General features: G+C 44.4%; 1 protein-coding gene and 1 pseudogene across 1 annotated transcript; one reads left to right on the forward strand and one right to left on the reverse strand.

The window, feature by feature from the left end:
- Positions 1–8,064: 8,064 nt before the first annotated feature.
- On the forward strand, positions 8,065–24,058 carry LOC120843193. The gene is made up of 7 exons (XM_040214450.1): positions 8,065–8,107; positions 8,178–8,245; positions 15,269–15,367; positions 17,737–17,815; positions 20,691–20,764; positions 21,714–21,803; positions 23,966–24,058. Exons 1-7 carry the CDS (start codon positions 8,065–8,067, stop codon positions 24,056–24,058), a joined length of 546 nt encoding a protein of 181 aa, XP_040070384.1.
- A 1,862-nt stretch (positions 24,059–25,920) lies between these two features.
- Positions 25,921–55,473, reverse strand: LOC115317929 (annotated as a pseudogene).
- Between the last annotated feature and the right edge of the window lie 16,616 nt (positions 55,474–72,089).

Below are 72,089 nucleotides of genomic sequence, written 5' to 3' on the forward strand. Positions count from 1 at the left end.
AGAATTGGTGTGAAATCAATGGCGGTTTCTTGTACAAGCAAGTGCTGTGAATAGTAGAGCTGCACACTACGAAGACAAGGAATCTGTTTGCTGTGACAATCTGGCCAGGCATCTTTTGAACGGAAAGTAAAAGCAACACTCGCTTCCGACTCTGGCAGAGCATGCAAGCAGTGCCCAGAACGTATTCGGACAGGCGCACTGTTTTACCATTGTGATCTGTCTGTTCGCTGTCTCTCTGCTAGAAGACACCACAATTTCTTTAAAAGTATAACCACTTTCAAACCAAGACTATGGCGATGACGAATACGCATGCTACTATGTGGGGTCTGCCTTTTAGCGTTTAAGTGGGCGATGACCTGTAGAATTCTTACTCGATATTTTTGTCGGATGCCTCATTCTGAGGTATGCAGGGCCGTTTAGCAGCATGTATGGTGGGGACAGCACCCTTGGAAAAGCACGGACGACTTCTTGAGACTTCCATAACCTCTCCTTTGTTCACCTGGGCGAGACCTTACGCTTAATGTGTTTTTCTCTGTGGAATTCACAAACGCTTAATTAATGATCGGCGTTTGGCAGCAGCCGCAAAACACTATGGGTATTCTCATTTCCGGTTCGCAGCGAGCAGCCGGCACAGCACCATGGCGACCATGGAAGCGTGAGCGGTTGTTGTACCCAATCAACTTTCCTCTGCTGCTGGGCGAGTCACGAATGTCTAAGCGGAAGTTACTATACGGATATGTTAATTAGGAATAGATACGCAGAAGCATCGAGAAAGGCCATGAAAGCCCAAAATACTGTGGACGGCAAGCTGCACTCGCGTCGCGCTCTCCGTATCGTCGTATAAAATTCAGTCTAGGTTAGCTATATTGTTTTCCTTTTAAGCCAGCGTTCTTCATTCGGCTTTGCTTACTTTTAATGGTTACGTTAGATGGCGCCACTCGCTGAAATAGGCGCGACTGCGAATCTAGGGATGGGACTTGGCTAGCAGAAATGCCCGATCGGAGCATTAGCGCACATTTCTCCCAGCGATCGAAACGCCCCTTTCGTACAAAGGCTTGGACGACATTGGAATACGCGAGAGCCCTTGGTTTTAAACAATGACTTTTTTATACTTCAAGTAGGTTGTCCCATGTGTGCCATAACCCTCTTCCCGCACGTTTTTTTTGTTTTTTTTTAGGAATGTCGTGTAAGAAATAATGCAAAAACGTGCACACATTTTAATAAAGCTACACAGGTTCGTGCAGTGCATGTATATTAAATATTTTCCGTGAAGAGTAGCCTTTACGTAGACCCTTATTGTTTCCTCGATACGGAGTTTGTGGACACTGACGTTCCGTGGACGCTGGTTACGGAAACCGCACGCTGTGATCGGTTCCGCAGCTCTGATCCAGCCCACCCGTTCACGCCGTGTCGCAGCAAATGTCTCCGGCGGCTTCTTACAGAAAAAGCTCACCAGAGCTTCTCGATGTAACTATCAATAAAACGGCCTCTCGACGAAACGTCGCGCGATAAACTTATGGCTTGCGAGATCGCAGGGAATTTGACGTCTTCTCATTTATGATGTTTATCGAACGTGATTCTTCCAAATACCAGGGACCCCCTTTCTTGATTTAATTAAAGTTATCTCGACACAAGAAATTGGACATACGAGTTCGACATACCAGTTCGAACAAGAAATTGAACGTGTACGAGTTCGAGTCTTTCCGTGTCGCGCATATGCCATCTGTGTCGCGCGCGTGGACCAGCTGCATTCTCTCCGTGTCGCACATGTGAAGTTTGTTTCCAGGAGCCCCCGCTCCTGGAACTTTTATATTGTATGCTTCCAAGGTCAGCTAAAATGTTTCCCAGCCAAAAAAAAAAACACTTTTTTAAGAGGACACTACGCAGACGCTGAATAACAAAGTTGACCGAACGGTAAGAAAGTTAGTACACGGAAAACAAGATCTTTCAAACTTATCACCAGTTCTTCGTCAAGTTGTACCAGTGACGAATGGCCCAGCTACAGTTAGCGCTATTAGGAATTGTCTTTCAAGGAACGGCCCGTATTCCCTTTTGGATGGCGTACGAGCAGCGTATCCCCAGCTTAACAGGCACGAAGGTTGAGAGACCAGTTGTGTATGGCAGCGCAAATTTGCTTAAGTGATAGTGGTGCAATAAGAAGAGCTAAGTATATTGTGATCACGTATTTATGATCTTAAAGAAGGCAAAATATAGTCAACGCAAGGTGTCACTATGTGTGTTTCTTATAAACATCATATTCTGCCTTCATAACATATCCAAATCAGTTGATTTTGATTCTATGGGAAATAATGTTTGTGATATAAACATTCGCGTTAAGTGTTTATTTATTAATTTAAAATAACCATAAATTGTGCTTGGTCTCATGTCTGCTGTCATTCAATGTTCTTAAGATATGCAATTCTACGATTTATTTAAATACAAAGGGTTGGGCCTTCCGGGTAACAAACGTGTCAAATACAGCTTGTGAGGGCCTGGCAAAGAGGGTGAGGGACGCCATATGTGACGCCGGAGAGAAGCCGTCCGCATTGAAATAACTAGAGCACTGGTTCTCAAATAAGGATCCGCGAAGCCATTTAAGGGGTCCGAGAAGCGCTGTCTCATTAGTGAAAACCGGCAATAAAAGTTGTCTTTTTGCAGATTGAGAAGAAACGTTGCAATTTTCGGCTGCTTTTTATCATGTGTATGCCAATGAGAGAAGTGTACTTCACACTAGCTCTGTCATATTAAGTTATTAAATCGTTACCATAATTAATCTATACATTTCTATTTCCCCTCCCCCTTCCACGAAAGGGGCCTTCACCATTTCCGCCGATCTACAAGGGGTCAGCGAAACATCAATAGTTGAGAACCACCGCACTAGAGTGCAGCGTCCTCAATGGCGAATTTACTCTGGAGGCAGCTGAAAGTAAAACGCGCATCTGTTTAAGCAAATAAAGATATTTCTACACAAATCCATTACGTGATGCCTTGCATGTGAATTGCACCAAGCTTGCTAAAGGTTAATCCTCTTGCAACGTCTAATTTTATTTCGGAAATTGTATGGAAGGCACACCTGAGACTTCAGTTGACCGGTTTGTCTCTTATCTCACATTCGCAATACGTTTTAAGGGAGTGTTCGTACAACAGATAGTTTCCTAAAGTGAACTTTGCAAAATACTGCTAATTAATACTTTAGCCGGGCTGATATTTGAAAACAATTGCCTACGCGGAATAGGATGGACCATTAAACATTATCTCGAGTGCTTAACTTAGATGAAGGAGTCATGAAACGATATCGAGTTGGAATATTACTTACTTTGCACAGGCGTGCTGGTCCTAGTCTGGCCCAAGCATACTCGCGCAGACCGCCACTGATTCAGAAGCTTCTTTGTCGCGGTTAAACTGCGAGGATGAAAGGGGACTATTTCTCTCAGGCTTGCCTTCGCAAAGCCTAATGGCGTAACTGTGGGACCGAAACCACCCGTCTGACGACAGTCGAGCACGGCTCATGGTTTGGCCACGCGAACTGCATGAGCACTCGACTTCGGCTCGAGCACTCGATTGCGGCTCGTAACAACGAATGCCTCGGTGGACACTTGGGTAGTGAGTAGCTCGGGTTTAACTAACGCGGTGATGAGAATAGCCAAACTCTATCAATGCCTGGAGCTCCTCGCGCGTTTTCTACTTTGCCAACCCCAGTGCGTGTCTATGATGGACCCCTTCGAAACCGGGCCCTTTATTGGATGTTGCCTAATCCATGCACAATGAAAGGCAGCAGGGAGAGCTTCTTGGGTTCGAGTGCGTCCCGGATTACGAATCCTCGTGCAGTGGCAACCAAAGTCGACGCTACCCGCTCGCTCTATTTGCATGTTCAGCGCTGTCTGTTGTTTCACCATTGTGCAGTAGATCTGATTTATTTTTATGAATTGGCACGCGACTTCTGAAAGGCACCAGGCCACGTGGCCGCTAGTTCTGGCTCCGAGTTGAGTGGACGAACGACGCTCACATTGCTCGAATTTTCGGCGACTGCCATTGCATGAAAGAAAAACTAAGACAAGTTTTTTTTTTTTTTTTCCAGTTAGTAAGGTTAGAGAATGATTCTAAGAAGTTTTTAGCAAAAATAAAAAAATCGTTTCGTGGCAGCTTTAAAGAAACACAATGAAACAATATTAAAATGAATGACGATCGATGAGGCGACGAATCACTGAATAAAACTAACACCCGTATTCACCAAGCGCGAGTAGCGCCTGTTTAACCACTGACTAGCGACGTCATCGACTAAAATGATCACGTGGCGAGCGATAGTCGCCGCTAAGTGGGCAATTGGTATTCACCAGTCGTTTTAGGGCCTAGTCGCCCCACGCGACTAAGAAGTCAACTAACGAATCTTAATCATGGGGTAAGGCTAGTTTAGCCCGTGTTTAGCGGGTGTCTAACGGCTTAGCGGCATGGCCGACTCGTATCATCACTGACCGCCAGCGGTAACAAAACACTTACTGTTTTGGAACGCTGGGAAACACATTCAGAAAGAATTGGAGGAGCAAATATTGTGTAAATAGCCATCTTCAACGGTCAGAGATACCGCTAAAAAGATCTCGGGAAGGCGCTGGACGGCGAGAAAAAAAAAAAAACGCATTTATGGGCGCTTCCAGACTTGTTTATGTCATTGGCAATGCGGCTGCCGTGTTTCTTCCTTGCGTTTTTTTTTTTTACTTTTTTTTTTTGTAAACCTTTCTCTCGGACAATACGAATCTCATTGTAACTTTTTTTTTATATTCATTTTAATATTAGTTTTGATGCAATAAAATGCCCATTTACGCAGCAACGTTTAAGTACGCGTGAGCTTGACCCATCTTTTTTGTCATTTCCGCTTGTTAGTTCTGATTAGATAGTCACCAGCTCACTTCGCGCTCGTGAATACCGCAGAACTAGTCGATCCTTAGTCGCTGATTTTTTCTCTTCGTTCGCGACCACTTAGACGGGATACAAACTTTAAGATAGCGCTAGTTAGTCACGACTGGTAAATACGGCTGTGTATGTTTAATGGGGCGAACTTGTGCCAAGACAAAATAAACCTCAGTGGGAATAACAGTCGTCGATGGCTGCGCAGCGGCAGGGCCAAGAGCAGTCGAAAAACTGACTTCCGACCGCCACGCGGAGCACCTTCTGTACTCGAAAGGGTGTCTGGAACATTCGGCGTATAACGCTGGGCCCGTAGAACATCTGTAATTCGATCAGACGGCAAATTCTCGAACTTACGAGAACTCTGAATTGAAAGAATAAATAAAAGAATCGTGCTTCCTCCTGGAATCGAACCTAGGGCCTCCCCGCAAAAGCCAAGCCCTGTATCCATTCGGCGACGCACCATTTTTGAAATGTCTTTATTCGGAATACAGACACGTGCCTGCATGTATCTACACAGAATTTACACTGTTAAAATGAGGAAGCACAGTGCTCATGGGGGGCGGTGATTAAAATTCCTTCATGCGTGTCAGGCTATCATGCACTCCAATCCACTGAGGCGGGTATTCGCTCTGTCCATAAACGCTATTTACCTGTACAATATAGTCAATAAAGAAAATCTGCGCTGACCTGGACAATTTCTCTGCGTGCCTCACCGTCATCCGCGACTTTCCACACGCTAAATAACCCAAGAACCATAATCATATCTTGCGGAAGAATCTCGTTTGCCCCGATGGGTAGAAAACGGATAGAATGGGGTGTTTAGCGTTGGTCTTCTTTGAATGTTCGTTGCACGATATCTAAAAAAGGAACACTTTGTTCCAGCAGTGCAGAAAGCTATGTTCGATAGTTTCGGACATTCGGCCACGCACCAGCTTGGTCGGTGATGCGCGCGGCAATATCGCTTCTTTTTTGCATTCCATCCTCATTAGAGGAAGAGTTCCCTATCGGTCATTTTAACAAAACTTTGGCGTCCTCTAAAACCGAACAGTGAACGCTAAACTTGCCATTTCACCTGCTCTCTGTGATTCAGCACATTGTTAGTCAGGTCGTACTTGCATTATGTCTGTGCCTCCGTACATTAGTCTTAGTTTATTTTTATGAAAACAGGTATCAGCAGGTACGTCCAGTAAGGCCGCAGGCATTCGTAACCTTTCCCCGGCATTATGCGAGTTCTTTCACTGCCGAACCTGACCAAACGAGGTACATAACCAAATAAAGGTGTTCGCAAGAACGTCCAGAATTTAGGCTCTCAACAACGTTTTTAGTTCACAACGTGGCCCATTACCACTGTATCATTGGTTGTGTACAACGAGGGACACATATGTATTACAAAGCTAAGCGGAGACGACATAATACATCAACACGGCCTTGAGTCCGTTGAAATCGAAGCCATGTTATGTGTCAACGCCCTCTGTCCACCGGTCAGGTAACTACAGAGATGGAAACGTCTATAGACATGGTTAAATTAAAAACTTGCTAAGCGTCATCAAAAACAACTAAATAAAGCAATTTTAGAAATAGCTCGAGCGCGTGGGAAGCGTAGTACTGCACTAAAAGTACTACTTCTACAACAGGTACCAAGGCTTCTTACTTCTGCAACAGGTTACCAAGGTATGATACGAAAGGGAAAACGTCGCGCAGACACGTCATCGCTCCGGCGGCAGTGATCCTGCTGCACGAACGATTACTTTAGCACACAACTGCGCTTCTCACCCGCTCAAAATTTGTCTCAAAACTACTGATATAGTGGATTTCGATGCCGCTCAGCTAGTTTATTTTTATTGGAACCATATGTCTATATTCACTAATTACAAGTTAACTAACAAATTTCAACTAATTAGCCGACAGATCGCTACGATTTGCCTTCATATTATGTCCCCCTGGCCGTATAACACGCATGCACAAACCGCATAAATGTAACTTTCAAGGATCTTCTTAAAACAAACCTGTTAATCTTACAAAGACACCCTGTGCAAAGGAGACCCATCAAAATAAAATTTCCAGCCGAGTTTTCAGACGGTATTGTGTTGCCCCTTTTTTTACCTTAGATGCACGTTTTTGTGATTTTTTCTCACTACGTTCGTTAGACAAGTAAATCTTTCAATATTTGTTACATTTCAGATAGAAAATAAAGTAGCTTTTTTACTAACTGCCGCCATTTCTTAGCCCACATGAGTCGTATTTGGTGCTATTTTAATAGGCACCTGCGTACGCGGTTGCAATCTAAAACATTGATCACTGTTCCGCTGCTTCTTCGCCGACGGGTCAATTCCCGACTGGCGGAAAATTGCTTGATACTGTAGGGAGTCCCGTTAGAGTATTACGTTTGAGGGAGGCTGTACACCACGTGCTTCGTGCTTGAATTGCAATATTCTAAAAAGAAGTCCGTAGGCTTCAGTATTGCCAAACTTAAGTTGTGAATTCTGCAAATATAAGAATTGGTTATATTCATAAGAATTCCACAATAAATGCTCATCGTACATTTTTCCACAAATGATAGCATGGCTAAAATAATAGACCAAACAATCAATCCTTTCCACCGCTTTTGTAAGAGCAATGTTCTTCCTTACGGTATTTCTGGAACGCTGTTTCCTCAGGTACTATTTCAAAGTGTATATTCTACATGTTTTTTGTTCTTTACGTAATGGTGTTAAAGTTCCTCATACAAGTCATTTCGCTTAGCTAAAGGACTTTTTACCAACTGAGCTCTTGCTAGTGTTTTTTTTTTGAGCATGCACGCTTTTTAGGCACATTTTCTTTAGTTTCACAAACACCCATCGTTGTCGTGCCTTTCAACAGGTCCAAGTGTCCGAGCTGAATTGTTCAGAGTAAGATCACGCATAGCAGGTGTTTGAACGTCAACCCATTACAGATCTCTTCACTTTCGCAAGTCATATTATAAGGCGAACGACGCGCTTTCTTTGTCCATTGTTATTATAGGTACACGTGTCTTAACTCACACAACCTCATGTATAAAAAGGGGGATTACCTACGACTTGCAGACAGAGACAGCGCTAGGCTTTTCCTCAGCACGTACCTCAGGCTGATATCGCACTAGTTTACCGTTCTTTATATTTCAATTCCTTACGATAACTGATAATGCCGGCCGCGAGTCTTCTCATTGTAATCGTCGCTTGTTTAGGTAAGCCCTCAAATATTATATATTATTGCTTCACGCGAGTTATATCTCTGTTTATTTGTGCTCCCCTCAGCTGGTCAAATAACGTGCGCTGAACTCGATCCTGCTTTGAAGAGATGCCAAGACCAAGATTTCGAAAAAGTAAGTGATTTTTCACTGCTGATGAGTAATCGCAGTGTAGTCCATTTCTTGTTTTAATGAGGGGTGTTTCTATATCGTTAAGCGCAGTTTTTGTGCGTAAGCTAATAGTTCGTGTTGAATTGTTGTAGTTCTTGTACACTGAGCGGAAAAGTTACCATAAAGAACAGTATGAGCACGGTGTATTTTTTTTTCATAGAAAAAAAAAGTCCATGGGACTTTATCACTCTCGATAGAGCAAAGGGAATGGGCCGACGCAACTTCACTGCTTGTTTATGGCGGATTTTTGGATGTAGGAGAAACTTAAAAACCATAGCAGTATCCTCTGAATAACTGAATCTGGTTCAAGGTATCACAGGTAAAGCACAGTGTCAAAGCTCATCACACTTCTATTTGAACTGTCTCGAATAATCTGAAACTAGAAATAAACTGGCTTAACAGTCCTTTTTATTACTCAAGACTCCCTCTTATCTCAAACGTAACACAGAGCGATCGGAGTCCATGGGCATTTAGAAACTTCTAAAACTTATTTTAGTGTTATGTATACCATGTTGTCTGAATAAAGCGCCGAAAAGGAACCGGTATGCAGTCTCTTAAAGCGCCGAAAAAGAACCGGCATGCAGTCCTTTGTGGTGTCATTTGTTTTGGCGGTTTAATCTCCACAGCTTGCAGCTTCAAATAGCCTGAGCATACTCTTCTAGAGAGTTCTCGTTCCTTTTTTATTAAACTATAATTAATGTAAAGCTGCACTTCATGCTTTTTTTCTGGATATTTTCAAACATTACTACATTTCCTTTACATTGCTTTGCATGCTTCGTTTCTTCTTTTTTTTACGTGACAATCATTAAATGATCTTTAAAGCAGATTTTATTTTGCCTAATGATGTTTTGTTTTCAAAGGCACAGTCCGATAACAAGTGGACGTCTGATACCAATGCCTACCTGTTATTATTTTATTACTTCTGTTACTCTTTTGGCAGCAGGTAGAAATTAAACATTTATTTTATTTATGTGACTCACATTAATTGAACGCTCAAATACCGCTGTCTCTTAACGCTTTCTCTACTAAATTCCACTCTTATTTCAGAATAAGCGCAAATATATATATATATATTTTTTATGCAATAGATTCCACCCACCCTGGAAAAAAATACGTCTGCTGCTTGTATGTAACCCGTACAGCTACAGTGACCACGCCCTCGACATTTTCTTTTATTATTTATTCTTCTCTAAAATATGCTTGGCCTTTTGAGTTTTAAAATGTTTAATCCTCTAAATCCTGACGTACACAAAAAGGATCAAAGGGTGATTCGTAATCTAGGCACTCTCATCGACTTGGAAGATCGGTTCTAGAATAAGCATGAATTAACTTAACAACCGCCCTACATTTTTCTAGGAATACGAACTAAAGTAGAATAAAAAGATGCCCTTCGAAAACATTGGCATAGACAAAAAAAGAAACAAAAATCAAGAGCAAAGTATATTGTTTGTGTTGACCAAGCGGTGGCCATTTTGGAAAGAATGACTTGAATACAAATTAATATCAGATAATACACATTACCTCCAAAATTCAATATAACTTTTCGCTATTTGGATTATGGATCAAGAAATCTGACTCGCAATGTTTTTGGAAACATAAAGTCCAGACGGAATCCAATATTATTTCTTGTTCTATAATACAAATAGAGAAAGTCTGTTATGGGCTTTTCCAGATTATTCACTTTTTTCTGGCAAGAGGCGGAACGAAACTATTAAAAGTTAGAGGAAAAAGCGATACGGCGTACGATAAAGGACCTAAACTGTTGTGGAGATAAAAGATAGGGACCTTTATTTATTTATTTGTTTATAATGCCAGCATCTCTATCTAAACGCCAAGGCAGAAATAACACAAAAAATGACTAAAACAAAACACACCAATGCAATACAGGAAAACGAACTAACTAAGAAAAATTTGAGTAGCGCGTCGTTATAGATGGTCATTAATTCTGATTCGGAAAAACTTTTAGAAAGGTTATTCTATTTGCTTATTGTGTTAGGGAAGAAGGACGGTTTAAAGAAAGTTCATATTCTGATAAAAAAAAAAGTTCGTATACTGATAAGAAAAGGTTCATCATCATTCACGTCCTATTTTGGTCAATGTTTTTGTAAATATAGCAATATCAGAGTGACTATCGTTGCCAAAGCTGGATATCTCTTTCTTTAATCGCATGAAACATCGAACGTTTCCAAAACTAAAAATATGACGCTGCTATTTCTTAGTTTAGCTAGTACAGCAGGTTGGAGGTGGGTTCCGGGCCTTCTTATTATCATTTAGCTATGCGCTAAGATCCATTAAGTATTCTTTTACCGGACCGTCGACGTAACGCTTCTTATTGATGAGGAGCTTGTCTCAGCGGATTTTGAAGGGTTCGTGAAAATCGATATAAATTGCCACACGTAAGGCCGAGCGGATTTGTTATATTCCTCTATCATCACGAATGTAGTGTGTTTCAGTTTGTGACCAGACACCAAAATTGGTTCCTTAATTTTAAATCGAAACAAATTTGCAACAATTCGTCTTTTTTTTTTTTTTAGCAACCTGAACTATATGATATTTTGAGATTCGAGGGGTTAAAATCAACTCTAAATTGTGCAAGCAAAATCTAATTATGTTTTTTTCAGATCTCACCCATGTTTCTAACTAAGACCACGCGGATTTTTCCGCTCGCGCACCTAGCTGTGTTTGGAGATTGGTGTTTGTCCTTTGACCACCTTCTTTCGGTTCTCCAGATATCTGTATCCAGGCCGATAGAAGAACGGCGGTCTGTCAAGTAGGGCCACCGCGAGGATAGCTACTGGAGTACCTGAAGTAGAGAGGTTCATCGCTTGACAGTTCCGATATGCTGTGCCCAAACTGGAAGACGGATGGTGCCGGCTTCTGTAGATTCTGACGCGAGTCGCATCACGTACTTAGTTGACAGATGCCTATGAAGTTGCCTACTAGGCGTTGCTGCTCGCAATATGGGCCTGCTTGTAGCAGCCTTATACCCAGTGGATCCAGCAACGGAACAATCCAGGCAGGTCGGTATACAGGGAAATCTATATCCAGACTGATAGAGGAACAGAGGGCTGTCAGATGGGGCCACCGCGAGGATTGCAGCCAGAAGTACCTGAAGTGGAAATGTGTCTGGCTTGACAATTCCTATGGTAATTCAGTGCCCCAACTGGAAGATGGGTTGGGTGGGCGTTAGAAGATCCTGATGCCTCACATGACGTCCCTAGTTGCCGTCTTGCAACTAGATGAAGTTCCGTACTAAGCTGATGTCGCAAATTGTGCTCGCTTATAGCTGCCATATATCCAGTGCATCCAGTAACGGAACAATGTAGGCAGGTCCGTATTCCACAGCCCAGCAGAAAAAGAGGGCAGCGCACAGAAGGCGATTTTTGCAAAGGTGTATAAAGGCAGATCTGTATCCAGACTGGTAGAAGAACGGTGAGCTGGCAGGTACAGCCACCGCGGGAGTAGTAGACAGGAGTACCTCAAGTAGAAGGGTGAATGGCGTGACAGTTCCCACGTTAATTCCATGCCCCTTCCAGTGTAACCGCTGCCTTTACCCATAGCTTGACAGAGGCAGTAGTTACGCAGAACGTGATGCGTTATTGAGAGGAAACTGCGTACGCATGGGGAGAATGGTTGGAGCGAAAGGTAGCGTCAGGAATTTATTAGTTTAAAATGAAATGGCGGGGCTAAAGCGGTGTGCACCAATAGTAACAGTGCAATTGAAACACTGCACCGTGGACAGAACCCAGGAGCCAGCTCGTGGAAAAAGAGAACCAAACAGCGTCCGCTTTCCCTTTTCTGATTTTCTGTCGTCACTTGCGATATTTTTCTGTGAGGCCCAGAGCGTGCTGGTTGCACGGAAAAGAGCACCGCTGTCTGCTTGAACACATAAAATTGCATTCCCACCTGGATTAACACAAATTTACACGTTGAAGGCGCTCGGTTTACATCCATGTCCAATCAGTGAGACGAGCGCTTCTCAACGTTCGGCAGCCAGTCGGCTTATCGACTTCCGTCCCTAGTTTCCGAACGCAAATGGTTACGTACCTGTCATATACCACACTCTGTATTAAATACATACCAGTCGTAGAGTACCTGGAGAACCCTATTTCATCTGCGTTTAGATAGTCATCAAAGTCCTGAACCAATGGATAAGAACCTCTACACCTAGTTAAAACACACGAAAGAACAGACGTCATCAAAGTTCTGAACCAATGCATAAGAACCTCTACACCTAGTTAAAACATACGAAAGAACAGATGTCTTAAAACGCCCCACGCATTGTGCATTTCTTTTTGCCGGTAGTTTCCTGAGTTAAATATTTGTGAGTAAATATGCCCACCTGTTTACTTACTTTTTACTTTTTATCTTGTTTTTGAGGCCGGATCCCGCGTCTCGTTTGTTCCTTAGCGCGTCAGCGCACGATAATCGCACTACTCTGCTGCGCATTAAATGTGCGCATTTGCACGCGGCCTTCTTTATGTATACTATAGCTACATATCCTACGTCATCTGTCGATGTCACCTACAATAAGATTAGCCAAGGAGCGAAAGGGTTATATTTTGCCTCTGCGCTACAAACGGATATGGCCCATTCGACTAATATCTATATTTCCGGGTGAAGTGCAAAAGTGTCACTTGCGCTAACTACAAAATGACGTATAATGGTATGCAATCACAAGGCATCTTATCATGACTATTCAAGACCTCCCATAACTAATCTTTGCACGTAATTTTGGGCAGCCGGCGAGTCCGGCATGTAGAGATGGACAAATTTCGAAACCCCATAAGGATGATTATAATGCAATTAAATGCAAAGGTGCATGCGAGCTGGACAAGAATGACGAAAATAGTCCCTGGAGAGGGGGAACAAGAGGGACAAAAGACAAACACAAATCTCCAAACACAGCTAGGTGACTGGTGCGCGACCGAAAAAATCCGCCTGGTCCGGGTATCGAACCCGGGCCAGGCGGCCCGGGTTCGATACCCGGACCAGGCGGATTTTTTCGGTCGCGCACCAGTCACCTAGCTGTGTTTGGAGATTTGTGTTTGTCTTTTGTCCCTCTTGTTCCCCCTCTCCAGGGATTATTTTCGTCTTTCTTCCCATAAGGATAGCCGGCCCTATCATTACTGAAGAACACCTCTAACCAATATTTTAGCTCTTCTCAACTAGCTATGCATGCGTCTCTATAAATTTTATCATCAACCTATTCTCACCTTTTGTAGTGATCGGGCTTTACAATATGCATAGTCTTGTTCCTTTTAGAATTGTCTCCGAATGGCTTCTTCGTTTAGTTAAACCGCAAACAGCACCAAAATTCTTGCTAAAGTGTATTAAAAAAAATTAAGTTAAACAAATAGGAGAGGAACAATATTGCCTTATTTTCCCCCCAGAAAATGCATAAATATAGCAGATATATCCCAAACGTTGTTGTTTTCCATAACTTCACAGAAAACAGTGTACCCGTCTAAATAACAGCGTGTCTGCTCGTATTGATCACATTTGAACTGTCAATGTATAATTTTCATGTTTTAATTTTTCAAAGAAACACCTCCATGAGCGCCATCCTAAGTAAAACAGTTTTAGCTAACTGGACAGCCTCAGTTACACCATTACAGACATACAGATTCACGTTTTATAGCCTGTTGCAAGCTTAACACTGCGCAGACGTACTACATTCGTCTATGCCTAAAATTACTAGAAATACTTTTGAATATTTTATTGAGGGTGATTCTTGAATACAATATTTGTCAGAACTTCTGTTTTACTGTGTATCTTTGTATACGCCAAGTTAGTTCGTTTGCTTCTTGGATCGCCGGTGGTCACAGCTCAAGTTCGGATTTTAACGTACACTTGGTGGCGTATGTTCTTATACGAGGCAAAAGACTGTCAGCTTTTTGCGCAAACGATGCAGCTGCGTCGGGGCTCTAAGCTCCCACATTGTCTGTTACCGTATTCATGGCTGCCTTGTCTCTTTGTAGCGTCAGATACACTGGCTGTGGTTGAGCAGTTTCGCGTTGCTCGCATAATGAGCCGTGCTGAGTGCTGCGCATGCGCGAGGAGCAGTGACGTCACACGGCCCACACTGGCGCCGCCGCGTGCCCAGCTGTGCGCCTCCGTTGCGCAGTAGCTAAGTCTGACGCTGCACCGCAGCCGCTTGATAGCGCCACTCATTTTGTGGGTATAAGCTCACGCTACGTATATACTGCCATAGCCGAGCGAAGCCACAGCAATTTTTTACGACAGTCGCAAATTCACCGATACTTTCAGAACCGGAACTCTGCACTCGAAAAGAGAAACAGAAACGTGTTCAAAGAGAATGTTGCTCTTTGCCAACATGAACCACCAGGAACGACGTGGAAAAATCAAAGTCGAGGTGGTTGCTAAAACAACCACAAATAATGGCGTCAGGGGGCGGCGTTTCCTTGCACACGTGATCAGTGCCTCTTGTAGATTCTCGCCTCCTCTCTCACGCACAGAGAAACATGTCTAGATTAATTTGCTAGTTCTATAGTTTTATGGTCTTTTGTGCTCATTTGCCTTATACTCAACAACGGATACGAAAGCCTTTAATGGAGAACAAATAACTGTGTAAACACAGGTTAATAGCTGAATGCCGTAATTATTCGAATTTCTGACCTTACATAGACACCCCCCGCAACAAATTTACCTTTGTGGCAACAGCGCGTTAAAAGTCAATCGAGATCTTGTTAGCTTAATGTTAAAATTGTTCATAGAACGGAGCTTCTAAAACAAAAACCCATTTATTCAAACTCTATAAATATTTTCAGCATTTCTGTTCGCTGCACTTTTTCGCGTGGATTAATGAACGACTGCTCTCTTTCTTAATCCGCTAGAAACTGAAGTATTAAAAACAAATACGCATCGAGATAATTTTATATAAATTACAGCGTTCTCCTTGTTTGTTTTTGTGTAATTTCATTTTATAATATATTTATTGAAGAATTTCTTTTTTATGTGAACTAGCCGGGATATTCGCCGGGCTGCACTTACACCTGCAGGAATGGGTCACTGGAAGATAAAACAGTATATTGGGGTGAATATAGAGATGCTACCTCCTGCGTTGTAAGTACAACTTCACAATTACTAAGATATTTTTTACCCTTATTCCCTTCATTTGTAACCTGTAAATGCATGTACAAGGCATGACCGTGCCATACATATTTCAGTTCAAGATGACTGCATAACGTTATGGCATTTATTATCAAATTTTTGTATTCGTTATTTATATTGCGGGTCACATGTTCAAATGAGATTACACAATTCATTTATTCAAACAAATAAACATATTACTGAAATCAAACGTGTTGGTCACCTTGTAGATGCAGTGCGACAACTCATTTAACCTTTTTGCAGTAATAATTTGATATGAACACTTGAACCTATAAAATTGACATTTATTGTACAATCCTCAAGCAATGACTCAGCTCATTTAAACGGACAATTTTGTAATGTAGAGTGTACTATTATATTCTGTCAAAAAAATTTACATATTTATCAGTATTATTCCTAATACGAGGAATTATCTTAATGGTTGTCTTGGTTTGAAGATCGTACGAAAACTTACGCATTCATACGTTTTATATAACTGGTGACTAATAGGATGTCCTAAATCTCGATAATACTTCAGCGCAGACATTTCTTGACTGACTTAATTGTTACATAAGACCAATGACGTCCGATGTATTTATTAGTTTAGAAGACTCTGACTTGTATCAAGGAAAGTTGTTCCGATCTTCTTCCACGTTCATCACTGTTCTTGGAAAACACAAAATATAATCTCGAGTCCAACAGAAAACTCCCAATGCAATCCAGGGAATTCCCCACAAGCTCTCACTCAACATCAAGCAGTTAGCTGTAATTATTATCTAAGTTCTGTATTTTTGTAATCTTGCAAGCTGTCAAAATATGCGGTTTGATGGCAAGGTAAAAATACGGTCATTGTTTCAACAAGCACGTTACTCAGTTGAACACGGGCTCCACGATTATTGTTTCCAAAATTACGCTATTTGTGGGCAGACGTACATAGTACAAAGCGGCGATGTTTCAATTAAAACAGTTTTCTGAATTATAACTGCGGTTCGGCACCTGCAACGCATGCATGGTTGGCACAGAGTTGCCACAAACAGATGGTCGACAATCACGCATCTTTTAAAACTGAAAAAAAAAATCTTAAAGCGTTTTTCTTTTTTTATATCCTGACGAGTGCGTTGGCACGCCATAAACTTTCTTAATTTAGGAATTTGTTTTAATCCTTGTTACTTTCTTTTTAAAACCGAGCGTTCCGAGATATATTCTGTAATAGGCGTAAATATGTTAGATTTTTACTGTTGTCAGTAGCAGGGTAGGCGGGTTTACAGCTTGAAAAAAATTTCGATTAAACCAGCTGAACGTTAGCGTCCCTCCGTGGTGTGTGTGTCTGCTTCTCATCTGACTTTTTAGCTGTTCCAATATAATTAAATTAAGCACCGTAATGTAGTTGCAAGCTACTTTTCCTCACTTTCTGCTTTTTTTTTTTTTACGCCTGCGGCTTCTTTATATGCTCGATAATCGATTTAGTTGCAGAAGATTGAAAAAAAAAGGTTTCTGAAGTTTACTGTTTTAATAAGATATTTGCTCAAGAAGTAAACTTACCCTTTCACTACGGTTGTGATATTCCGTAACATTGAATGATATTATTTCACGAATTATGATTACGCATGCTATTATCTATAGCTCATCTACGGAAAAAAAAGATGCTACAGCTCAACGCTAATTATCGCTGACAGTTTTTTTTTGCACATGCGTATATGTTGATTTATTGGTTCTATATTCTTTCCATAAAACATGACTCAATCAGAACTAAAGTGGCATCAACTAACACATGAATAACTAAGTTTCCAGGCACAAGTATGTATATGATAAAAATTTAAACCCATGTTTCAACGCCTAATTGACATCGCTTGCCGAGTAGGGGTGCGTGCCAAAAAAAATATATCATGCTCCAATCTATTTCCCGTCCCTATTGTAAAAAAATGTATACGTTGTACAAATCAAGGTCGTTCAAGACAAGCAAAGTTTAGTTTAAGCACATTCTAGAAAAACCTACTTCTTGATTACATTTCCGGAAACGTTTAACATAACGATCGCGATTCTCATTGAAATGAAGGTGCTCTATAAGCGTCAATCCTAATACATCGCCGCTGAGTACTTTTAATCACGGTACCCTAGACGTATTTCAGCAGCCGTGTTTCCTACCCGTAAGACGCTATTCCTTTATACAAAGGGACCGCGGTATATTATAATGTATTCGAATTACCCTGGTTTTCCGATACATGTGTGTTGTCGTACAAATTCAATCCCGGAAGCTTGGCTTTTCAGAATGTATATTTTTACTATATGAATCAATATTGTTGTGGTATATGTGAATTTAAGAAACAACGTTTTCATTGCAGGCTCTTACAAATGATAACAGTACACAGTTCACACACATTGGGACTTGCAAAAACGGAAAATGCGTTCAATATAATGAATGTAAGGAGACTTGCATTTAATTTTTATATTTAAAATGTCGAGAATAACACAATTAGCGATTTTAATAATGATTTGTATGGCACTTAGCTCTTTGCCAAGTATTGTTACCCATCTAACATGCTGCATCGCCAATACCTCAAGAAGGCACTCGTTAAGAGTTTTCGATCCGAGTTTTTATGTAAACTTCCTGCATGCAGTCATCTTTGCTCAAATTATGTGGCCTGAAAAATCAAAGCATGCCCTACCATTAGAGGCTTGATGACATTGGAGACCTTGTCGAGTTGTAGCACAATCAGCCGAAAAACGTGGCAGAATAGAAATGAACGGCACAAAATGCATCCTACGGGACGAAGTTGAGTGCTTTATATATTCTTACGACTTCTGCTATACTATTAGTTGGAATGCTCTGCTGCGTGTTCAGATCGGAGGGAGGACCGGAAGCGATGATTTTAGCTTAGGAACAAAAACTTTATTTCATTTGACGAAACGAGGTACGAAGCATTGTGGTAGGATGGATGTTTGGGCCAGCTGGTGAATCATACTCTACGGTCACAGTGCAGAGGAAGGAACAGTCACTCACCAGTAACTCAGAAAGACAAACACACGCGCTGAACTTACAACATTCGTGTATTCAGCTACTTCGTTCTCCTCTTAAACATCTGAATTGACTTTCCAGAACGTGATAAGCAGAAGAAATAGCGCAAAATACAAAAAGGCGAAAGGCAAGACAAGAGGGAAAAAAAATAAACGTAAAAATAAAGAAACAAAAAAAAAAGATTTGCTTTTCCCGATTCGGTTTTTTTTTTTCGTTTTTTTTTTTTTTTGCTTTTTTCTTTTTTTTTTGTCCGGTATTTCGCCTTTTTTTCTAGTATTTTATGCTATTTCTTCTGCTTATCACGTTCTGGAAAGACGATCGAGAAGTTGAAGAGAAGAACGAAGTAGTCGAATACCGAAGTTATAAGTTGAGCGCGTGTGGTTGTCTTTCTGAGTATCTGGTGTGTGATTGTTTCTCTCCGCTGTCACCGTAGAGTTTGAGAAGCATCAACATACACGGAGCCATGGAGCGCGAAACGAGCGCAAAACCGCTGGTGGGGAGCTGTCACCGGTCAGCAGGCACGTACACTCGTGAACCATTAGAAGTGAACAGCCGTCTTCTTGTTTTTGACGCTCCTGCAAGTTTTGGAGCGAGTTCTGTTCCTGAAGATGGCTAGAACGCGAAATTAAGACCCCCAAGCCAAGCACCATTTTATACGTTGAGAGTTAATATAGCTTTAGGGAGCCATAAAGCAGCCAAGGAACCAAGTAAGGTGTTCACCTTAAAATTGCCGACGGGTGCACATACGGTCATCTGGTTCCACGTGTGTAGGGCAAGACTGGGACTTGCAAAACATAATTGCTTGGACTAGCAAATGTGCTCTGCAACTGAAGCAACAAAAAATCATGTTTGCAACTCTCCTGAAGTAACGCCTTCGTGCAGTGCGTGGTAACTTCTGAATAAAGAATAAGGAAATAAAGAAAGGGCAAGACCGACAAGCAACACTGGTGGCTTCAGTGTTATCTCCTCTTCAGCTCTCGTGGACCTGTTAGTGTGGAGCATTCCAGACAAAAGTTTCCCCTCGAGAAGTATTGGATATTTGAGAAGGGTAAAATAAGTAAGCACCTCCCCGAATGTCATATTGAGAGTCACAACTGTGTTTCACAACAAAACAAAGTTAAGCTGTAGCGCGTAACATTCACGCAACACTGGTCCCAGACGAATGTCTGTCCAGACATGCTCATGACATGTACCTTCGGGAAAGTGAGAGAAATCATGTCAAGGGCTGTTTTCATAGCGTCAACCGCACTCCACCTAAGCCTGATGTAACACAATCACGGTTATAAAGCATCGTACAGTTTCACCGCGTCATCAAGATGATTGTGGTTGATAAGCTGCAGTAGTGCATAATGCGGGTATTGGTCATGTGTAACTGTACAAAGAAATATTTAAAAAAAACTAATTCCTAATTAAGCTGATTATTGCTGTATGAGAAACATTATAAGTACCTGCTCCTATGCGCGAAGTCCCGCAAATTAAATATTATGAAAAAATTGCGTGGTATTGCCAAATTAACTCACCAACAACGTTTTTCTTGTGCGGAATTATCGGAACCTCAAATTTGAGTTCATTTATCAGGCGATGGGCACAGCCTCAAATATGGTAGTTTTGTAGGAATCACGTTACTCGCGGTGTGCCACAATCAAGTAGGCGTGGCGCAGAAAGATGCAGTGGAGTGCCACTGGAGCAGGTCGCCTTTTATTTCGTAAGACCGCAATGCGGCAGCCGTTAGAAAGATACATCGGCAGCGGATTTTGTTTTTCTCACATAGTTGATTTTGCTGAATGTCTACATTATCCCCGACAGCGGAAGTTTCGTAACCAATTTTGTGTAACGTTCCACACACAACCATAAAACTACTTAATTGTATACGAACACCTTTCAAGTTTGGTTCTCAAACTACATAAAACAAATTCACATTCCGCTTTTAAATTGTTTATATTTGTGCCTCGAATTTCCTACTCGAGAAAACATTATCATTTCAAGTGGATCATAAACGAATGATCGTTTATTTTAAGGATATACAGTTATTTTCAAAGCAAAACATTTCTAGAGAGTGTTTCACTAGCCCGACTGCTTAGAGGAACAAACGACGTTCATAAACTGAGAATAATATCCATAAAAAGATCCAGCTATATGTTTCAACTCCGGAGTTCCTCCAACATACTATTTTTAATTCCTTTTAATGTATTTGTTATAAACCACACGTTACAAGGGTTCATCATTAGCCATGTCTAATACCACGCAAAACTAATATTTCATACATTTCCATTACGACAGCGAACATTCAACAAGTATGGGACCGACTTCCTGAGTTGCAAGCAGAGTTTCATAATTGTGACCCCATTTCAAGCGTGAGTTTCGAAACAAATAAATATAATTTTAAAAAGTAATACAAGCCAGACGTACAGTAGAAACGATGTTATTGCTTAACTTTCTTCTCCAATCTTCATATTTGGTATTTAGGCACTACACCTCATTGGCAAGCTAATGCAATATTCTACAGTGAACAGGCAACTCAATATTGAGCTATAAAACTAACTGTATGGTTTTGTTAAATCCTTTTTCATAGAAACCATAGGTAGTGTGTTTGAGTTAATTTGTGGCAACGTATCAAAATATATCATGCACGCTACGCGTGTCGAACCAATGCAAAATTGTTCACAGACTTGTTAGGCGAGAACAGATATTTTGGCGATGTGCCTATGTGCCCACTTAAAATAAATTAATTACCTAACTTTTTAAAACAAATATTTGCGCGCAGACTGTCCAATGCAAAGTATGTGGAACACATTTAGAAATATATCGTGTCATTTTCAACAAGGTGGCCTACGTGTGTTTTGTTAGTTTCGAGCTGTTCTTACACCTCGTATTTCTCGCGCGATACTTAAAAAACTCCGACGTGCACGTACAAGTTGTTTTCTAGATTTTGACATTTTTTTATGTTTAAAACCATTAGTCAGAATACGACCTTCAGCAATAACGACGCCATTTGATTATTTCAACGCGCTTTACAACTTTTGTATTAGATGGTGTGCGTACAAAAGTAATGTTTAAAAGTTAGGTATTTATTGTTTGTTAATTAGCCACTTGTGTTTATCACAAAAGTTTCATGTCTCGCTCAATAACACTTTAAAAACTACTGCATTGTTTCGATATATGTAGCGTGCAGAAGCTAGTTTTATTAATTTGCGTTATTTATCTGAAACTCCCCGCATATCTATCCCATTGATGTTAGGAAGGAAATGTTGCCGCCGTTTTATGAAGAGTGATTCATGGCGCTTTGTAACATGCCTTCTTCAGAACGATACTGTGGAAAACTGCCTGTATATTTGCAAGACAGATGTCCACGGATATTCCTACGGACTTTACCAGGATCTTAGCAGATGCAAAGTGAGTACTATTAAACACGTAACAGTAAGGGCCCAGTTGCGTTGTTTCAAATATATTATAGATTGAGATAAAAGCTGGTCCACATGTTTGTGTTTAATTGTGGCTGACCGTGTTCCGATTGAATTCGACTGTTTACAACGAGCGATCACGCCTGCATGCTGGCGTGCAGGCGTGTAACTGGACTGAAGGTTTGACCGTATTTACGACACCCAATCTATCCACTCTTCATGAGCAATGGTCGCTTAATACATTGTCAGGAATATTTAGGTAGTAAAATAATGGTGACTAAACATACACAAATATACGAAAAAGTACGTGACATTATCGCCAACAAACGTTCATTGCGAAAAGAAAATTATAAAATTATAGCGGGAGGAAGAGCCCGTAATGTATCCACGTCCGCCTTCCCGAATCCGACTCCTCCTTGCTTCATTCATTTATTGGCATGATAACGTAGAAGGTGAAGGCATTTTTTAGACATTTAGAGATGTCGCAAGTTGCACATCTGTGTAACAATTGTTAGTGACGTTACACCGCTGAATTTGAAATGTAAAAACTTGTAGCCCGAAAGTAGCGCAGAAGAGTCATTGGCCGTCACTTGGTTTATATTCATAACGTGTTTAGAAAGTGCAACGGAACACCACGGGAACCGCTGCGAAATGCGTAACTCGTGCTTAAGATTACAATCTGTACGAAAGAAAACATAATTGAGAAGCGATAATCATTGGATAAGAAAGAAAAAAATCCTAAACGCCCCACGAAAGGAATCGAACCGACGGCCCTACGATTTTGCAACCGAAACTCAACGGCTGCGCCGGGAAAGTTTTTCTTTCTAGCTTATTTCGCATTAAATGAGCTTCCTTTTTTATTTTTATTTTTGATATGGGGGGGGGGGGAAGGAGTAGGGCAGACGGTTGGCAGCAAAGGAATTGTTGTGGACGTGAACGCGCACTGTCCCACGCCGGCCTTCGGCGTTTTCACGCGTTAGAACAACAAAGGCAAAGAAAGATAGCTTTACGTCAATTCTTATTTATTGCCACAATGCTTTCAGTGCAGAGAAAAGGCATGCAGGCTAATATTTTGCTAACACACAAGCCGACTTACGGCCAACACTGATTGACTAGAAGAATCTTAAAGCAACCAGCCCGTCGAGGACAGGAAACCAATCTGGGACATATCCCAGAGCCTGATACACCTCTAGAATTTGTATGATACTCCAAGAAAAGAACCGGCTTGCAGGCTGTACATTACACTGGCATGGCACGTTACCCTACGGCTCTTACAGATAGAGTGCAATCCGACCAACATAATGATATCATATGGTAGAGTGCTGAGTCAACGGGCAGAAACCGTACCTCATGTGCAGTTTAATGAAAGTCCTTCAGATAACAATGTAGTACATCCGAGTCCCAACAATCTAAGAACTAGTTTTGCATCTATTAAATAATCTTTTCGATTAGAGTTTTGTGCTTCTAAAGTCCTCGCATGCTCTTATATACTCCTCTTCCTTCCGGTGGCCGCATTCGAGCTGCAGCGACAAAGCGAGGATGCACGATCCAACAAATTATTATAGAGATCACTGATTATCACTAAGACAATTGCATACTTTTGAAACCTGGATACCTTATTGCGAAAACCTACAAAACCACCAATGACCTGTTTGTTTATTGTGATAAGGCGTAGTTGATCTATGCTTTTTCCTTTGTTAATGTAAACATGTGAAATGGCTGTTCCTCGGCTACAATTGGCCCTTTTATTGCTTAAGGTCTACGAAATAAGAGTAAATAATTTAACAATGATGACTTTATTCAATTTAAGACAAAATTTAGGGTGATAATATTATTTTCTTTCTGTGAAATATTATCTTGAAATTAAATTTTTGCTAGTGCTTTGCTAGTGCTTTGAGCATAATTTATGTATTGTAGTAAAAACTGCAAATTAGTATGATGATTTGGTTTTGCATGACCTATCTCTTAAGATATATTTTTTATTTCGCACATTTAATTACTTATTTAGCGAAAGATGCAAAGACACGTAGGCTTAGTTATGGCTTGTGCCGCAGAAATATGTCGTGTTAAACATGATTCAGCTCTATATCAAACAATTTATTACATTTGTTTAAGAAACCAAATGTTTACCGAAACACGTCTCTTCTCTTTTAGCTCAAAAATGGCGGGGTCGGCATCTGCTTGAGTGGATTTTGCTACGGAAACGAACAGTTTTCGAAAATTGATAACCATACCCTGAAACCTTAGTGAATAAAATAAAAGGGTACTGCTTCTATTTCCTGTACGAAATATTCATTTGTTCCTGTCCTCCAAATACTTCAAGATAAACAAATTAACGGCATAGTTCTATTTACTCAGTCACTATAAGTAAAGAACCAAATAACTACCTATCCTGCAGGGTCAGCTATTATCGAGGTTATGGGAGGAAGGTGGTATATACAAGTATGTTTGATACTTCCAGAAAAAAAAGAGATCTGCAATACGAAAAACTGCCAAAATGTCTTGGTGGAATTGCCTTTAATTTAAAACAACACCATGACTTAGGACACACCTGTGTTTTTTAAAATTTTCTCATACTTGGCTCAAGAGTTTCCCTTTTTTAAATTTATCTTTCTGAAACATCAGGTTGTAAATTCTCAAGATCGTAAACTGAATCACATGATATGTTCAAATTAGACAATTGAGTGTGTGGGACGTCATTGGTTCCTTTTCATAAATAATTGAATACATAAATAAATCATTATATCAATCAATATATTAATTAATTATATTTATTGCGCCCAGAAACAGCTTCAGGCTTTAGGAGGGGTGGAAGTACATGATCAATACAGATGGCGCGCAACGCAATCGTGGCTTAAATAGCTGGATATCCTGAGTTATCCAAGTAACGGCATCGTTTTATCGTGTCGCGGGCAATCCTACTAGGTGCAGGCGACGAGCCGCATTTGGGCTTATGAGGTATCCTGCATACGGACGCGCACGCTCCTATTCGTCTGCTGTGGCTGCCGCAGACTCGCAGCTGTTTGCAAGCGCGCTCCCATTAGTCTAAACTAGATTGCGTCACGGCGCTGCCGCGACACACTACATTGGCGTAGAAGCGATTTTCGTCTCAATTACGTCCCAGCAGGTAACAGATTTTCGATACTTTGAATCTTATTAAAATCTATCCAGTGCTTTATTGCGGCTACGTAAGTGACTTCTTGATTGCGCGCGCATGAATGCGTGAGCAAGTCCACGTCCTCGGCCACGTTCTTCTGAAAAATTTATATAAGCTTGATCACGCTGGGGGGGGGGGGGGGGGGGCAAAGTCTTTGAAGCGAGATATGCGTGATAGGACATACATCTGTCGGCGTTCGTCTGGGGGGCCTACCGTAAAGGCTCTTCCTGTTGCTTTCGACATTATATATCAATATGAATAAATAATAGTTTCTTGAGTTCCCGATGATCTCGCATACGTCCTGCGGCCGTCTGCCTTGCAAGATCATATCCAAGGTGGAAGATGATAAGAGAGATGCGCCTCAGCGGCGTCGCCTGGCCACTAAGCAAGTGTGCCGAAGATTACCACCCATTTCCGAAAAACGCCAAGAAATGATGCAGCATGAGAGGAATACGAGAAACCCTCCTTATTCGCTTACTGGTTTTTATGGCAGCATGGCGTGCCACCGCGCCCACGCCATGCTGCCAAAACATGTGCCATGTTTCGGTTCTGGAGTACTTGAGAGCCCGTGCTCAACCAATCTTTTATTCTTATATGCAATTAAGGCAAATATGGGGAGGGCGTTCACGTACCCATCGAGACACTCCCCCCCCACGATTTCGGTTTAAAAGAGAAAGTCAGAATGCTCTGGCTTTCCAGTTCGCATGCACCTATGCAAAGTTGGGGAAACCGTGGTGACCTGAGGTGGCTCGACGATTGCTTGTGGACCCACTGCTTGTGGTAATGGTTGTAAAGCTACTGGTATTTTATTTACTGTCACCATTGTCTCTACGCGAGATGACCGTATCTCACCAAACGCCGGGATTAAATTTCTTTTGGACTATTCTGTTGGGGGTATCGCGGTACTTGGCCATCAGGGATTGATACGATTGCCGTGACTGTGCCAAGTGATTCAGACTTCCAGTTGTACTTCGACAGAAGATGAACCTTTGGGTGTGATAACAGTAGCTAGTACCCAAAACTGACCTGGCCTGAATGTTTCTACAATGAGCTGTGCGTTTTTGGTGAACAACGTGCGTCTTTGGCTTGGAGTAGCTTCCGTTTCAACTGTTTCACAATAAAATCGCTCCAAAAGTCCGAACACAGATCTTAGTGACGCTTTGGCAGCATTCACCTGGAAAAGAACCTGTCAGATTATGAGGGGTCGTCGAGTACACAAATAACAGCCTGGCTATCTTGGTCATAAATTTTCCGGAGACGGTCTTTTTCAGCTTGTGCTTTACCAGCTGAAATCTTGCCTTGGTTCCTATTTTTGATGCAGGATGATATTCTGACACCTTGCTGCTCCAGGTGTGATTTATTCAACAAAACCCGAGGAGTTGCGCCAATATAAATGCAGTACCATTTCCAAATACCATCTTATGGCAGAGACATCCTTGTCATCCGTACCCGGCCATCATCAGAATGTAAGCGAAATAGACTCCGACATTGTTGGAACCTTGGAGTTGGGTCTACACCTTTCTCTACTAGATTGTTGGGGCCGGAGAAATTATCGATGAAAACCTTGTGCACTCGAAAAGCCCTTTGGCGTGCCGATCTTGGTGCATTTTCTTGGTGCTGTATTGACGACGAAATGCTGATGGTTGTTCTTTAGGTCAATCTCGGTAACTCTGGCCGTACACCAGAAAGCTTCGTCCACAACTCCTCAATCTGGGAAATTTGGTATTGGCCCTGAACTGCATCAAGGTTCACAGACACCTTGGAGCCTCCGAAAATGAAAATGCGATCATCTTTATTAAACACTTCGACGATCAGTGCTGACTAGTTGGAGGACATTACCCGTTCCAGAGTATACCCTCATTGTAGTCTTTGCAGTTTTGGGGAAAACTGCAAAGGCCACGTGACCTCAACACCATTTTAGTTTCCCCGCCGCTAAACTTAGCTGGAATATGACGTCACGTGACTTGATGTCACGTCACCTACGAATAAATTGAGTTTCTTCGCTAGATTTGGCGGGAAAATTAACGTCACGTGACCTAAACAACAGTTAAATTTCCGCTAAATTTGGAGGGAAATTTGCGTTTACTTTTTTGTTCGTTTTCTACAATATTCTTTGTGAGCCCTTTTCGCATGAATTTTTGGGGCAAGGTTTTTATTTTTTATTTCCGGTTGCTCTTGTTCCCCGAAAACTAGCATATGTAGAAAGGTGGATAGTTAAGATAGCTGGTAGTTGTATACGTACGTTCTTCCTCTTTCTCTGTGTCTTATACCGCTGTGTTTTCTCTGGAATCCCCCACATGCCGACAGAACCCGCATCAATAAATAAGCAAATAAGTAATAAATGGGCGTTCAGCATATTCAGAAGGGCACTTGACTGGAACTTCACGTGCCAGTGCATTACAAATCGGGTTTCAATTAAGTCTCAATAAATGAACAAAGTAACAGAACTGAATCCTTCGGTTTTTCTTCTGAGCAAGCCCACGACAAAAGCCTGGGTTTTATAATTTCAGTCTGCAAACCCTGTGTTTTCCAACATTTTTAGGGTGAACTATACGACGGACGAGAAAAATTGTGAAACTTTCTCTGTGGTTAACTGTTCCGTAAGCTATGTGATGCGCAAGTCATCACGTATCTAATGGGGACTTGAAGAACTCAAGAAACTCTCCAATGTGCGCCAACCTCTGCTACTGACTTTAAGAGCTCTCTATGAATGTTTAAGCACATTAAGAACTTGTTTAAGAATTTGGCTCAGAGTCACCCCCTAGTACTGCTGCTGAGTTTGAAGAATCAACGGGTCTGGCATCAAGGACAACAGAGGGTTATTGACAACCTAATGTTGATTTTGACATCCGGCCCATTATTGACCCTGATTTACCCCAGCAAACCAACCATACTCCTTGAATATGTCTTTAAACATTGGCGCACTGCTATGAAAAAAAAAAGAAGACAAAATCTAAGACATCAGGCGCACGTTTCAAAGGCACTCAGCGGAACCGAGCGAAAGTACGCACAGATTTAGGAAGATAGACCGGCCCTGCTCTGGGGGTGTAAATATTTTTAAAAGTTGTTCATTGAATTAAAAAACACTGATTGAGATGGACAACACTCTATTGCCTTGTTTATTCTGTCGCAAAAGCTTAAAGGACACCTAGTTAAGGCTCCAGCGAACGAAGCTTCGTCTGTTAAGGTTTTCGTATAACATCATGCACGTTCCTGCACGCACGAAGTGGCGGCTGACTTTCTGTCTAGAACTTTCGGGGTGAACACACTAGAAAACGTAATTGAAGACAGGATCTGAGCACAAGTGCGAGGTCAAACTTCACACCTTCCTTGAACAAAATAAAACGCTGAAAGATATTCACATTTCCATGTGCCAAAGTTTAACACGATTCAGCACAGAAGGCTGGACAACCAAAAATCCGTTCAGTCAAGAGTTCAGTGGATGTATGCGCCTAGTATGCTGTCAAAGAAAGTCATGTGATACTGTTGTCAAGACAAGAATCCAAGTCCTGAACAGCATACACCAAGGACACCAAGGAATCGTTGAGCGCAGAGCACGCGCCCTTGCTTCCGTGGGGTTGCTAGGCTCTCCAAAACATATTGAAGAACTTCTCAAAATACCCGCAATGCATTCAGAAACCAAGCGGTTGATGGGGTTTTTTGATACCAACTCCGTTTCATGAGCGCAGTAAGTAGGTGCAAGTCTATTCTACTTGTCAAATAGTTAAAAGCGGCTGCTAACGAAGCATTACTCCAGGTACCCAGAAATTGTTCCTTTGACCAGCAAAACAAATACAGAAAATGATATCGTCTTTATTTTTATTTGCTGTTTAAAAGCAATTAATACCTACCACCTCTCACAGTATTTCGCCTGGTGTGAATTATCTTCCATCCGTCGCCGTGCATTTATAATAATGTACGTTTCTGATCTCCATCACTGCGCACCTAAGTTTTCGTCGTTGCCATCACGGTTTTTCTGGGTGCTTGCTCGTTATGGTATCTTTTTCTGCTTATAATTAGTTTCCTCTGTCATTGTGGTTATAGCGTCTTTGTCTACTTAGAATTAGTATGTTCATGTCGACGTCATTCTCTGGAAGTTCCGCAAGTTTGTTTAGAACATGAGGAGACACTGGCATGGGTTGCCAAAAATCAACAAATTTGATAAACCAACCTGACGATGAGGCCTTCTTTTACATTTAACAGCTGCATTGCCGAAGTCGCTGCACAGGTAATTGCGCTATTTAAACGAAAAAGAGTCTCCCTTCACCTTGAATATTGTAAACTGGAAGGGAGTTCATTCACTTGACTTTAAAATTTGTTCTTTGTTTCCAAATGTTAATTTGACTAAAGTATGTTATTCTACAAGGGTTTGCTGAGACGTCTTCGGTCTCCGGGGAGATAGATGGCCTTTGCGCAGTGAAAACACAACTGTAAGCATGCAGTGTGTATAAAAAAAGGTGTAAACTAGTCTGATTCCAGCTATCTTTTGTTTCCTCAACTGAAGTTGAAGTTGAAGGGCTTTTGGTTTGACCCGACTGCGATTATTTAAGCCAAAACGCACGTAGTGCTCGACACCTTGTGTGCATACCTCGGCATTCTCACTCATGAGTGCGATCACTCACGATCACTCACGCTCACCATCAGATTTGAGGTGATCGTGAGTGAGGCCGCGAGTCTCGAAAAATTGTGATTGTGAGTGTGAGTGTGATCGTGAGGTACGTGAACTTATGAGTGTGAGTGTGAGCGTGAGTCCTGAGAACTGATGAGCGTGAGTCTGATCGCGAGTGTGATCGCGAGTTCTGAGAACTAATGAGTGTGAGTGCGAGTGTGAGCCCTGCGAACTCATGAACGTGAGTTCGACCGTGAGTGTGATTGTTAGTTCTTAAAACTCTTGAGTGTGAGTGTGAGCTTGAGCGCTAAGTGGAGTACTCATGAGTGTGATTGTGAGTTTCGAGGCTCATGAGCATGAGCCTGAATCAAGACGTGAGTCTTTGGGTGGATATGAGTCCGGTGATCGCATTAGTCTGCGTGATGGCGTGAGCCTGAGGACCATGGCCAGGATGAGTCGCGGTGAGCGCTGGTATATTCTTAGCTGGGTTGGTCACGTGAGCTCCCGGGCCGTCTTAGTGGGCGAGGAGACTCTCGCTTCGCAGGTACTGCGTGGGGTTCGGGCCTTCAGAGTTGGTTTGGGTGTCGCTCGCCTGCTCCTTCGCCATGTGAACGCGCCGGTTCCTGTGGAGAGCGGAGGAGGGGGGGGGGGGGGTGCTTGTTCTTGCAGGCTCCTCCTTGCCAGCGCCCTCCGCAATGTCTCAACCAGCTGTAGAGGGCAGAGGGGGTATGAGGAAACGAGGGGGGGGGGGGGGGGTCGCTTTCGTCTCTCCTCGGCGTTCGCTCTTCGCTTCACGGCAGACTGCGAGACGCCAACGGACTGACGGCGCCTCGAGGCGGTGCGGTAACGTCGGAGTTGGGGAAGCGCTCCAAACGCCTAGCGCTCCTCTCTCTGTGGCATAGAAAGGTTCGTGTGTATTTCGGTTCCTGTTGTCAAGTTGGTGTCAGTGGGCACAGAATTTTATGATTGTGTCAACTATAACGTTCGCACAGCTGCAATAAAATCAAATGACTCGCATGATCCTCATCAGCACCCGGAATTTCATTTCTCCGCGCACCTCAACGTACCTTTCGCAAATGAGTCATCAATCAGGAAGTGCAACAAAGGCGGTGTCATGATCGATCGAAGCTTCGAGTGAGGTCTTTTACATTGTGCGATATCATGCTGTTAAGTGTTGTTTGGGGCAAGATGGCGCAAGTGCAGGACAGCCAGCCGGCAATGGCCAGGCGGCGCCACGAGAGTGCTGCATTCGGCGCCACAAGCGGAGTGGCTAGCCTGCCCGTCGGGCCGTGGCGAGCGGCGGCGAACCCGATTTCAGCAGTCCCCGTGTGCACGTGCGCGCCATGTCCCTTTTTTTTTATGCGGTTTTTTAAGACCATCGGGAGCCTTGATAGGTCCAAGTGTTGAGAGCATAATCTGAAGCTGTCATTTGGACACCTGTTTGAACTGTCTTTGTGCGCTTGCGGCGTCGCTCTATAATAATCGCCGCCCGATCGGTCTGTGATTCGCTCGTCTCCCAGGAAGTGACACAACGCAACGAGAAGGCAGCGAATAGGTTTACTGTACTTCCCGGTTGCCCGTCTTCGAGAGCCGGCAGTCCGGACCCGCCGACCCTAGTTGTCGCCCGTCGTTCATAGCTGGCAGTCGGAGTCCGTGTCCACGCCTGCGGATCGTCCTTCCCACGCACTGCGTACGCTAGCTGTTCCGGGCTATCACAGCTAGAGCTTCGCTGCAGAACCACTCCTGGACCGTCATGGACTAGGCCGATAAGGCCAGGCTCGCCGTTTCCGCCGGTCCTGATCCGAAGCTCGCTGGTGGAACGCTCCTGGGACCGACATGGGCCGGACCAGCCAGAACGGCTGTATCGTTCCTGCCCGGCCCCAGCTTCGTGCAGCACGCTCTTCCTCTTTCCTCGTCGGCTGGCCCCCGCTCGCGCCTCGCTCGACCGTCCTCTTCTTCTCCCGGCGCCCCCACGACACTAGAATAAAATGTAGGTAATTAGAACCAAACTCTCCATGCTAGAGAACAGTGCACAAGTCTGGCGACACGATATGAGAAGGATATTTACGCTTCGCATGAGCTTTTCCCAGAAAAAAAGTGAGCATCCTGTTTTCCGCACGCCGTCACATTTGTTACCAGACTCAGCATTAAATTTGGTAGCCGAAACAAACAAAAATTTGTTCTACGAAAATCCACTATTTAAAAACTTGCATGCTTGAAAGGTTTTGGTTGCAACCGCGCGTGCCGAACGGCGCGCGCGGTCGCAACCAAATGCACGCCTACAACTACGAGTGCCGGAACAAGTCGAAGGGCATCTCGCTTGAAGACCTGATCGCCTGATTCTCGACGTCAAAGCGAAGCAACAATCGGCCCGATTTTTCCTACTGTATTTCTCTAAATGGTTGTCTCAGAGACTGCACATCTATTTTCGTTCACTTCAACAATTAATGTAAAATTCACTTACTTGATGCATCGCACTCCAGTAATCCACTTTGTCGCCGTGTCGCTTCCCAAGGTCTTAAAGGGAAGCGGTAAAGTCTGACGCTTGGGTCACCTGCACGACCGTGGCAGTCTTTCAAGCAGCAGTAGCGGCGTTTATTTTTGGGGAAAACTCTAGGCTTAGGGGAGATGTCACAGGAACCCGGAAAGGTCATAGAGACGTGAAGTTGAGACTTAATTTTATGAAAAAACAGTTCCAAAAAGGCTCACGCCGATCCAAAATGCCACGTTCACACGTGGTTTCTAAATGTGCCCGCCCACAGTCCTCGCGACCCAGGCCGTCCTGGACTATCCAAGTTGTTTTATTTTTCAGTCGCTAGATGGCGCAACGTGTCGTGCCAACTTCCAAGCTGCATTGCTGGTTGCCTATGGGCACACTTAGCAAACTGTGGAACCTACGACTCAGTGGGCCAATTAGAGCGTCGCATAGAGACAGGTGGCATCTAGAATGGACGCCTGTGAGACGCTGCCATGTGTCTAACTCTAATAAATCTACTGGCTCATCGGGATTCGCAGAATTCGCCGTGTGCCATGTGCCTTCGCTGACGGAGGCGCGCAGTGGCCGCAACGTCGCGGCGCCTGCCCCACGGCCACGGCCGGGTTGCCGGCGCGCCGGCTGGATGCGACTCCGAGGCGCCAATTGCCCGGGCTTCTCGGGCTTCGTGCGTGACGCTGTGCTCCCCTTAGCCGTTGTTTATTCATGTTTCTTTTTTACGTTGTTATGGTCTAATGCATAGGTGCTCAGAGTGAGGCAAGAATTTCTTGTAAAACAAAAATAATATATCTGATAACCAACTTTTTACAATTCAATTCTGAAACACTTCTTATCGTTGGAAGGCATATCACACATATCGCGATGATTCAAGCCCGTAATGAATTTTTACAATGGTGTAGCGGACGGCAAGATTGAACAGCGGTTCGTTGAAGTGCGCTACTGCGTTGAATGAACACTTGTTAACCGAGCGGCAGAGAATCTGTCTCGAACCGATGGTTACAGAAGGGCCGCGAATTTGATAATTATGCAACATAAATTATAATATATCTTGTGAATTTGCAACTAAATGTCCGGAGAAACCGTTTGTCATCATTTCCGCAAGTTATGGAAAAAAAACACTCAACTTCAATTTCCCGAATGTGCTGCTAATTTGCGGGAACTTAATGCGCGAAATAATGCTAAATATTGCATTAAAAAAAAACCCCAAGTTCGATTTTGATATGGGCGGACATTGTGCCCGGGAAGACACCTTCGATATTTTATTTTACAATTAGAATAGGAGTCAGGCAATGTTGGCAGAGTCATAACCTGTAGTGACGCTTGTGTGCCGAACAAATCACTTAATACCCCGCCAGTATTCGTACCCGTGGCGACACCTCGAAAAGGCGAGGAGACCGATTTTCCGTGACGTTCAAGCGTACCATCAGAGTAGGCTCGTAAAGGCCGGTTCACACATCTGCCTTCCGAGCTACAGGAAAGACAGAAACGACACGAACGACATGACACCGGGACAACCGTGACACATGATTGCTTGACAAAGCTGCTCATTGCATTATCTGCCACGCTCTGTAATACGAACATAATCGTCCCCTTTGTCATGTCGTTCGTGTTGTTTTTGTCGTTTCTGTCGCTCAAAACGCAGATTTGTGAACCGGGCTTGGGATAATAGACCGACCTCATCGCCAGTTTCGCAATGCCTCCTCTGTCGCAATGAATTGCGGGAACTGTGATCTTTCCGCACGAGGGTAAACGCCACGGTAGTGCACGAGACGAGCCGTCTCGTGCACTACCGCTGCCTCCTGTGAAGTACAACTATGGCTGCGTCACGCACGCTCTTGACGGTTGGTGAGATCGGTCTATTGGTCAAAGCCAACGTTGGTCAAAGCGAACGGCGAGCTCTCGTTTTCTTTCTTTGTCGGGGGGTGTTTACAGATATTGCGTTTTCCTGGTTGATAACAATAAACTATTGATATGTTGGGCCTGAAATATTCGCTACAGTACACACGGATGAGCACTATATAAATAGGATTACGCTTCCAACGAGAGCTCGCGCACGTAGAAGCGGTCAGCTGCCCTATGGCAAAGAAGACGACGTAGGCGATTGAGGAGTTTCAGCGACGATGTCACCGCCCTGGCGGCCGGTCGCCGAAAGAGAAAGAGGGGGATAGGTTAGCTGGGCGTTGGCTTTGTGTAAATGCGTTGGCCACGAACGTAGGCTTATAAACTTCAGCAGCAAGAATATTACGCGGCTCTAATGTTCCGGTACGAGCAACAGAGCTGACACGATCTGTTACGACTAGCTACGACCACCCGCCGCAGCGATGCAGACGTCGAAGGAGCGCAATCGTAGTCAGTCGCCGTCGCCCGACGCAGATCGTTTGGCATTCAGGGCTTTCCGCCCAGGATTCTTCGCTTGTACTTGGAACCGAGTTTTATTTCCTGTGCTTGTGTATGTGCTCAGTGGTTGGATATGGACCTCATAGAGCAGTTCTTCAGACTCAACAGCGACTCAAAGTTGACGGCGGAGGTGCTTGCAGCAACGCTTTCGTTTGGTGCACGGGTGTGACGACTACACGGGTAAAATTTAAGATAGCTGCTAGCATGGCGGGCCATAGTCGCTTTATGTTGACACGATTTTAAGTTTAAGTACTCCGTGGAAAGGCGAATCTATCGCGTTTCTAATCCACCTTTGTTTTTGTTGTTGTTTTTATCACGCACGACCGACTACTGAGCAAATGCTTCCGTACCGATCACGGAGTGAATGTCTTCGGCCTTACATTGCGGAACGCCCAATAAAAAGTAATGTTCGTTCGACGAGAAAACTTCCCTTTCGAGGGTCCTTCTTTGATTGATTGATAATTTCTCCCGTATCTAGGTGCCTTAATCAACACGATCGATTAAGTTTGCTTCCCTAGTTAGGACATTTTGCTGCCACACGCGGCACTAATGCTTGGCACGATGTATGCCACTGGTGGTATTGTGAACTGGTTTACTTCCAAAGCTAAAAGTGTAACAGGTGGGACCATTCAGTTTGCTAAAAATGTGATGATATGGGAATTTCGTCTACAGCATAAGCTTTCCAGATCTAGAATGGGTGTGCTGGTGGCTACAGCCTCAAGGTTTTAATGGACCAAATGGGTGATTACACGGCGATAATGCGGCGGAAAACTGCCCATTGAGTCGGTGAGTTTTGATTGTGACCATTGGTGTGCTGTTGGCAAATTAGGTAATGGCAATCCTTTTCTCTGACCATCTGGCTTTAAGGAACATCGTGTCTAGATGTGCTTAAATATGTTTATTTCAAGGTTCAGTTGACCCCTCTGCATCATTACAAAAAGGCAGTCTCAAGCCGCAACAAACAGTGGTGAATATACAATGCATAATAACAGGCAGTGTCGAGGCGTTTAGTCCGCAGAAGCCAATTTGAACCTAAAAATGATTTTTTTTAGATAGTTTGCATTTGGTGTATACTCCGCAGGGCCTGGTTTCCGCGACCAGTGCATAGTCCACCAAGCTGGTGCGTTGTGTCTTCGTGCTTTTTTTCCTGGGTGGCATTTTCTTCGCAAGTTCTTCGGCGAATGCTATTGAGCCTGAAGAACTGCTCTTGAGGCCCATATCCAGCCACTGAGCACAGACACAAGCACAGAAAATAACACTTGGTTCCAAGTACAAACGAAGCACCTGGGCGGAAAGCCGTGAATGTCAAACGAGCAGCGTCTGGTGACGGCGACTGACTGCGATGCACCCCTTCGACGCCTGCATCGCTGCGGTGTGTGGTCGTAGCTAGTCGTAGCGAGATGATCTTCACTTCAAGCAAGAAATCTTGCCATACCCTAGTCATGATATGGGTGCAAGTGTTCGACGACGTGGGCTCTCTCACGTTGGTGCAGTTGTCATCAAGAAAGGTACATATCAACAATGTTTGGCGTTTGAGGCTGAAACTATGACGCATACTTTATCTAAACCTAAATTTATCGGTCTGCGGTTACAAACATTTTCGTTGACGTTGCTTAGATAATGTAACCATTCAGGCCTCGCATTAAATGGTGTTGCGAACTCTTCGGTTGTGTATGAAAACCTATTTTTGCCCTAATAAAATACATTTTCAAAAGGACACGTGCCTTCTGCTGATACATATCTTTCAATTTACAATGCAGAGGCAAGAGAAAATTAACTGTGTACACCTACCACTTAGCATACGCACCTTTTGCCATTCATTCTTGAGCACACTCAAATATCAGCTTAGGTTGCTCTTGTTTCAGAAGCTTTGCCCTCTTTTGTAAAAAGAAAAAAAAAGTTAAAAAAGCTTTACCTTTGTTCTTTTTTTGGCATTTAATACAGACTTGTTTATTTTGCAGATCGCACACAGCAGATATCACCGTGGTACATACAACTCGAACGGCCGATGAGACTATTGCTATTACAATAAAGCTTTCCACAAGAGCCAAAAGGAGGCTTGTAGGGGTGCACAAGCACATCGAAATGAGATTGGCGCTTCCGGGGCTTGTTTACATTATGCATAAAAACAGGACGATCGGCGACCAGCTGATCGCAATATAACACCAAGGATACCGATGTTTCCATACATAGAACGCAGGATAAAGACCTCAGTCGTCCCTTGTATGCTGTAGCTGTCATACTTTCCATCCAACCGCTTTTTAGCACTATTAACTAGAACAAACGAAGAGTTCGCAACACCGTTTAATGCGAGGCCTGAATGGTTACTTCATCTAAGCAACGTCAACGAAAATGTTTGTAGCCGCAGTCCGATAAGTTTAGTTTTAGATAAAGTACGCGTCATAGTTTTAACGCGCCAACATTGTTGATGTGCACCTTTCTTTGGACCCAAATACATTCGGTTCAACTTGATGACAGCTGCACCAGCGTGAGAGCTCACGTCGAACACTTGCACACATATCTTGACTATGGCAAGATTGCTTGCCTTCGACTGGCTTGAACACTTCATTTGTAGCATCACGGTAGGTCTTGGTTGAAGCGATGATCGTCTCGCACACGTAAACAAACAGAACAGCACGCTTTGTTTAATTTATACGCTACCGATCTACGGACGCCGCAAATCTATCCCCCTCTTTTCCGCCATGTTGGATCGAACGGAGTGCCCCCTATATTCGCTCAAACTCCTTATGCTCCGACTCTATAACAATGCAAATACCTCGTTCATTGGACTTTTAAAGACTACCGAAACCGACAGATTAACCTCTACGTCACTACCTATTTCGGAACACTTGCAAAACGTCAGTTTTGGTATTTCGCGTGCATTACTGGGCACAAAATGAGCCTCACATGTCGCTACAAAAAATGAGCGGTATACTAAGCCACCACTGCGTCGAGAAAAACTCCTTTTAGAAAAAGTTTGGAATGATTCAGCATCTCGCGAGCGTCAAGTGTGCACGCGGCCAAGAGCACGACAGAAAGCAACAATTACGTCCGACCGTCTGGCTGCCGAGCTCCGAGCCTCAGTTCCCCTCCCCCCCCCCCCCCCCCCCTCTATAGGGCACGCTCCTTTCGTAAACCAATATCCGCTAGACAGGCCGAGCACGCGGCCAAACGGTCATACGTGTGCAAAAGGCCGCCGCGCCGCACGCACCACTCCAGCAACGTAAGCGACGTAAGCGCACAGCCAACACCACGCACAGCACACTGCACTGCATGCGTACAAAGAGTGAGGAGCATTTGCGCTTGCGCCACCTGCGCCCTATCCGAAGCGGACACCGTAGTGCGCGGCGAACACGTGAAGAACGCATGACGTCAAGGAGCCAACGCCGCGTCGATGAAAAAGAGAGAAAGAGAAATGTCGTTAGACGTACGAGTAAAACAAAACGAACAAAAAAAGTGTCGACGAAATGTAGTAATATGGTGGCTGAGTAATAAGCTCTGTCGAGCATCGAATGTCGAAGAAACGATCTTCGGATGACACATCGATGAAACAAATGTTGAAGAAACAATCTGCCGATGAAACATCGCAGTGTCAATGAAACAATCTGTCTATGAAACCTTGTTTGACGAACTGATTGCCCATTATAAAACTGCGTGTCAAGAATGACGCGGCTTGCCTCATGAAAAGTGGCGCGCCCTACATGATCGAGAGCGCGACAAAGAACCACATGGGGACGGCCGCAAACCCCCAAACCACTCCAAACCAAACCAAGCAAAGTCATGCCAAAATCAAACCAATCCAAACGAAATCAATCCAAGTACGGCTGCATGTATCAAGATAATGAATGCTGACAGTATTTTATAAAGGCCGAGATGACTGAAAAACAATGCCAGCCGATGATTCTCCTTAAATCGCAGCCTACTCCGGCAAGCACGGTCGATCAACAAAATAAGAAGCAACTCAAGTGAGAAGAAAACTTGGCCACCGCGGCCTCTGTTCATAGAATAGCATACGACTGACAGACACCACTGTCAACAGGGATTATGGTGAGATTTCAAACCGTCGTCACGTACAACCACCCTACCTAATATAACCGTTCTCTCCCCCCCCCCCCCCCCCACACACACACACACAAAATATGGGTCGATGCCCATATGTTTACTATAAATACATTCTGCATAAACTTCCGTAGAAGTACCTGTGGGTGGCACAAAAAAAGAAACGGAGGTGATATGTGTAGTAATTGTTTATCTGTGTACAAATGAGCGAGGTATGCACAGCGAGGCGATGTTCTAATCACTGCGACATTGTCTGTGTAACCTGTCGGAAGGCGCGTTTCTGTTTTCCCGCCGCCCTTGTCAGCAGGCGAAAGTTAAACGCATCCACTTTAGTTAGCTTGCATTTAGTTTCTTTCGTAATTCATCCAGGTTTACGAAATTTGGTAGAAATGTGCGGAGCATAAACATTAACATAGTACATTTCTTTCAAATTGGATTAGTGGCTCAGAAGTTTCCCCGCCGCACGACTCACGCGAAGACAAACCAAAGGCTTGAGAGAAACAAAAGAAAAGCACAAAGAAAGCAACCGGCAAGCGTGATGACCTGTGAGTGTGAGGACCTGTGAGTGTGATGAGCGTGAAGACCTGTGTGAGGACCGCAAGGACCTGCGAGTGTGAGGACCGTGAGGAGCTGTGAGTGTGAGGACCTGTGAGTGTGATGAGCATGATGACCTGTAACAGTGGGGACCGTGAGGAGCTGAGAGTGTGAGTGCCGTGAGGACCGTGATGACCTGTGAGTATGAGGACCGTGAGGATCTGTGAGTGTGATGACCTGTGAGTGTGAGGACCGTGAGGAACTGTGAGTGTGATGACCTGTGAGTCTGATGATTCGTGATGACCTGTGAGCGTGATGACCGTGATGATCTGTGAGCGTGACGACCGTGATGATGACGGCGAGTGAGTTTTGGTTTTGCGTTGAGCCGTGAGGGTGAGTCCGGGTGATGATCCTATTTTGAATAAATCGTGATCGTGAGTGGGCGTGAGTTCTGATTGAGGAAAAAATAGTGATCGTGAGTTTGAGTGAGGACAGCTTAAAGTGCCGACCTATGCTTGTGTGTCCGACAATTCGAGAGTGCGGATAACTGATAGTCACTAGCTGCGGGTTTATAGAGATTACACCACCGATTTCGAAATGTTTGGATACCAATTTAGGCGCTGAGAGTTTTAGAAACGCTAGGCGTGGCCAGTCCCGAGCATGCCATTGTCGCTTGACAGTCAATAATAAAGCAACATTAGCCAATAAGAACGCCAAGAAACGAATCATAAAGCGAGAAGTGTGGACATGATTATCCACGCACCGCGTCTGTTTAGCTGTTACTCATGTAGGAATAACATAGCACTCACAAGTAACTCTGAAAAAGCGCACAGATTCAGCTCGAAAAGGACGTCAGCCTCTTTTGAGTCAGAGTCTGCATTGATTGAACGTCTGTTCCCAGCTGCCGGAATTTGCGGACATCCCAATCGTGTGTCAGTTGTTCCCACACCAATCGATGAGGAGGGAGTTGTATCTGTTTAAGCAAGAAATACTTTATAAAATATAATAGCACCGTTTACCCCCATTTTCTAAGAAAAAGTCGCGTAACATGTTTTTTTTTTCACCTTGTCAGTCACGTGTGTTTTATATTTTTCACGCGGAAAGAAAAAACAGCAATGCATTTCATCCTGGAAAATTCTACAAAATATCTTTTGAGGCAAAAACAAGTATGTGTGACAATCGCGCATTTTTCATGAACACCTTAAAAGCGTCGTGGATAGATCAAAACGGTGCTTTAACGCGTACCAGAAGTGACGACATTCATGACGGATGCGTCCTAGTTAAAAAGAAATATACATTGTTTACTTTGTTTTTTTCTTCAATACACTTCTTTCGAGAAAATAAGATAGAGGTTGATTCTAGCGTACTTTTATTCCCTGAATCTGAACGTCACGGTTGTTTTCACCGCAGGTGTACCTAAACGTTTCAAAACACGAAACACCTCCAAGTCGTGACGTCATAAGAAGATCTTTCGACCGCCAAGCGCTTGTCCTTTGATGACCACGTTCGCAATTCCAAGCTTGCCAGGTTTATTCCCCCGCCCTGGCACCGGTCGCGACATCTTTTCTGCACTTTTCATATATAGCAAGTGCAAGTGCAAGTGTATATAGTTTTGATCGACGCTAAAGAACCACGAGAGTGGAGAATCCGAAAGCGTCTCTTGTGGCTCCATGCTCCGGGAAGGAGGGCCTTCAGCAGTACTTTTAAAATAACTTTCTGTAGCCGCCGTACACCGATTGAAACATAATTTTTATAGTCGGAACCTTGGAGGTCAAATGAAGACAATTTGAATGTGATTCCTGAAATAGAAAACCGGGCATCAGCTTTCTTTTAAAGAGTCACTGCATTGAAAAAAAAAAGATATCTTAAATGGTCTAGATGGGATACATATATTAAAGAAGATGCACCACGAAAAACAAAAGAGCAATATTTACGCTTTGTCCCTCTTGTTTCCCTTTTCCAGGGATTATTTTCGTCAACATTTACGCCGCTATATGCAATTTAGCTGCCCAAGGACGGAGGGCGCAGTTCAAAATGTCCCGCCCCGTGCCTACATCTCTCATTGGCTTTAGAGGGAATTAATTTGCAAAGGTTGCTTGTAAATTTGCATTTCCGTGGTGTAATAGTATTATAATCGACTATTTTTTTTATGTTTGAGAGGCAAATAATAAAGGTAGAGTCATTACTGTTTTCAAATGTATTCCGATATTGCTTTTCCAGCTTTGGTTTGAAACGTTAGCAAATCTGACTGCCGGCGTCTGCGAAGTACTGAGAGAGTAGCTCTTTGAGCTCGTCAGTCTCTATAAGCACGAGCGGTTTTGCGGTGCACAAAGCTGTGTAGAGAAAGACCTCTTCAACCTACGTAATTTGCAGGAAACAACTGTCGCAAGTACGCACCTTCGGAAGCGCTGCGCGGATACTCGTTTTCGTAGTGCGACTGGCCTAAGCTTAAATCCCCGCATCAACAACTATGATCAATCTGGGTTAATTTATTTCTTTTGCGGATGTTGATACTGAATAAAAATGTTGGTTCCGTTAAAAGCGGCCTCGCTGCTTCGTGCACTGTCGTGATGGCGACGTGCATGTATTCAATACCGACGTGATAGATACACAGATAATAATTTGCGAGCTATTTGGCTAGAGGCAATCGGTCGTTCGGCTCCATCAAGTTTGTCTAGGTATGTTTCAATCCTTTCGCCGCGAAAGGCAAGTAGTTTGCAAGTTTTTTCAGTGCACGTGGAGTAACAAAACAAACATTTTTTTCGTCGCGTTTTAATTCAGCGTCATGATACTTATTCACCTTGCTCGCGGATTCCATATGAAAAAAAAAGCAAGGGCAGTAAAACCCTTTAACGGCGTAATAAATACACAAAGGAAATTGATTTTGTGGCACCATAATGGGAGCAAAATAAGTGTCCCAAATAATATTTCAAAAATATATTTTTGAAATATTCCGCTTAAGCCGACTTCCGGCTTGAGCGGCGTCGCCTTCGGCGTAACCGCGCGTTGCATTATGGGACGTTTCCCATAATGACGTCACTCGTGACGTCACATGTGACGTCACGAGGGTCGCGAGTGTTGTCACGAGGGCCACGAGGGAGCAGGAGGTGGAGGCAGAACAGGGAAGTTTTTTCCCCTAAGCTTAGCGGGAAAACATTCCCCGCTAAATTTAGCGGAAACATTTTCCTGCTACATTTAGCAGAAAAAATCCCCCGCTGAATTTAGCGTAAAAAATTTCCCGCTAAATTTAGTGAAAAAAATTCCTCGCTAAATTTAGCGGAAATATTTTTCCGATAATTTTAGCGGGGAATTTTTTCCCTTGAATTTAGCGGTAAATGTAGTGAAATTTTTCCGCGTAATGGGAGGAAAGCAGGAGAGGAGGAGGAGAAGGGAGGAGGGGAGCCCGAGGGGCACACATTCTCCTCCGTACCCTTCCTCCTCATTCTCAAGAGCTGCGCTCTAATTCAGTATCACAGGGAGTTGTAAACGTCTTTCTTTTTATTTTCTTATTTCATCGTTATTTTACTGCTCCCCCTTTTCCGTGATCCTGCCAGTTACGGCAGCGCCAGCCTTGTTCCTCTTTTGTTCCGCCAACGGGCGCAAGCGTGTGGCGTAAGCCCAATAAACACGTTCTACGGTATCCCAGTGTTTGGTGTGGTCTCCCATCCACCGGAACCTAACGGCAGGCAACGGACGGACCCGGCCGTAGCCGCCATAGCAGCGGACTACGGAGTGGGTGTTGCCTCACAGCGATCAGCAAGGTAAGTCGAAACCCACATTTTGCAACCGACGAGTTAAGGGCTGTTTATACTCCGCCGTAACGTCAACGAGCGCACGCGCTCGTTCACGCTCGCTGTCGCTGTCTCCGAACGGATTGTCTACACTCCAACGTCCAGTTGAATGTGGCGCAGCGCGAGCAGCTCGACACGCGACAGCGTAGCGTACGATGGACTTGGACATGCTCTACGTTCAACGTTGGACGACGCCGGCGCCGACGGAGGCTATCCCAGAAGCCCTCGCGCGAATGCCTCATTCAGGAATTCGGTTGGCGGAGCCGACGGGGCCAGTGGGAGTGTGCGAGATGCTCATTTCTGGGATCTGAACCTGTCGTTCTTACCGTGTGTCGTCTGCTGCTGAGTTCCCGTGTTGGCGTGCGTATTTAACGTTCGTGCGCTTGACTGGGTGGACGTGTGCGTGGACGTGGACCGCTCCGAGGAAGCGCTACCCTCGATTCACGTTAGGCCTATCTATCTATCTAACGAGCCGCTCGGTGGTGGTGGCCCGTGATGTTGGGTTGCCGGCAAAAGCTGGATGCTCGATGACGCCTCAAAGGTAGGGTTAATTATAATTAAGGATGGCCTAATGTGTGTGCTATTTATAATCATGCGCTAGTCGCAGTCACTAGCAGTCGTTCCCGATCGAAAAAGCGTCGTCGAATGTACGGGAACGGCGGACACAGTGAAACCTCTGTACTATTTAGCCGGCCAGAATTTTTCAATGGGGCTGTCTCAGCTTGTAAACGGTCACAGCTTGTAAACGAGAGTAGCGGTACGCGACGACAACTGGACTGAATCTTGTATTGTTTGATGGGCTTTGTAAAGTGCTTTATAATTTGTAATTGCGTAATTTAGGTATCGTCCGCTCTTTTCGGTGTCCGTTTCTTAAGTCAACGTGAAAGTCTACTATGTTGGTAACACACCGACTCTCTGTCAGAAAGGGTCCCTGTAGAATATCGAATGCATCGATTTCATTGAAGCATTCCGGCAAAATCACCGGAGTCGCTTGGCACGATTCCGGCGAACCTGCGAAGCAGCTAGGTTCGACAGACGCGACGCAATATCTAGCGGTTTCTAATGTTTTTTTTTTTACATTTGTGTGATATTTAGGAGAAAATAAATGCTGGTTTTTCACTCGTTATGACCATCATTTGCTTGTTTTTGGACTGCTAACCGGCACCTCGAATGGTTGTTTTGAAGTGTGACATGAAAACACGGAGACGAACAGTAAAGATGTTCTTTCTTGGAGATTGCGCCGGGACCCGACGACCGAGGCAGCTGATGGTCGCTGACGAAGAGTAAAGCAGACAGGACTCCGCGGATAGGGGGAAGAAAAAAAAAAAACACGTCTATTTACAAGCGAAGCTAATTTCCGAATGTCGCCGCAGAAGATTACACCACATGCTGTCCTTTTCGTCTTCCTCTTCTCCCAAAATGTCCCCTGCCCCAGCTCGCACGAGCGTCGCCAGTTCACCCACACACCGGGGCACACGTGCAAACGCAAACACGCCAAGAGCCTGTTCCCGCGTCCTTTCACGGTGATGGCGGGCCGATTCTCACACCTCCCGACTAAGTATATTTTTTAGACCCAAAATGTAAAAAATAATATTTTACAACTAAACTCAAATACGTACGCATATCAGACACATCTTACACAGTGTTTGTGATTTAACCCGTCAGAATCCAAGCTATCAAAAAAATTTACACCAAAATGCAAATCACACGTCAGTAAAGTGACTCTTACTGCGCCCGCCAAGGCTCCAAAGCAGTGCCAAATCTCGCGCCGAGACTACCGCAGCATCTAGCCTCCTAGCCTAGGCCTCTTTGCCGACAGGTCATTCAAGCCACCCAGATTTCGGCGGGGCTTGAATCGGACGGTGTGTAGCTGGTTCCGGAATTTCTCCGCGCAAGAGCGACGACAGTCTATACTCTGTCTTGATTTACGAATCAGGAAGGGGCCTCGCAGGCGGTCGCCGTTGTCGACGTTTTCTGCACTCACAGTTCTCTCATACGTGGCCGGCTGGCAGGTGGTCGAGTCTTCATCGGCGTCCCTAGCTATATTGTGGGACATATTCATCTCGAAGACGGTGTCCTCGTCGCTGTCCCCGCTTTCCCTGACATCTTCACCGGCCGGCTGTGACGTCAGCCACCTTAACAAGATGTCCGACTTCATGTCGACACCCACTTCTCTGCCGTGGTCACTATCAGCTTGCCAGAACGCCTGCCGCCAAAGCAAGATATTCGGTTCTTTCTCGTCGTCGACGTTCACGTTCTCGTCGTGATCATCCTCCGCTCGAAGAAACGCCTGCCGCCCAGGCAATAAGTTCGGTCCTTCGTCGTCATCCACGTTCTCGCCATCGTCGTCCTCGGCTCGCCGAAACGCCTGCCGCCCAGGCGATAAGTTTAGTCCTTCGTCGTCGTCCACGTTCTCGCCGTCATCATCTTCGTCTTGCCGGCATTTCCGCCTCTCGGAAGATACCCTCGGTTGTTCTTTGTAACCGCCACCCATGTTCTCAACGTGGTCATTTTTGTCTTGTAGGAACTTGTGCATTTCAGGTAAGATGTCGGGACCGGCCTCGGCGTTGGCGAATTTCACACGTGGGTCGTCCTCAGATCGCTGGGATGCCTGCCGCCCAGGCCAAGTGCACGGCCTTTCGTCGTCGACGTTCACCTGCTCGTCGTGGTCATCCTCGGCTCGCTGGGACGTTCTCCAGGCACGCGAGACGTTCAGCTCATTTCTGCCGTCAACGTCCGCCTGCACAGACACGCAGCCGCGATTGTTCTTCGACGACCGCTCCGTGTCGTCGGCCTGTAACAGAATCTGAGGCGCCTCGCGGATTGATGGGTCCCACATCTTCTGACCTTGGTGGTCCAAGTTGTTACCGCCGGTCTTGCCCACCACGGTCGTCACCTTGTCGGGCTCACGGCTGCAATCTTCCTCCACTTTGACTTTCTTGGCGTCTACTTTTTGCTTTTGAAACAGAAGTTCTTCGTCTGGTGTCTTCGTCCGGGGACATTCGCGGGAATAGTGCGCCAATTCCTTGCATTTAAAACACTTCACCCGTTAATTTTCAGGTACGATGCCCTGCCTTGGGCTCTCGCGTTTTTCCTTGAGACAAGTGGTGGTTTCAATAAAGGGCCTCCAGACCTCAGCTCGCGACAGTCCGAGCTCTAACAAGACCCGTTCTTTGACCGTACCATACCCACTTCTCTCACCCGTGTTCACCCTATTCACTAGTGCACGCATGCTCTCCGTGAAATAAGGTCGCACAAGATATCCTCTGAGCCACTCAGGGACCTCATATGTCTCGAAGACGTTTTCTACGCCATCAAACCAGCTCGGCACTAATAAGTCGGACGACGGCATGGGAGTCAGCACTCCCTTCATCAATCTCGAAAAGCGAAAAACTTCATCTCGGAGGTTGAACTCCATGCCGCCTCCACTGGCTCGCCTTCGGTTTTCTGAGCGTAGATGTTCTAGTTCTAGCTCGAGGCCTAACAGCCGTTCTTTCTCCCTTACTAGTTCAATCTCCTTTTCGATTGAGCTGTATGATCGGACTCCTCCTTTCCCATCCCCTTGTGTCTGCGAGTTTGCCATTAATCTACTCAAAGGTGACAATTCACCTGGCCCGTCAACATTCCAATTCCGAACCCTATCCTGCTCTGGCGTTAGAACCGGCATCTGCCACTCTGCGCTGTCTGTATCCATGGCGGGCACACGTCAAAGAATCACCTTACTGTAAGGTCAACGACTGCCGCTGGATCATAGATGGAGCCCGCTCCTCAGAATAGTCAGGCACGAAAATGATGTCCGAGCTGTAGACTCAAGCGTTCCTCGCTGGAGTGGGACGGCATCCGGTCAAAGGTAGCTCTGCCACCACGAAGTAGCTCGGTGGTCCAATCTTCAAGGAGCCCGGTGGTCCAATCTTCAAGGAGCCCGGTGGTCCAGTCTTCTTTTTAGAAGGCTCCACCAATGCCGCGTCAAGTCGCTGTCCGCTGATTCCGTTGTGAAGATCACGCCGCCGGGGTCCGCTGACGCAATCCTGTCGACTGCGCCAGTAAAGATGTTCTTTCTCGGAGATTGCGCCGGGACCCGACGACGGAGGCAGCTGATGGTCGCTGACGAAGAGTAAAGCAGACAGGACTCCGCGGATAGGGGGAAGAAAAAAAAACACGTCTATTTACAAGCGAAGCTAATTTCCGAATGTCGCCGCAGTAGGTTACACCACATGCTGTCCTTTTCGTCTTCCTCTTCTCCCAAAATGTCCCCTGCCCCAGCTCGCACGAGCGTCGCCAGTTCACCCACACACCGGGGCACACGTGCAATCGCAAACACGCCAAGAGCCTGTTCCCGCGTCCTTTCACGGTGATGGCGGGCCGATTCTCACACGAACCACACTGACTACTTGCCTCTCGGCTAGGTGGGGCAAGCTATCTCCCATAGATAACCCGTACAGACGATGCGGTGCCACAGAGACGCGCATGCACGAAGTGGGGCACTTCGTTGGGGCGCGCTGGACTAGCATTGTTCTACGCTGGACTGTAAACACCATCGTTCGGGCGCTTCTCGGCGCGGCGTGGTGGCCGACGAACGTCGGACGTCGGTCTGCGTCGGCGCGCATTGCGTTCGTCGACGTTGAAGTATAACAGCCCTTTACGGAGTGGGTATTTGCCTCACTGAGGACTTTGGGGTAAACTAGAATCCCACACTGACGCCCCAACGTGTGGCCTGTCCGGCGACTGCAAATAAAGCAGCACTTTCGCAATGACACCGAACCGCCCCGGCCTGCGCGCGAGGAATTGTGGGAGAGACTGCCCCTCGCCTGGCCGCTCTGCCTTGAGACCGCATTGCCTTGTCGCTTGTATCCTCTTAATCCTCTGTTTTTTTATTGTATTACCTATTTTAGTCTATTCCTGTGTATTTCTTATTGCTTCTAAGTGTTTTCATTCTTTTCTGGGCGCGATAATTCTTGTATATATATAGTATGTCTGTCTTTATTTTGCCTTGTTCGACGGGAGCGCCGACGGACAATACGCTGCTTCGCGCGTCGTTCCCCGGGTGATTACTACCGTTTCTACCTATTCCTGTCGCGTTGTTAGCTGTTAATTTTGATTAATTTGGCCCTCATGCAGTCGACAGAAGCCGTTTGTGAACACCCGCGCACATGTCACAGGGGTAGGCAGAGCTCTGAATCAACAATCACAACGCGAGAGCCGAGTGCGGTGTGATCTGGCCGCCCGCGCTCGCTCCGTTGACTCGCAGCGTATGCCTTCGAGTGCCGCTTATACTTGACCAAGATACAGGACGCGGCATTGTCGCCGCGAACCATTTGTCCGAATGTCTGCGAAGCTGAGGCATCTGCAACGCAGCGGCACCTGACGACTGCGCGCTGTTGCTCGATCCCTTCGCAAACGCCGACGGCTCAATGTCGCGGCTTGAATGCCCTTATGACATGCCTTCTTAAACTATCTGCTAAGCGTTTGTCAGTTGCCAACGTCCTTTTTTAAGCGCAGATATGTGTTGCCGCGAATCATTTGTCCGAATGCCTGCGAAGCTGAGGCACCTGCAACGTAGCGGCGCCTGACGACTGCGCGCTGTTGCTCGATCCCTTCGCAAACGCCGACGGCTCAATGTCGCGTCTTGAATGCTCTATGGCATGCCTTCGTAATCTATCTGCTAAGCGTTTGTTACTTGCCAACATCCTTTTTCAAGTGCAGATATGTGTTGCCGCGAACCATTTGTCCGAATGTCTGCGAAGCTGAGGCATCTGCAACGCAGCGGCGCCTGACGACTGCGCGCTGTTGCTCGATCCCTTCGCAAACGCCGACGGCTCAATGTCGCGGCTTGAATGCCCCTATGGCATGCCTCCGTCATTTATCTGCTAAGCGTTTGTCAGTTGCTAACGTCCTTTTTCAAGTGCAGAGATATGTTGCCGCGAATCATTTGTCCGAATGCCTGCGAAGCCGTAACACCGTTCGTCATCTCCAACGCTACGGTGCCTGACAAACTGCGCGCAGCGGCGCGAGCCCTTCGCAAGCGCCGGTAGCCCAACGTCGCGGCTTGTATGCGCTTATGGTATGCCTTCTTAATCTATCTGCTAAGCGGTTGTTGGTCGCGAACACCGTTTTTCAAGTGCAGAAATGCGCTGTCACACAGACAGTTATCTTGAAACTCGTAGTTCCTTCGATAATTTTATTTCTCTACTCAAGAAGTCACCTCAAGGTATTTTATTTCTTCAGGTCACCTTCAGCAGCAACATGCCCGGTGATACAGTTAGCTGTGTGCCAGGCTTTGCAAACAATACTGCCAGCGCACAACATGTTTTCTGGCACCGCTTTCCAAAAGACAGAGTCCTGCGAAACTTATAGGTGAAGACAACTGCGTGCAGTTGTCATGCGCCGCAGCGTTGGATATGCCGAACGGCGTTACAGTTTCGCAGGCATTCAGGCAAATGATTCGCGACGGCAAAGCGGTGTGCTGTATCTTAGTCAAGTAAGCGGCACTCGAAGGCACACGCTACAGTGCGAGTAAACGAAGCGAGTGCGGGCGGCTAAATCGCACCGCACTCGGCCACTCGACTCTCGCGTCGCGATTGTTGAATTAGAGTTCTGCCTACCCATATGACATGTGCGCGGGTGTTCATAAACGGCTCCTCTCGACTGCACGCGGGTCAAATGAACCAACATGAACAGCTAACAGCTCGATAGGAGTCGGTAGCAACGGTAGTACTCAGCCCGGGAACAGAGCGCGAAGTCGCGTGTTGTGCGTCGGCACTCCCGTCGAAAAAGGCGAAATAAAGACACAAATACTATATATACATAAGAAATATCGCGCGCAGAAGAGAATAGAAACACTTGGAAGCAGTAAACATTACACTGCAATAGAAAAAATAGGTAAGAAAATTGAAAAACAGAGGGTTAAGAGGAGAAACAAATTGCGTTCTGGGGATATTTATACAGCGTGTAGCTGGTCAGCCATTTAAGGTTGCGACGAGTCACGCCCTGTAGATGAGCAATTTAGCCAGCGCAGTACAACCGCTAGCCTGGGGTATTTAACGTGCACCACGAAGTAGTGATACACGACCGCACGCCGGTACGATGCTCATCGAGATCGAAACGACAAGCGACAAGGCAATGCGATCTCAAGGCAGAGCGGCCAGCGATAGACAGTCTCTCCGAAAAATTCCTTGCGCGCGGGCCGGGACGCTTGGGAAAATTGCAAATCGTTTATTTCCAGCCTTGGACTTCGTGGATGGAGGCAGAGGCGAACGCCCGAAACCAACACCACCTAGACTATTTCAAGGCCTCCGCAGGCTCCCGTGATGTCATCGAAGTGAGATCGGCCTGGAAGCTGGCTTCACCCACTCTGTCAGGCTTTGTAATGCGAGTCTCGGCGCTGAATTTTCGGGAATGGAACACTGACAATACGTTTTACTTCAGAAAAGCACGCAGGAATTAAGACTTTGGTTCGAGCTAGTTGGTTCATGATTATTTCTAAGGTTAAAAGCGCAAAGCAATGACACAGAAGAAACGCAAACGAAACAGACTGACGCTCGTAGGACGTTTCAAGTCGTGTTTTGTATTTATTCTTCGAATTCTTACTTCCATGTCGCCTATGTCTACAAACATTTAACGAGCCCAGGACTCGCGCACGATTTTCGAACATATTAAATAACTAAATTAAAAGCAAGAGTCCTGGCGCCCCGATTTTCACATCCATTATTAAAACATCGCAACTGCTTTTCGGGGGTACAGATTTTCACTCTTTATTTTGCAGGAATGGCTAGACAAGTTTATGAAATAGGCTTGTAACACACATAACTACTTAGGCTTGTGACAAAATTTTTTTTTTCAGCAATAGCTTCCAAAAATGAACTGATAGGACATTCATACACAAAGTTCCTAACAAAAACATTAATACATCAACATTTGCAACAAAGCAAAGCAGAAACAAAATCCCCGAAGTTCCAAACAACATACAGCAATGTCTACAAAATACATTGCTTGCACAAATAGAAGAGAACAAAATACAGAAATAAGTCAGAACACATACACACACACAAAAAAAAAAAAAAACAATTGTGTAACAATAATTTCCAGGCAGCAGTCGAAATGATAGCAGACGCTATGCGCTTGTACGTAAAGCGTCTTCAGTTTCCGCTTTGCTGATTTGGCTTCAGCAGGCATGTTGTTTTCTCGTTTGACCAAGTTATTCAACAAAGTGTTGGCTGCCGCGCTTCGTACATAACCCATCACCACGTGAGGTAAATGACCGTTTTCACAGACGTCCAGATCTTTGTTATACACACCAAGGGGTGTTGTCAGGGACACAAGCAAATCTTGTTTTTCTTTTCACAAGAATAAAATTTTATGCCTACCTTTCGCTGCTCAATTTTTCCAGCCCAATATTCATTGTCAGCACGGCATTTACAACCACGGCCAACGGGAACTTTAGTTCCCCTCTTGTTACACTCGCAATGAGCTCTCCTGCCTCAATTTCAAGAGAGCGGTTGTCAACCGCAAGGTTCTTTTTACAGAATGGGCACATGAGCTTTTTCAGCGCAGCATGCGCACAATACCCAGCCATATATGTAATAGCTGGGAGCATGTGTTCCTTTTTTTCAACGTCAACTGCTGTCACTACAATATCAAACTGCTTCACGGCAGCATCCACCGCATCAGTGCGGGCACACAGTGAGATGTCGTTGAACTCGGGAAGCTCAAAAACCTTCTGCAATCTAAGTTTGTGTTCCGACGAGTCTTGTACACGTTACTAAAAAAAAAGTAATCGATTACAATTACTATTACTCTTGGCTTAAAATTATTCAATTAGATTACTTGATTACTCGACAGCAAAAGTAATTGGACATTACTTAAAGAAGTAATCGTTACTTTTCCGATTACTTTATTGTGTGAAGACACACCTTTACCGCTCATAACAATGAACTACTTCCAACCTATATTTCACATTTGCAGAAGTATTGAAAAAGAAAAACCGGTTCCCTCTTCGTGGTCGTTGCACCTTCACAATGCGGACACAAGCACAGAATTCGTTTGAAGACGTTTAATGGTTTGGGCGTTCGCCAGTGTGTGTGTGTGTGTGGGGGGGGGGGGGGGAGGGGGAGGAGCTTGAGCAAGGGTTGTCGCTCAAAGTTTGCGCCGCTCATTTTATTATTCACATGTCGATGAGCTCGCATGTTATACAAAAAGCAGCAGCTCCAGGGTTTGAAACGGATCATCTGTAGTATCCATTAGCGGAAGAGATCGCCCCGACCACTTCTCAACTCGAAAAATTGCTTGTCACAAAGACCACGTAGGGGAAATGGGGAAATATTTCAACTGCCTTTGTTATATTTTGCATCCGCTTTAGGCATTCTTCGGTTCTGGTTCTCCTACGGGCTGCGAGTAGGTACCCTAAGCAGGATTTTTTTTATTTTTTTTATTTCTGTGTGTGTGTGCATGAGGGGGCTAGTTTGAACGAAGTACTCACAAAACTACATTCTGCTTCCTCAAACGTCGCCCTGAATGGCCTTTGTCACGCACTGTGGCTTTCCTGGGGCTTCCCACTCCCAGTCCAAGCTCGAAATAAAAAAAAAAGGACATTCCACAGAAACTGTACATAGAAAGAGATTGACCTTGTTTCCTACAGCTCCTCAAAAGTATTTCTTTTTTTCCGTTCGAAAACAAAAAGTAAATTTTATTTTTGTCATTTCATAAAAAAGGGCGTGTGCCCGGGGGGGGGGGGGGGGGGGGGTGAGGGTCCCGTGGACAAATTGTAACGGTTACAAGTAATTTTATTACTTCAAAAAGTAATAAGATTACTCTTGTGAATACTGCCTAATAAAAGTGATCAACTGATTACAAAATTACTCCAAAAAGTAATCGATTACAAGTAATTTGATTACTTAAAATGCGTACGGTACAAGTCTGGTTCCGGCTCGTATATTTGGCGGATCGAGATGTGGAACTGTGCGCCGCTCTATTGTCGGTACCGTCCAAACCTATCTTCAAGGCAGTCAGACTGAAATTTACCAAGAAGGACATACTTGAAGCCGAGTTTTTCAATGCAGTAACGCGACACCTGAACTAACGCAAGCGATGTATGGCGAAGTGCATTGTGTGTCTCATTTGTGAGGTGGCCTGCATCATGCTTCAGGCTTTTCCAATAGTCTAGCCACTTGACTACTTTGTTAAGTAAATCAATTTGGGGGCAAGGCACAACCGTTATGGGCTCCTGAAGCTTGTCCCGAAGACACCGGTCCTTGTTTGGCGTTTTCACATTTACTGCGCACCACCACATAACGATAATGTTATTAAATTCAGTTGTGCCTTTGGCATGCTGCAGTGTTGCAGCCTTGGTGCTTCTAAGTGCTGCAACAGTAAGAATGTTAAGGATCTTCAGGACAAGCTTGACATTCTGTCGTTTCAAACTCGATGGTTTGAGTACTTTCAAGCATAATGTTGGAGCAAGTCGCACCAGCTCATTTCTCTCTCTCTCTCTAATGAAGCTCTACCAAGGCATTAAACGAAGCTGTCAGCACACGTGGTTGATCACCAGCAGCGTTAATATCGGGAAAAAACATGCACGTGCTGCTGTTTCGCTGGTTTAGCCAGTTATTCCGTACACACTTGAGCACGTGAACGGTATTCATAATAAAAAACAGGGACCTTGAATGGTCCGAAGGATGCTGGTAGACAGTCTGAACTTTCGGAGGTTGGGAAAAAAATGACATAGCCTTGCCATTGATAGAGTTATTGTCTGAAACTACTGCGATAATTTGAAGTCCAGTCTTCTCGAGATCATTTATCAGCTGACGAAGAAAGTCATGACACTGTTTTGCACCTATCTGTGCTACTGGCGGAATATGTACAACATTTTTGCTCGCTGACAAAAAGCTTTGAATCATGAACACATATGCTGTCTTTGCAGCAATTGTACTGTTTGTGGCCATTCCCACTACGGTTCCATCCTTATAGTCGAGGTATGGCTGCAGGTGGATTTCGTCCATGACTAGCGTTACAGTCTTCTCATGATCGTTCGCTGCAGCTGCAAGTCTTTTTGCATAGGTCAGAAATAGGGTACTTTGTTGCTCTGTACAAGGGTTGACACTGTACGACGCACAAACACGCCTAGTAGTTTCAGGATGGGGCAATTTGAGCTTTGACGTGCTCCGGATGAACCAATAAGCGTGTGGGGATATTGTAAACACGAGGCTTGAAAACACAAGCACGTCTGCAGGGTAATTCGGAGATTTGCTTAGAAGCGTGTGTACCTGCTGCATTAAGAAGGTCACAATTTCCATTTGCCACTCATGAGGGAAATTTTCTGATGACAGCTCCTCTAGAATTGCCACTGTCTTCTTTAAGACAATATCTAGTCGCTGCTGATCGTTAGAGGAGTTCTTGGCAAAACCATGCACCGCCTTTGAAGCTTTCTCTAGCTCTCTAATGTCAGACACATACAATGAAAAAATGAGAAGACCAACTTTGTCGAGCTGCAGGTCCCCAAATAACGCTTTCAATGAAAGATCTACAGAGACCGTCACTGAATAGCGCACAACTGGTGCATCTCGAGGAGCAGAGTTAAAAAAAAGCCCTTTCTTGTCAGTGACCAGCTTTGTTCAGAAATCGACCACCTGGAATTCCTTGAAACCAGCCACGAGGTCGCCAAAGCTGCGGATGCAATTGTTACTCTGTTCGCCTTCATAAGCTTCGTTGGAGCGCGTCAGTGCTTCTGCAGGGCCTCCCCTTCAAGCCGAGTGCGCTTTTCTTCAGGACCTTCGCGGGCAGCAGGAGGTGTGTTGCGGGACAAGTATGCAGGGCGGTTGGGGAAGATGCTAGGAGTAGCGCGGGGCTTCAGCCGCCTTAACTGAAGAGGAACTTCAAGCACTCGTCCAGTTTTTTCGTCCGTGTACTTTGTACTAATGGCGAAGTCACCCAGAGAAAAGTGCTTTTCAGAGACCAGTAGAAAGTGGAAAAATCTCAATATAGGTCAAGCGATTCGCGCACGGTACCACGACAATAAAATGGGAAGCGGTAAGCTACACGTCGCAATTATTCTAATGAACACTCGTATAGACACAAAACTACTTTCTGTTAGTATTCTGGCGCCGTCCTCTTAACCCGTTCGGAGCTATGCGCGAGAGCTTGAAAACTATTCCCCGTGTCAAGAAAGAAAACATGGACATTCCATCTGGTAAGATCACGAATCATTGCAATACCCCGAATAGCAAGGAAACATGCAACAACCACGAAAATTAAACAGCGGAAGAGGAATTTCTCACCACGCTGTACTTCGTTGGCGCGAAATCTTCGCGAGGTATTGGTTTTGTCCAAGCCGTTATTCGTTTCGCATCAGAAGGAAGGTGGTAAACACGCACTTTTGGCCCACTCACATAGTTTGAGTTACAGTTCGGGGCACAACAGCAGCCAAGTATGCCGCGTAACCCGAGAACAAACAAGAACAAAACAGAAAGCAGCACATCAACGCGAGCGGCCAGAATCAAATGGGGACGCCTTTTTCGGAGGTCGATACGGGGCAAAGCGAAGTAGCAGAGTACTAGTTTGACGACTGTGACGCCATGTCCGGTTTTAGAGAAATTAGAGCAATCTGCAGGTATATTGTTACCTTGACATCTTCACCTCTTCACTTCGCGCACTCTTCCGGAGTATGCTCCCAGCTCGTCCCTCGTTCCTCCGAAGTTAACGGATCGCCGCGGAGCATGTGGCGACAGGCCCACCAATGCTTTCACCGACCACGCGGCTCGCGCGGCCCGACCCGGACGCGTACATCTTCGACGCCTGGCAACACTCAAGCTCGGGGACATCACGTGACCCCTGCCTCCGCGGACGACTACAAAAGCCCACCACGCGGGACGGCCAGTTGGGGCACGACATCGCTCGAGAAACGATGCAAACCCTATCCTTTGTTCAGGTGTTGCTGACCGCTGGCATTGCTGCGACTTCGCCAACCTCGCCCGGAAATCTTCTCCACGACCCGCTAACACGGGATGACTCACGGATCGCCGCGGAGCATGTGGCGACAGGCCCACCAATGCTTTCACCGACCACGCGGCTCGCGCGGCCCGACCTGGACGCGTACATCTTCGACGCCTGGCAACACTCAAGCTCGGGGACATCACGTGACCCCTGCCTCCGCGGACGACTACAAAAGCCCACCACGCGGGACGGCCAGTAGGGGCACGACATCGCTCGAGAAACGATGCAAACCCTATCCTTTGTTCAGGTTGGTCCCCTTTCTAATGCCGCCTGTTATCGTAGTAACGATTTGTGTTTGATGGCGATGTCGTGCCCCTACGACCTCCCTGACTGTCGTAAGCATGTGCTCGCGTTCCTTGTCAAGTGCATTCATGTTCGCTATTTGTCCCTTTTACTACTGCAAATGTCGGGTGACATTGAGACAAACCCAGGCCCCACTATGGAGGAGCAGTTAGGTAGTATTCTTGAAATTATCACCAGGATTGAAAAGAGCCAGAACGATGTGCTTGCCGAGCTTGGGCGGGTTAAGAGCGCTCAAAAGTCCACCGACGAAAATGTGAGTGCACTTTCCGATAGAGTTACAGCTCTCGAGGCCCAGTTTGCCGCAGCGAAGGCCTCTCCCATCCGCAACGTTCTTGACCATGAGGCCTCAGGCGGTATTGTGTCGGAACTTTACAAGGTTAATTCGCGATGCGACGACACAGAGAATAGACTGCGGAGGTCAAATCTGCTGTTTTTTTGGCATTCCGGACTCGCAGACCGAAACATGGACCCAGTCGGAGGAGAAGGTAATCCGGCTTTGTGCACAAAACCTAGGCGTCGAGATAAGCCCCGAAAACCTTGAACGCTCCCACCGGCTGGGAAAGTTCTCGGCTAACAAAAACCGAGCGATTATCGTGAGATTCTTGCGCTTCAAGGACAAGCAGAACGTTTTGTTCTCTGGAGGTAAACTGAAGGAAACTCAGTACGCGGTGCTGGGGACCTCTCGCTTTCAGTACGCACGGCTCGCACTAAACTCTTTAATTATGGCAAATCACTGAACTCCCTTTTCAAAATTCGCTTTGACAAACTGTACGTCAATGACAGGTGTTTCCAGTATGACTCTACGACCGACTCCGTCACAGAGATTCCTAGATAGCAGCGAGGACCTCTCTCTGATCGGTCACCGCCGCCCACTACTACGCGACGTATAAAGACTTCGAATCATACAGTCACATTCACTAATATCCGTAGCCTCCTTACCAAACGTGAGGAGCTCAGTGGTTTTATTCAAGATAATAATTCTGACATTGTCATTGTTACAGAAACGTGGTTAAAGCCTGAGATAAGTGACAGCGAAATTTCACCCCCTAACTTAATGTTTAATATTTACCGATGTGATCGGTCCGCACAGAGAGGAGGTGGTGTGCTAATAGCGGTAAAAAAATGCATTTCTTCCTTTCATATTACTACCAGCTCCAATATCGAGGCTACTTTTGTTTGTGTTACATCGTCCTGCACAAAAACTATTATCGGTGTCTGCTACCAACATCCGAATTATACCGGCATGTTTTGCCACGAGCTTCATTCTCTGCTGCTTGAAATCAATGAGCGGTACCCAAGATCAAATGTCTTAGTCTTTGGCGACTTTAACTTCCCTAACATAGATTGGTTTAGTCTAACAACTAGTGGGTCCAGTGAAGCCAGGGATTTTCTCGATCTATGCTTAAACCATAATCTCACCCAAGTCGTCGACAAACCTACACGTGAAGACAACATCCTTGATCTTATTCTAACGACGTCCCCAGACCTGGTGACATCCACTAGCCAAAGCAAAGGTTTTAGCGACCACAATCTGCTGACCGTGGAGTTATCTTTACCCATCCATTATAGAAACCCATCCTCAAAAATGATCAAGGACTACTCCAAAGCCAATTTCGACGCAATGAACAGCAATCTTTCTGCATATCTTCCTTTGTATACCGCCAGTTTTTACTCTAGGACCATAGAACAGAACTGGTTACTTTTTAAGAATAAGTTAAATAATCTCGTTGACCTGTTTGTACCCTCCGTACATATTCGGAGCGATGATTGCAACCCATGGTATAACAAAGCATTAAGGTCCCTCAAAAATAAAAAAAGCGATTGTTTAGAAGAGCAAGGCATCTAGACTGCGACGCTGCCTGGGATGCATACTTTTTGTGCCTTAAGACCTACACTCGGAACCTTCGTCTGGCTAAACACAAGTTCTTTTTTGAGGATCTTTTTGGTATCCTGCGTAACAACCCTAAAAAATTCTGGAAGATAATATCCCCCAACTCTCGCTCCTCCTCTATCCAGCTAACCGACGAGGACGGGTCCCCGATATCTGAAGCGGACTGTGCCACAGTATTAAACGACTATTTTTCGTCTGTGTTTACATTAGAAGACGCCGACGTCCCTATATTGGCAGCACTACCGTACGAGTCAATGGAACCTATTGAGATCTCATGCGCTGGAATAGCGAAACTCCTTGACAACTTGAAATTGACATCCTCTGGAGGACCTGACGACATCACCACCAAAATTCTTCATTACACCAAAGCAATATCCAGTGAATTTCTCTACTTAATATTCTCGCAGTCCTTATCGCAGGGATGCCTACCATCCGACTGGAAACTGGGTAAGGTCGTTCCGGTCTTTAAAAATGGGGATCGTTCTTCCGCTTCGAATTACCGCCCTATATCTCTAACCTGCGTTGCCTCAAAACTCCTAGAGCATATTATCTACTCAAACGTTGTATCTCATCTTGAGAGTAATAACTTCTTTTACAACAAGCAACACGGTTTTCGTAAGGGACTGTCCTGTGAGACGCAACTCGTAGAATTCACCCACGAGTTATACACTAATTTTGAATCCAACTACCAAACTGATGCCCTATTTTTAGACTTTTCAAAGGCTTTCGACCGCGTTGCTCATTGTCGCCTGCTTGCCAAACTTTCATGCCTCGGAATTGACCCTCTCATTCTCTCCTGGATCCAGGATTTCCTCTCCTCTCGCGCTCAATTCACCACAATTAATAGTTCCTCATCCGCCCGCGCTGAGGTTACTTCGGGAGTTCCCCAGGGCTCGGTTCTTGGTCCCCTACTTTTTCTGATCTTTATTAATGACATTCCAGGCAAAATTTCCTCTAACATCCGCCTTTTCGCAGACGACTGCGTCCTATACCGAAGAATAGCTTCTTTTGAAGACCATCTTTTACTTCAAAGAGACCTGGACGAAGTCCAGGCATGGTGCACCAGGTGGTTAATGACGCTAAACAAATCTAAATGCAAGTTAGTCCAGTTTTCACGAAAACGGCAAGCATCTCAGTTCTTGTACAAGTTAGAAAATAACTTAGTCGAAGCCGTCCCGTCCTATAAATACCTCGGTGTGACTTACCTGGAACGCTCTTACCTGGAACTAACGCTCTTACCTGGAACTAACGATCTTACCTGGAACGCTCACATCGAACTTATATGCGCCGAGGCGTCTCGCTGCCTCGGTTACATAAGACGGAACCTGAAATCGGCTCCCCCATTCGTGCGAAAATTGGCTTATGAGACATACATTCGACCCAAATTAGAATATGCTGCGGCCATTTGGAGCCCTCACCAAATATACTTGTTAAATCATCTCGAGGCAGTCCAGAACCGCGCTGCCAGGTTTATTTTGAAGAAATACGATTGGTCGGTTAGTGTATCCGCGCTGAAGTGCGAACTGAAGCTTCCTTTACTAAACGTCCGCCGTAAGACAGCGCGACTCTGTCTCTTTCAGAAAATTTATTACTACCTCCCTGCGCTCCGGGACCCGCTCCTCCTACCCCCGAGGCGATCTTAATCGCGGCTAAATCACCCGTGTCACGTTTCCCGCATCTCAGGCAGCACAACCTATTTTAACTCCTCCTTCTTCCCTCGTACTATTGTAGACTGGAACGACCTCCCCTCACTTATTGTGACCCAGACGGATTCCACCGCATTTCGCAACGCTCTTTGTGCTTCTGAAATTGGAAAACAGCGCGCAAAAAGACGAAGACGACGAGAGAAGAGCACAGGACAAGCGCTGACTATCAACTGAAGTTTTATTAAAAAAGGCTCAAGCAAGAAAACACCACACAGTCAACCAACGCCGAAACAACCAATGGCGTGTCGCTCACCAGTCATCTATAAAATCTATCTCTTTTTTGTGAAGATAAACAGAAGGTTGGCTGACGCAGTGCCCCGCGCCAGCTTTTTCGATGGCATGCGCCTCCAGCACCTCTCTTTGCACTTTTGTGCGCCCCCTGCCAATGATTAAGGTATTTTGGAAGACGGGGTGACACTGGCAGTCTCTGCAATGTACTTGTCACTTGTACGTACATCTTTGTGCTCATTTCTGTTAGTCCCACTGTGCCTTTTTTATTTGTTTGTTTGTTTGTTTTGTGCTTTACTGGCTGTATCAATGTTTTCATATCCTTACATCCCCATGTACCCAGACTAATTTGTGTATTGCCGTTGCTCGTGGCGATGCCACGTTGTTTTGCAGCACCCCATGTATTCGCATATATCGTTGTTACTATTTTATACTCTCGTGTTATGTACCCCCCTTATGTAATGCCCTCAACGAGGGCCTTTAAGGGAACTTGAATAAATAATATAGTGTTCATACAGGATAAAAGCACGTTCTTCATCAAGAAGACTCGCGCCGTCGGAGCAATTCCTACCACCGACAGACAAGAAGGCCATGCGAAGATTCCTTGAACTATGTGCAAACTATCGGCGTTTCGTTGGGGATTTCGCCAGGATTTCCGCACCGTTCACAAACCTCGCGAAGGACGCCGAGAAGTTCGAATAGGCCGAGGAGCAGCAGCAGGCATTCTACGAGCTATAGCGACGACTCCAGACTCCTCCGGTTCTTGGACAGTTCGATCAGGATGCGGAAACTGAGATTCACACGGACGCAAGTAACGAAGGATTTGTAGCGGTACTGGTTCAAGTGCAAGAAGGCACAGAGCGCGTCATCGCCTACGGAAATCGGGGACTGTCCAAGGTGGAGAGGAATTACTCCACGGCTGAAAAAGAATGTATTACCGCCGTCTCGGCAATCACGAAATTTCGCCCGTACTTCTAAGGGAGCCCGTTCCGCGTTGTCAGTGACCACCACTCGCTCTGCTGGCTTGCGAATGTCAAGGACTTTTCAGGACGGCTAGTTCTATGAAGTCTCTGACTACAAGAGTTCAACATGACCGTGGTCTACAAGTCATTCCGCAAGCACACCCACGCCGACTGGCTGCCTAGAGCCCCAGTCGAGACACCTCCCGGCAGCAGCGACGGCGATGACGACGAGTGCATCCAAGGCGCACTGAACACCGACGACCTTGCACGACGTCAACGAGACGATCCGCTGCTGCTCGCCCTAAAAGAGCTCCTGGAAGGGCGCGGGAGTACCATGCTACTTGTTTTCTCACAAGCCCTGCCGACCTTCACCATTCGACATGGTGTACTCTATAGAAAGACCTTAGGAGACAACAGCTCGCCATGGCTGTTGGTAATCCCGACCGACCTTCGAGAGGAGATCTTTCAAGCCTGCCACGGCGACCCGACGTCCGGACAAATTGGTTACAGTCCGACACTGGCACGTATACGTAAAAAGTATTAGTCGCCCAAGCTTCCCAAAACCGTCCACCTATACACTCGATCATGACACGAGTGCCAGTTTATATATTTATGTAGAATAGCGCAAACACAAATATGGGAAAAAGAACGGGAGAGGGCAGAGTGGTAACTTGCCTTTAGATTTTTTACTATACGCAGCAAAAGAAAACAGAAGAAAACACCGCATTCTACTGCCTTGAATGAGTATCCACCTGCCTGCCCAAGCCTGTGCCCTGGTAGCTCAAAGGCTTGCACGTGCAGAGGCCAGATTGTTAACTTCAGGATATCCATTTCCTTTCTCGCCAACGTCACTGATGGTTATTGATGCGGTCTGTCTTCCAGATGTTAGACGTAAAATTACTTGAGTACCCTAAAGGTCGTTTTTTTTATGCCTTCACGAGATGCTTGTGTTCTGCAGCACAGTTGACACACAGATTCCTCACAGGGGATCGGTAGGCGTCCCCCGAGTATAACTCGCAAAGAGTAGCTTAAACTACGAAGCCTGTCGTTCACACACCGTCTAGTTAACCTGACTTAGCTGATGCAGCACGAGCCGTGTCTACATCTGGCAGTACCTACATATTACTCTTTTTCTAGTGTAATTCAGGTAAATGTTTTGGGTGCTAAAAATAGCACTCAAACCCAAAAACGGCTGCCAAAGTTTTTTTTTTTTTTTTTTTTTTTTTTTCAATTGTGAGGCACCCTGTACCGTTATGAATTGACCATGTCTCCTTTCCACCTGTTGGGTTTTGTTGCCAGTAAATATTTTTGCTATATAGACAGAGTACATGACACGTCTGACATTGGGTCAGACGGATACCCTGATTTTGTGATCCTGTCTGCTTGTTTTCAAAAGGTGTCCTGCAGAGTGTAAATTCACGACGTCTTGAGTTCGGCGCGAAGACACGATAGAGCACCACCCCTTTTAATTACTCTGGATTGGAACGACCTATATTCGAGAATAGCTTATTTTGAGAGGGAAGTATAAGGACACCTACCGCTACCACTGTAAGAAATGCCCGTGGAAAACCGTGCTTCCAGAACACAGCTACCTTTGGCAGGCAGAAGTACAAAATCCCCGATTTACTCGAGGCGTACTACATCTACGTCAATAGGACAGACTGAATCAGTGAAATATCAGTGGCGTTATCGAACAAGAAAATAGATGTCACAAGCCTGACATTTCGCACCCCCCCCCCCTCCCCCTTTCCCCCCCGGTGTAGGGTGATCAGCGTTCAGGGGCGAGCCCGCCCCTCCATGTAGGGTGATCGGCGTTCAGGGGCAGGGTGTTGGATGCACGTGCCAACGTGTTGACTTGAGGTGTCTTCTTGTTTCTCTATCATTCTGGCTTTTAGTAAAATTCATAGTTGCGAGTTTGATTTAGGCCCTCTCCCGTTCTGCTTTCTATATTTGTGTCCGCGCTATCATAAATATATATACAATTTTTTTTATAGACAAAAATGCATACTTTCAAGGCGGGTTAAAACGTACCAATTTCTCTATCTTGTTTCGTTCAAAGGATGTTAAATTTTCTATCAACATATATATACAACGTGTCTTAGCAAATCATGGTCTGGATAAGATGGCAATTCGTTCATTCACAGTTGCGGTACGGGATTAAACTACGCATACACACAAGCAGCTTTCACAAAACAAAAGTATATCTTTAGAAAGAGGCAGAAACCAGACTCAGCTAGCTTTATATTGTGGTAAATACGCAAATTTGACGAAAAACAAAAAAACGAAAATTGCCCAAACAGTGATATGCATTTCTTGTGCCAGGGATTTTTTTCCCCGTCAAATTTGCGTTGTTCCCATCCTGTAAGATGATCAACTAACTCGCTCAATTTTATGACTCGTTGAACTTCATTCGTTATGCACCGCGCCCTATTCTGTTTCAGCGCTGTGTCTGTGCACTTCTTGTTTCTTTTCCTTTGTCTAATTTCCGCTGCTCCACTCATGTAGGATTATTAACCAACTCCTCCAAGTTTCGGACTTGTTAAACCTCAGCTATCCTTCTCATATACCAGGGGTCGGCAAAGTTTTGCTGCAGTAGGACAAATCGCCGCAAAGCGGAGGCGTATCAGGCCGGACGCGGAAATGGAGATTGGAAATTGAGATCTTCTAGATTATCGGAGAAGCGTTGGAAGCGTATCCTCTCAATCATGCATGCGGCAATATATTTACAATCCCTCTGCAGAAAAATCGTAAAAAACAGCATGGTGCAGGGTTTTCGGGTAGGGTCATCTTGCGCGAATGAGTTTTGTAAAACAACTACTTATATCGTTGTTCCCATATTCGTTATATCACTAATTGCCTTTTACACCACGGCGGAAATGTCGTATGTACTTGATTACAAGGGTTAAACTCATGTGAATACCACCAAAAAGCAAAACATTCTTTTTATGCTTTCATTAAAGAACCGAACCAGTGAAAGAATGGCCTGAATTCCGAGGCATCAAAAGAATGGTGGTCAATGGACAGTAGACTTTCTAGGACCGTTGAAACATTTACACGCGCTTTTGGGTTACGTGGTCATACAGTTTTTTTTTTTGTTTTTTCTGAGATATTTCGAAAAGAAGACTAAAACTATTTTGGAATTTAGGAAATAGTTTTTGACATTGACTATTCTCCAACCATCTGGATAGCGTGGTCGGTTCATTTGCAGTTTTAGGAATTTACAGCGTCGGGAAAATAAGGAAAGCCAATACCGAAGAAGGGTTACCAATCCCTAATAAGTAAATTTTAAGTAAATCGTGATCACAGTGGGGCAACGGATGCTTAGCGTTTCTGAAGACGAAGAGTGGGAAGAAGTGGTGAGAAATCTAAGTTAGTCACCCGACATAATAGAGGTCAAGCTGACTAGAGAGAGATCACAATGGAGTTGTTTATTTTGCTGAATTTATAAAAAGCAGTAAAAGCGTAGCTGACATTCCCTAGAATTAGTCTCATATTTTGACGTAATGTATTACGCTTTTTTTAACCATGTGTAATGATGATTTTTTGATTTGGCCATTGGTACATATTAAACATATTAAATAATTATATATAAAATGAAAAATACTCTTGATAAAAAAAATGTCCCTGCAACGCGCAATTCGCGTAACGAATGTCGATGAAACGTTAATTCCGACGAAACGTGTGTTTACGAAAAGTTTATACGCGAAAGGGTGGCCGTGGAAAGTGCTATCACCAAACGCAAGGAGAATAAAAAATTCAGTATTCTACCTGCAGTCGAGACATGATTTCAGACAGCCAATGGCTGGTGACTGCTGGTAGAATTCGGGAAAATTTTTCTTCCGGCTACCAGGAGATAGACACTGCCTAAGTCAAGAGGTAATCCGGAAAAGTACCAGTAGAAGAACGATATATCGTCGCGAAGTAAGTTGCAGCGCACTTACGTTGATGATGCCGGACTTGAAAGATATAATCGGGATATATGTTGACAAGGGCACAGCAGAACAGTCACTCAAAGACAAAAACGAGAAGGAAGGTGTCCGCGAACATTCAACATAATGTATCACAAGCTGCATTTTCGAACCGCACACTAAACGTACCACGAGAATCGTTTGGTCGTCTCTGAAAAAAATCGCTTGTTGCCGATTTATGGGTAGGACTTTTTCAACGAAATACTTTTCTTTAAACTGCTGAGCTTGAGATAGGAGAGACACCTTGCCACATATACCCTACCAAAACTTCAGTCCGTCGTACAGTGCACTGATGTCTATCAGGTGGTACCAGCTTTTACGAGCGGCTTGATGACCGAGTGGGACAATTTATTTAAAAAAAAGCTACTGTACGTGTTACTGCGTAAAAAACATATGCTTGGACCTCGAAAGGTCAGCAGTATGTACTAAATAAAAAAACAATTGTTTTTTTTGGCCCTTCTGCAAAACCTCACTATTCTTTTTTCTATAGTTTTGCTATATACTTCATCTGTTTAATAAGTTTCATAGCATCGTTATCAAGCCGCTCGGAAACGTTGGGGCCGTCAGTTCGAAGTAAGGGTACTTACTGTACGTCGAACTGAACTTTTAGGGTGTAGTACATGTGGCAAAAAGTGTAAAACTACACCTTTTTTAGAGTGCTGGAAACAATCCTATGCTGGGGATTACGTAAAAATGACTCAACATTGTCGAAATCTGTTTTTGAACAAGTTTGCTAGAATTTCTAGAAGTATACATTGTATAAAATACGGTGGTACCACCATTATTTTTTTTTAGCTAAACAATCCGCGCTTGCTTCACCGTAAGAGTACGAACAATGCCTCCGCGATACATGTTGCTTCAGCTAGGCATACAATGAAGATTGTTTATTTTACAGTCTTGAAATAAACAACTTACGTATGGAAGTGACGCTTGCTTGAACGTCAGTAAAATAGTAGAACTCGAAACAACCTGCAGGACGCAAGCAATTAACTCTCCTTACTCAACAATATAAATTGAAAGGAAAGCCCAGAACAAAGTGGGATCACATTCGCGCCAAAATTGATTTTTCCTTGCTCAGTTATGAAACGTCGCGAATGTGGAACGTTTTCTTAAATCTAACAATCAAAAAGGGTTTCTCGTGCGTGACGTTCCGTGTCCTGTAACGGTATGGCCTACGACAAACTTTCGTGTGTTTATTTTTTTTTTAACCTGCGGTGAGGAATAATTTTTAAGTAAACCTCGGTTGAGAATCATTAATTCACCTATTATTAAGTAAATGCATTTCCTAAGCGCAAACTGAATTGTAAGCAACATCTAAACATCATTTCATACACAAGAAATATAGCTTTTTAATATCGTGATAAAGGTGATTATAAAACAGTTATTCGTGATTCAACAAAATAGAAATTGCCGCCAACGTTCCTTTCTATTTATTATTAATTGCTGACTTTTAAAGCATGAAATGGTCTTTAACGCAAGCCCCTGCCCAAGAAAAAAAAGTCTGTCTGTTTGCTTGTTTGTTTATTTCCCGAAACATTTAGCGGGGAAATTGAATTCACGTGACGAATAGACTTTTAACGCTCCGTCGCTTGGGCGCTGCCAACTTGGAATCACGTGACGCGGCCACCATAATGTTGCTTCAACTCGTCGTTCTTCTCTCCCCTCCGCGCGTTGGTAAAATTGGTGTAATCGTGTTTTTCGCCGTGTTTCACCGTGATATTTTTCTTCTGTTGCCTACTTTTACTACTTAACTGCGTGCCATTATTCTGCGCACAACGTCTAAATTTGGATCCATAAAACGTTTTGACTATTCGCACCGTCGGCGTACCCGATGCGTGTGGGGAAATGAGTCATGCAGCCTAAGCACTGGCACACATTGAGCATGTAGACGACTCTAAGACATACGAGGGTCGACATGCCAATTACTTACGAAAGAGCAAATTTGCTTAGGTGATAGTGGCTAATTGATAGTGGCGCAATAAGAAGCGCAAGATGTATTTGTTGTATGATCACGCATTTATGATCTTAAGAGATTATAAATGCCTGTTTCTTGAAAACATCGTGTTCTGCCTTTATAACAAATCCAACACAGTTGCTTTTGATTTTACGGGGGAGTTATTTTTGCAGTATATAGTACATTCGCTTGATTTGTTTATTGATGCATTTCAAGACACTATACAGCGCGTTCGGTCTCATGTCTGCAGTCATTCCGGTTTCCTAATATATCTAATTCAATTAATTTATTTACACAAAGTATGGGGTTTCCCAGGGGAAAATCCTGACGAAGACAGCTTGTGAGGGCCTGACAAAACCGCTCGAAGCAGGCAATCTGTGACGCCGGAAAGAAGTCGTCTGCATGGAAATCGCTCGTGTGCACCGCTGTCGACGCCGGATTTTCTCTCAACGCCGCTAAAAAAAAATAAAAAAAATTGTTTCAAATAAATAAATCTCTATCCAAATTTGTGAAATGGTGACTGGCCCTCTCCTTGAGACAAACTTGCTGGAGGGCAATTATCTTGCGTCGTTTAATTTTATTTCGCGAATTATGCGGAAGACAGTCAAACTTCAATTGATGGGGTGTCACCTATCTCATATTCGCAATAAATTGTAATTAAATGTATGGATAAGAAATAGTTTCCTAAGGTGAACTCGGTAAAAAGCTACTAATAAATACTTTAGCCGGGCTGATAGTTGAAAACAATTTCCTACTCGGCCTGGGATGGACCACCAATACATATCTCGATTTCTTATTTTACTCAAAGAATATGATGAAGACAAGATCGCGTCTTTTTTTTTTTTTGGCACTCCTTGTCATCATTACACGAGAGTTTCCTGGCCGGAAATTTTCACAAAGCGTTTGTTTCCTCGAAAACCAAATAGTGAGCACTAAACTTGCGAGTTCATCTGTTCTCCGTGATTCTGCACATTGTGAGTCAGGTCGTCGACCTGCTTTTTCCCTGTGCCTTCATACACTAGTCTCTCCATTAATTTAATTTTTATGAAGACAAGTATCAGCAGATACGCCCAGTACGGCTCTAGACATCTTTAAACCTCCTCCGGCGTCATGTTAGTCGTTTCGGCGCCGAACCTGACCGAACAAAGAACATAACCAAATAAAGGTGTTCGTAAGAACCTCCAGAATTTAGGTTCGTAACTACGTCGTAGTTCTCAAGGTGGCCTATTGCCACTGTATTATTGGTTCTGTACCATATAAGAGATACATTTATATGACAAAATCAAACGAAAACGACAAAACACAACAGCATATCTGCGTGCCGCTGATACTGAAACCAAGCAAATTAAAGCCACTTTATGGTGGCTTCAATGCGCCTCGTGTGGCAGCGCCCTCTATCCACCGGTGAACTACTGAGATGAAAAGCTCTTCTCATGAATTCAGTTTCCTCCCCTAAATTTACCGGGAACTTGATGTCACGTTACTTGACATCGCGGGACCTACAAGAGAATTGAGTTTCGTAGCTTAATTTAGCGGAAAAATATACGTCACATGAACTTATTGAAAAATACAGGAGAGAATCTTGAATTAAGACCACAAAATCATGGTTCAGCAGCAACAATCTGGTGCGTCCACGAGACAGGCTGATGTAAGCAGAACACCAACCTGGTGAGCCCCCCAGAGCTTCTGGTGGCTAGATTAGACGCCTGGTGGACTCAGCATGCTAGCGTGATATACTTACTTGTGGACTTGTGGGCACACCAGACGGCTTGATGTGCCCATCGGGCTGTGTGTCAGTGTCCGACACACCAAGCAGTTCTGCAAACAATTCAGCCTGATGTGGTTGATAATAGCAATAATAATAACAATATCAAATAATGATATTAATGAATCAAGCATGGTTCTAAATTATCAGCTGGCATTGGGGAGTTTTCCACAGGCCTTCAAATGCATACCTTTTATATGGCTTGATGGGGCCATGTTTAGAGGGGGCGAGGTGCCGCAGGTTGACGTTCCGCGTTACATTAAAGACGTTGAAAAGATTGTGAGCAGCAGCAGAGGCCGTATTCGACGTTTGGAGCAGAGCCTGCTCTTTTTCTGGCGAAGACTTCAGAAAGAAAAACATCGTAGACTTCAGAAAGAAAAACAACGAAACCGGATATGCCCGTTTGTGTTTCCATGGAGATAAGAAAATGGCTAAAACCGTCTGGTTGACGCTGCTATTCACAGATCGCACTGCACACACTCGTATCTTCGGAATCTGCTTGCGTGTATCCATTCTTAAAACTATTTCAGCTCTGACTTTCTAACTTGAATTTTAAAAACTCAGGATATAATAGTAAACGAAAAGCAGCACTACCAGCACAATCTAATTTATCGAATCAGAAATAATTGTATCTCCTATAAATATATTACAGTTGTGTATCCGAAACTGTAATAAACAATTCGCGTTGTATGTATAGCTGATACAAACTGCATTGATGAAGCGTTTGTCGTATTATTAAAGTGGAGTAAGCGTGATCTTTTCGCTGTAAAAACAATAGTCGTACCACCGTGTTCTTTGCAATACACGCATTCCTCAATACTCTGCTTGCGCTTTCCGCAAACAAACCGTCCGTGAAGTTCTGTAACTTAAGTAATCACCGACACGTGTTTTTTATATTCTGCTCATTAGTTTTTGCTGTAATCTTAAATTCAAACCAAAATTCTTTCACCACTCAACTTCACGGAGTCCAAAAGCAAACAGCCCGGCACACACACGATCATCATGTGGCTTCAAGAACTTATTTACCTTTGAGCGTATATCCGGTTACACTGTCACATATAGACTATTCATGAAATTCAAAATTTTAACAAGAACGGCTTACAGAGTCAAATGTTTTATTTTTGACCGATTTTTCTCTTGTTTAGTTTGATAATCACGCATTTGTTTTCATACATCAGGTATGAACGACTGCACAAAAATCGCTTAAATAACGTCCTCGAGAAAAAAAAATCCTTATCCGGGAACAAATTGCTAGGCACGGAAAACATCAGGGATGGGCTAAAATCAAACTAATATGTTGCAAAATTCCAAAAAATATAATTGACTTTTTACTTAATGAAAATAAACATATGGCTTCATTCTTAACTTTCTGAGCATAATCGAAAACCGCTATAATAACTCATCTGAGGATATAAGTAAGCTAGAGCATTTTGCTGTCTTACAAAAGATGCTACTTTTAGACGCGCTTCTACGTTTCGGTTTTCTAACGGAGCGCATTGTTGCGCCGGAAGGTTCAGCCACCTCGGCCGCCTGTCGCTTCGCACACCTGGCCGAGGTGCGAAGCGACCGCCTCGCCTCCTTCGTACGATGTGAGTATGGCGCACGTACGTTGCGCGCCTCGGTCGCCAAGGGCAGAACCGTTGAGGAAAGATGCTCTTCAATGAGAAACCTAAACCTAAGGCGTCCAAATTGAGATTTTTTTCGGGACGTCGTAAAATGCCACACCTGTGTGAAATCCTTGTAAAATGCGTTGAATTAATGGTTTTAGGTAATGCTCGGCAGGTTTTTAATTGGGACTATATGTTCATATGTTATTTATTTACAAAGACAAACCTGCAGCTCCGAAGCTCCGGCATTGTAAGCAATATGTAAGAAAAAATGGACAATTGAATACACACCAGGGGCTGCCAATTTTTTAGATGGGGTTCCACGTCATTATGAATAAAATCGTACTCGCGTTGCCAATTCCACTTAGCAATTGTTCGGAGAAAAAATTAAACTTTTTGTGCAACCAAAATATTTTTTTGTCTTTCTTGAAATGTCTACATGATTTGAATCCTAATTAAGTAATTCAATGTAGTTTATTTTGTCAATGTTTTTTAGATCATTAAAATTTCGGAACAAGAACCTCAATCAAAAATTCTTGCGTCTAAGAAAGAAAAAAGCTCCGAACCATGGAAAGTTTTAATTCTTCGTTAGGCTATTATTTCACTTATATTTTCTTGCCACAAATATCTCGGCGTGGTATTGAATTTCACCAATTAAAAGATAACTGGTAAGAAATAAACTAATCATTATGTATTTCGCTATCCCTACCATCCAGCGTGACTGGCTGACAGTTCGTTCTCGAAACAAAAGTTCACTCTTTATTGAACTGCCATATTTTGGGAAATTTTTAGCACATATTCGCTGAAACACCCTGTATAATCATATTTCTAATGTTTTCTCTTGTTTTCTTCAAAGGTGCGTATGTGTTTCTTAGGGCCAGGAGTCGATTAATACTTTTAACCCGATTAATCACCACTCTTTAATCGAGTAATTATTCGATTAATTGGATTCGCTCATTTCTATGCATAATAGTTTTTTTAAAGTCAAAATTACACTTTGTTGGTATCGTTGATGAATATGTGATAAACGTCGCGATGTAAAATTTCGGATTTTAAATCAACCTGTGTGTGTAGTAGAGGAGAGCCAAAAGACACCCACACTCACAAAGCATTACTCCGGTTGTTTAGGGTTATAAATTTTGCCCATCAAGTTTACTTAAGGTCAAAATTACACATAAGGTTGCCTTCATGCAGGTGTACTACTCCACGTATGCGTAGTGAATGCGTTTAAATTTTATTTTTGTACAAAATTTAATTAATTAACCAATTAAAAAATTAATCGTGATTAAAGCACTAATTGATTAATCAATAGGTTAATCGATCAAGTGCCCAGCCCTAGTGTTTTTCCTGGTGCTTGGCTCATTATATTTTAACATATATTGCGTTGCTTATTTTCTCTGTAATGTCCCCGACAAAGGCACTTTCAGGTTGAATGAATGAAATAAACTAGCGGTGAATTTGCGAACACTATTTAACAGATGACATTACCGCATTTCTATTAGAAAATAAGCACATGACTGTTTAGAGAAGTACATATTGCACTGGTTTGTAGTCAATCTAGTATTTGTAGTACTGACAGATATTTCAACACTTATATTTCCTTTACTTTCCATGCAATGATTTTCGACTACAATAAAATTTGCCTTAAAGTACGCAGCCTCCAAATGACCTTGAGACAAATAAAAATGAATGCTGAATTATACCTTTATTTAAAAACTTCGAAAATAAACTGCCAGCCATGGAAGTTTATTCACCCAGTCCGATCATGTTCTCGGTTTCCGGGAAGTTGGGACAGTTGTGCCAGCTCATTAACAAAAACAGTCAAAACAAATGCAGATGTCTGATGAATCATCAAATCAATTATGTGTA

Source organism: Ixodes scapularis, unplaced genomic scaffold (genome assembly GCF_016920785.2).
Source record: "Ixodes scapularis isolate PalLabHiFi unplaced genomic scaffold, ASM1692078v2 PGA_scaffold1__304_contigs__length_218370807, whole genome shotgun sequence".
NCBI classification, from domain to species: domain Eukaryota; kingdom Metazoa; phylum Arthropoda; class Arachnida; order Ixodida; family Ixodidae; genus Ixodes; species Ixodes scapularis.

Excerpts from the sequence above, each read along its gene's own strand:
- LOC120843193 (XM_040214450.1), top strand. The coding sequence starts at position 8,065 with ATGCCGGCCGCGAGTCTTCTCATTGTAATCGTCGCTTGTTTAG. Across the intron at positions 8,108-8,177 it reads TGTAATCGTCGCTTGTTTAG|CTGGTCAAATAACGTGCGCT; the intron begins GTAAGCCCTCAA and ends TGCTCCCCTCAG. Across the intron at positions 15,368-17,736 it reads GAGATGCTACCTCCTGCGTT|GCTCTTACAAATGATAACAG; the intron begins GTAAGTACAACT and ends TTTTCATTGCAG.